The sequence below is a fragment of the Sciurus vulgaris genome (genome assembly GCF_902686455.1).
Source record: "Sciurus vulgaris genome assembly, chromosome: 6".
NCBI lineage: Eukaryota > Metazoa > Chordata > Mammalia > Rodentia > Sciuridae > Sciurus > Sciurus vulgaris.
The window spans coordinates 152,067,485-152,139,573 of record NC_136466.1 but is presented as its reverse complement, the minus strand read 5'-3'; the positions used below and the strand labels follow the sequence as shown (position 1 = coordinate 152,139,573).

Sequence of the window (72,089 nt, the reverse complement as noted above, 5' to 3'; positions counted from 1 at the left end):
CTTTGTGTAGCGAAAATACTTTGAGTTCTTTTTCTGTTTGACAATTCAATCTCTACACTAACAATGAAGATATTCTTCTATGAATTCTTCAGGAAGTTTTATTGTGTCATTATTTATATTTTGAACAACGATCCATATAAAATTTTATTTTGGTAGTTTAAGAATGAGAATTTTTTTCTCATAAATGATCAATTACATGATCATCATCCATTGAAAAGACATTACCATTTAATGTAAGTTTTATGAATAGTCAAATGTCTTCATATATGAGGGATTTTGTGTATTCTATATGCAAGCAATAGTACTAGAATTGAATTGCTATTATTCTCTTATAATTTTATATCTATATTCATGAATAGAAATAACACAATTTTCTTTTCTTTTAAGGCTTTTGTATGAAAAATGTGAAAATCACATAAAATGCTTTAGGGTATTCTCTCTTCTACTATCTGCAAGAATTAGTATGTGATTGGTGTCTTGTCTTTCCCAAATATATTTTTTAAAAAGAAATGCTAAGTTTATATTTGAAGTTCCCTACATAGGTAGAAAGAAATACTTCAGCAACTAGAGTACCAATTACAGAGGTGGTAAATAAAAAGCTATTAAGTTTATTTAATAAACTGGGTGAGCATAATATTATTTGAAGGTATAAAGTGATGTTAAAGATGTATATATTAAATTGCAAGGTAACAAATGAATAAATGGTATATAGCAATTTATTTAAAAAAGTAAAAGATCAAATAAAATGGAATCTTCAAATTAGGTACATTAGGGATGGAACTATTTTTCTCCAAAATTTGCCTATTGAATTTGTAACCTCAATACCATGGAATGTAATGGTATTTGAAGATGGGGTCTTTAAAGAGGTAATTGAATTAAAATGACCTTATTGTACACACTAACAGAAAAAAATATTTTGATTCAAAAAAAAAAAACACTATTTTTCAAGAAAACAAAGGATTGAATTGGCTAGCTTACGTTGCATACGTATGTCTCAATAAATTAACTGATGTGAAGTAATGTAAAGTACCTACATTGACAACAATATGCTATATCAACAATTAATTATCAATTAATCATATCAAGACATCAGGGATGAACCTCAAATACTTCAACATTAAAGACGACACTTGAAAACCTATGTCAATGAAGAAATGACACAGGAAATTGGAAAATATTATGGCTTCAATAAAAATAAAAACAAAATATAAAATTTTAAAAAAGAAAAAAGAATAGACTAATAGCAATACTCTATTTCTACTTTAAAAAAACTATTAAAGGAGGAGAAAATTAGAATATATATATGGGTGTTCCAAGACGGCGGACTAGAGGGTGACTGCATCTCCAGTTGCTCCAGAACCCAGGATTCAAGAAGGGGAGGCATTGAGAGACTTGGACTAAAATAGAACCACAGGGTGAGTCTCCCCCACCTGGTGAAGCTCGACCCGGGCAGCAGGCCCAGATTCGAGCAGCTTATTAGAGTATGGCAGGGCAACTAGAGTCTCCCCCAGGCAGCCCTGAGCACTCTGGTGGTGGGCTCCTCCCACATGCCAGATACTCCAGCTTCTCCAAGCAGGTCCCCCAGTAAGAACCTTTCTGCACACAACCATCACCAAGTCCTGATCCAGTGCGTGGCGAGCTCTGGCCTGCCCACACGCTGCTTCAGAGACCAGGACAGGGCAGCCAGGGACTTCCCCAAGCAGCCAGCTCCCTCCAGCAGGAAGTGCCTTTCCAGGCTAGCTTCTCGGAGCAGACCGCCCAGTGAGAGCCTTTCTACACAGAGCCAGCCACAAGTCCCCAAGCGGAGACTAGCAGAGACCTCCAACCCGCAAGAAGCCTCTGGGACCAGGGCAGGGCAGCCAGAGACTACTCCAGGTGGCCCTGCCCCCCTCTGGCCACAGGCTTTTTAAAAGGGGCGATCCAAGATGGCAGACTAGAGGGTGACTGCATCTCCAGTCGCTCCAGAACCCAGGATTCAAGGGGGGGCATTGAGAAACTCGGACTAAAATAGAACCATAGGGTGAGTCTCCCCCACCGGGTGAAGCTCGGCCCGGGCGGCAGGCCCAGATACAGGCGGCTTATTAGAGTAGGGCAGGGCAGCTAGAGTCTTCCCCAGGCAGCCCTGGACACTCCAGCAGTGGGCTCCTCCCACATGGCCAGCTTCTCAGAGCAGGCCCCCAAGTGAGAGCCTTTCCACACAGAGATAGCTCCAAGCCCTGGAACCAGTAGCAGGCTAGGGACAGCTTACTTCAGAAGTACTGCATTATCAAGTTACTCCAAGATTTCAGGCTACTGAAGGCTGGGAGGTGATATACTGGAAATCTATAGGGACACTATAAGCAAATAGAGGAAATCTGCAATATCACAGAGTCCCACGGACATCTGACCAATATGAGAAAACAAGGGAAGAAAATGTCCCAAACAAACCTAGATACTATATCAATAAAACCCAATGACAGCACAGCAGAAGAAATGTCAGAAAGGGGGTTCAGAATGTACATAATTAAAACAATCAGGGAAGCAAACGAGGAGATGAAAGAGCAAATGCAAGCATCGAAGGAGGAAATGAAAGAGCAAATGTAGGCATTAAATGATCGCACCAATCAACAGTTAAAAGAACAAATACGGGAAAGAAGAGATCATTTCAATAAAGAGTAAGAGCTACTGAAAAAAAACCAAACGGAAATCCTTGAAATGAAGGAAACAATAAACCAAGTTAAAAACTCCATAGAAAGCATAACCAATAGGATAAAACACCTGGAAGACAGAACCTCAGACATTGAAGACAAAATATTTACTCTTGAAAACAAAGTTGACCAAATGGAAAAGATGGTAGGAAATCATAAACAGAATCTACAAGAATTATGGGATATCATGAAAAGGCTAAATTTAAGAATTATTGAGATTGAGGAAAGCTTAGAGAAACAAATCAAAGGAATGAACGATCTATTCAATAAAATAATATCAGAAAATTTCCTAAATCTGAAGAATGAAATGGAAAACCAAATAAAAGAGGCTTATAGGACTCCAAATATACAAAATTACAAAAGACCCACACCAAGGCACATTATTATGAAAATACCTAACATACAAAATAAAGACAGAATTTTAAAGGCCACAAGAGAAAGAATCAAATTACATTCAGAGGGAAAAAAATAAGAATATCAGCAGGTTTTTCAATCCAGACCCTAAAAGCTAGAAGGGCCTGGAACAACATTTACCAAGCACTGAAAGAAATCGGATGCTAACCAACAATCTTATACCCAGCAAAACTTACTTTCAGATTCGAGGATGAAATAAGATCCTTCCACGATAAACAAAAGCTAAAGGAATTTACAAAAAGAAAGCCAGCATTACAGAATATTCTCAGCAAAATATTCCATGAGGAAGAGATGAAGAAAAACAATGCAAATCAGCAATGGAAGGAACTAGCCTAATGGAATAGCCAAATAAAGGAGAAACCAAATCTGGTCAAAAAACAAAAATGAGTCAAATGACTGGAAATACACATCATATCACAATAATAACCCTGAATGTTAATGGCCTGAACTCATCAATCAAAAGACAGACTGGCAGATTGGATTAAAAAGAAAAATCCAACAATATGCTGAATGCAAGAGACTCATCTCATAGAAAGAGATACCCACAGACTAAAGGTGAAAGAATGGGTAAAAACATACCACGCACACAGACACAGCAAAAAAGCTGGAGTATCCATCATCATTTCAGATAATGTGGACTTCAAGCCAAAACGAGTCAGCAGGGATAAAGAAGGACATTACATACTGCTTAAGGGAAGCATAAATCAGCAAGACATAACAATTATAAATATCTATGCCCCAAACATTGGCTCATCTGTGTACGTCAAACAAATCCTTCTCAATTCCAGAAATCAAACAGACCACAACACAATAGTACTAGGCAATTTTCACACACCTCTCTCACCATTGGATAGATCTTCCAAACAAAAATTGAATAAAGAAACTATTGATCTCAATAACACAATCAACAATTTAGACTAAACCGACTTATATAGAATATACCATCCAACAAAGAATGAATACACTTTCTTCTCAGCAGCACATGGATCCTTCTCTAAAATAGACCATGTTTTATGCCACAAAGCTACAGGAAGCAAATACAAGAAGATAGAGATACTACCTTGTACTCTATCAGAACATAATGGATTGAAATTAGAAATAAATGACAGAATAAAAAACAGAAACTTCTCCAATACTTGGAGATTAAATAATACACTATTATGTGATGAATGGATAACAGAAGACATCAGGAGGGAAATTAAAAAATTCTTAGAACAAACGAGAACAAAGCCACGTCATATCAAAACCTCCGGGACACTATGAAAGCAGTACTTAGAGGAAGATTTATTTCATGGGACACATTCAACAAAAGAAGTCAAAATCAACAAATAAACAACTTAACATTACAGCTCAAAGCCCTAGAAGAAGAAGAGCAGACCAACACCAAAGTAGTAGAAAACAGGAAATAGTTAAAATCAAAGGCGAAATCAACGAAATTGAAACAAAAGAAACAATCGGAAAAATTAACAAAATAAATTTTTGGTTCTTTGAAAAAATAAAGAAAATTGATAAACCCTTAGCCACACTAACAAAGAGAAAGAGGGAGAAAACTCAAATTACTAAAATTCGGAATGAACAAGGAAATATCACAAGAGACACGAGTGAAATACAAAACATAATTAGAAGCTATTTTGAAAATCTGTACTCCTGCAAAACAGAAAACCAGGAATACATCAACAAGTTTCTAGAGACATATGATTTACCTAAACTGATTGAGGAGGACATACACAACTTAAATAAATCAATTTCAAACAATGAAATAGAAGAAGTCATCAAAAGCCTACCAACAAAGAAAAGTCCGGGACTAGATGGGTTCTCAGCCGAGTTCTACAAAACCTTTAAAGAAGAGCTCATTCCAATACTTCTCAAACTATTCCATAAAATAGAAGAGGAGGGAACCCTCTCAAACTAATTCTGTGAAGCCAATATCACCTTGATACCTAAACCAGACAGAGACACATCGAGGAAAGAAAATTTCAGACCAATATTCTTAGTGAACATTGACGCAAAAATTCTCAACATAATTTTAGCAAATCACATACAAAAATATATTAAAAAGATAGTGCACCACGATCAAGTGGGTTTTATCCAGGGATGCAAGGTTGTTTCAACATCTGGAAATCAATAAATGTCATTCACCATATCAACAGACTTAAAGTTAAGAATCACATGATATTTCAATAGATGCAGAAAAAGCATTCAATAAAATACAGCATCCCTTCATGCTCAAACTCTAGAAAAAATCGGGGTAGTGGGAACATTCCTTAACATTGTAAAGGCCATTTACGCTAAGCCCATGGCCAATATCATTCTAAATGGTGAAAAACTGAAAGCATTCCCCCTAAAAACTGCAACAAGGCAGGGATGCCCTCTTTCACCACTCCTATTCGACATCGTTCTTGAGACTCTAGCCAGAGCAATTAGACAAACCAGAGAAATTAAAGGGATATGAATTGGAAAAGAAGAACTCAAACTATCCCTGTTTGCTGAAGACATGATTATATATTTAGAAGAACCTGGAAATTCCACCAGAAAACTCTTAGAACTCATAAGTGAATTCAGTAAAGTAGCAGGTTACAAGATCAATGCTCATAAATCCAATGCATTTTTATACATAAGTGATGAATCTTCAGAAAGAGGAATTAGGAAAACTACCCCATTCACAATAGCATCGAGAAAAATAAAATACTTGGGAATCAATCTCACAAAAGAGGTGAAAGACTTCTACAATGAGAACTACAGAACACTAAAGAAAGAAAATAAAGAAAACCTTAGAAGATGGAAAGATTTCCCATGTTCTTGGATAGGCAGAATTAATATTGTCAAAATGGCCATACTACCAAAAGGGCTATACAGATTCAATGCAATTCCAATTAAAATCCCAATGATGTACCTTACAGAAATAGAGCAAGCAATTATGAAATTCATCTGGAAGAATAAGAATCCCAGAATAGCTAAAGCAATCCTCAGTAGAAAGAGTGAAGCAGGGGGTATCGCAATACCAGATCTTCAACACTATTGAAAGCAATAGTAACAAAAACGGCATGGTATTGGTACCAAAATAGACAGGTAGATCAATGGTACAGAATAGAGGACATGGACACAAACCCAAAGAAATACAATTTTCTCATACTAGACAAAGGGGCCAAAAATATGCAATGGAGAAAAGACAGCCTGTTCAACAAATGGTGCTGGGAAAACTGGAAAACCATATGCAACAGAATGAAATTAAACCCCTATCTCTCACCCTGCACATAACTCAACTCAAAATGGATCAAGTACCTCGGAATCAGACCAGAGTCCCTGCATCTTATAGAAGAAAAGTAGGTCCAAGCCTTCAACTTGTTGGCTTAGGATCAGACTTCCTTAACAGGACTCCCATAGAAGAAATAAAAGCAAGAATCAACAACTGGGATAGATTCAAACTGAAAAGTTTTCTCTCAGCAAAGAAAACTATCAGTAATGTGAAGAGAGAGCCTACAGAGTGGGAGAATATCTTTGCCACTCACACTTCAGATAGAGCGCTAATATCCCGAATCTATAAAGAACTCAAAAAACTCTACACCAAGAATACAAATAATCCAATCAACAAATGGCCTAAGGAAATGAACAGACACTTCACAGAAGAAGATCTACAAGCAACCAACAGATATATGAAAAAAATGTTCAACATCTCTAGTAATAAGAGAAATGCAAATCAAAACTACCTTAAGATTTCATCTCACCCCAATTAGAATGGCGATTATCAAGAACACAAGCAACAATAGGTGTTTTTGAGGATGTGGGGAAAAAGGTACACTCATACATTGCTGGTTGGGTTGCAAATTAGTGCAGCCACTGTGGAAAGCAGTATGGAGATTCCTCAGAAAGCTTGGAATGGAACCACCATTTGACCCAGCTATCCCACTCCTCGGCCTATACCCAAAGGACTTAAAATCAGCATACTACAGAGATACAGCCACATCAATATTCATAGCTGCTCAATTCACCATAGCCAGATTGTGGAACCAACCTGAATGCCCTTCAGTTGATGAATGGATATAGAAACTGTGGCATATATATATACAATGTAATATTACTCTGCCATGAAGAATGATAAAATTATGGCATTTGCAGGCAAATGGATGAAATTGGAGGATATTATGCTATGTGAGGTAAGCCAGTCTCAAAAAACTAAAGGACGAATGTTCTCGCTGGTAAGTGGATGAGGACTTATAATGGGGGGTAGGAGGGGTTAGCGTTAGGGTTAGGGTTAGGGATAAGGAGGGTGGTAAGAATGGAGGAAGGAAGGACTGTATAGAGAGAATGGCGGGTGGGAGGTGTGGGAGGGGTGGGGGGAAAGGGAAAAAAAATAACAGAATGAATCAAACAACATCGCCCTATGTAAATTTATGATTTTTAATAAAAAAATATACATACACACATAAATGAGGGTATAATAAAAGAACATAGAAAAAACAACAAAATACAACTTTTCAATTTTTTTTTTTTGTTATCATTGGGTCATTATTTTTATTTATTTATATGTAGTGCTGGTAAGTGAATTTAGTGCCTCACACATGCCAGGAAAGCACTTTACCACTGAGTCAAAACCTCAGTCCTAAAATACAACTGTTTTAAAAAATAGAAAAGTTTTAAATATTAAAAAAACTCAAAGCTGATTTTTTTTTTTTTTTTTTTTTTTTTTTTGCGGTACTGGGGATCGAAATCAGGGCCTTGTGCTTGTGAGGCAAGCACTCTACCAGCTGAGCTATCTCCCCAGCCCAAAGCTCATGTTTTTTTAAATAAAGTAAAACAGATTTCCTAGCTTGCCCAACCAAGTCTGAGAGAGAGAGAGAGAGAGAGAGAGAGAGACATAAAGTAATAAAAAAGCATATTTCCATGGAGCTTAAATTTTTACAGTTCCTGTGGACATTAAAAAAAAAAGCTAAAAGAAAAATATGAACAATTTATGCCAGTAAATTCTACTTAAATCAAGTTGAAAATTTCTTCAAACGTCACAATTCTCCAGTAATTGCAACAGAAAAAACAGACAATTGCAAAATCCTGTATTATATTTTATTGTAAATGTATATTGAACATTCTTTCCATGAAAAAAATAGTCATCATTTGTGGATTTGCTTGTTAATTCTGTCAAATAGTAATAAAGAAGCAATATCACTCTAACATAAACTTTTAAAGAATATATATATATATGGGAAAAAATAATACACACACACACACCATTTTATGAAGAAAATATTTTACCTATATAAAAAACATAATGAGATATGACAAAATAGGGAAAAATGTACCAAATGGTTCCAAAAATATTAAAATAATTATTACATATGTCTCTGCATTTGTGTTTGTGTGTGTGTAAAGAAACCCTTAAAATCCTAGAAATAGAAAAATTAACAAACAGTAGCATCAATGTTTGATGCTAGATTTTTTTCAATAATGACTGGAATAGAATTTCCTCAAGCAATTCAGAATACTATGAAAATCTGACAGTTGCTACTGAACATCACAATGAAAGACACGGTATTTCCTCCAAAGATCAGGCAAAAGACAAAGTCGTTGCTATTGCAAGATCTACATTTTATTAAAGATCTCGGCAATGGCAATAAGACTAATCAAGTTAAAAAAAAAAGATGACTATTGAAGGCAAAACTGTACTGAACATTTGAAAACCTTGAAAAGGGATTATGAATGTTCTCATCACAAATAAATGAAAGATGATACATATACTTGACCTGATTTAAACATTACCCTATTTATACATGTATTGAAACATCACCTGGTAACACATATCTAGGCACAATTGTGTGTCTAATTAAAAAAGAAAAAATATTTACATTATTGGAAAGATGATATGATTGTTCATATAGAAAACTCCAAAGAATAACTAAAAACAAAATTAATGAGAAATTGTAGTAAAGTTGCATGTCACCATCTTATTATATAATATTCACCATTTTCCCTCTAGATAGAGTAAAAAGTTATAAAATGATATTAAAACTACAAAACTGAAGCAAAACTAGAGCTATGGAAGAATACACTGAGACTGAGGGTAATAATTTGGGGGCAATCTATTGGTTGCATTTTTAACGGAGTTGTTAATTATTATGCCAATAACTATGCTAATAATAGTTATGATGAAGTAGAAATTAGTATTAGTTTTAAGAATTTGGAGAATTAAGGGATATTTGAGAGTGAGGAACTTGACTTAATGCCAGTTAGCTACCAATTCTTCATCTGAATGGAATCCTGCTATACCCCCTAATTCCTTCCTGTTCTTCTGCCCTGTCCCAGTCTTTTCTGATTGTTACTGCTAATGGTGAGGAGTTCACATATATGGAGGAGCTCTTTCTCACCTCCCCTTCTGGGTTCTACTGGCATGCAGTAGTGAAGGTATCAGTCCCTGCAGGTGGGGTTTCCCTAACTGCTGTTCCTTCAACCTGAGGTACTCCTATCTCATGCACTTGCTGCACGTCTTGAGGAAGAATTGGAAGATACATGTGGATGAGCTTTGCAGCTGAGAGCTCTCAGAATCCAGCCCTTCACCACAGGGCACACATGGCTATTAATAGAGCATTCCGTTTTGACTCTTGCTCCTTACTCCCTCTGCAGGTTTCTCTCTGCTCACTCGCCGTGCACGGGGATGAAAGCTCTCTTTTACAATCTTCACATCAAGTTTTAAAGATTATGTATTTAGATTTGAGTCCTCAGCATTATGATGGTAAAATAAACATATAAATAATACATGCTACACACTTACGTGTAAACAAGATTTTGTAAATCGTCTTACATTTATTCTTTATTAGAATGGAAGGATTGATCCTTTGAGATTTCTACCTTTTAACCAATAGTGGAAGACTCATTCATTCTCTTATTGATGCTTCTGTTTTTTATAACTGGAAATTAAAGTTTAAATATACACACACACACACACACAAACTATATATGTGCGTGTGTAATATGTATAATTGTCCTTGTCTTTTCCCAGCATTTGAAGTAAATGCCTTCATTAATTTTGTATATTTATAAAATATTTTGTATATGTATGTATGTTAAGGTCTCCTGGAATTGTTTAAGGCATGTTTCAAATTATGCTCATTATTATTGTCTTTTTCAGTAATACTGTGATTTGGAGAGAACACTAATCTAAAAATTGTATCCTATCATTTAGATTTACAGAGCTGAATCAAACCATAATAGAGTTAATTTATAATAAAGTCAGAATGGAATTGCTTAGATAATTGAAATAAAGTCACCTTTCTTGATGAATCTAATTTTGAAATTTGTCTGAACAAAAATGGGTTTGATTTTTCTCTGTCAGTCACTTAAATAATCAAATCAGAAACAATTATTCTGGCAAGGCACATGCAACCAACTTCATTTTAGCAACCCTGTGCTATCTTTTGTAGTAGTTATGAAGCTGATTTAAGCACTTTGAAAAAAAATTAAAATACAATAGTATGTAAAAGACTTTAATCTGTGTCTACATAAAATAAATTAGACTTTCTCAGAAACCCACAGCAAATGTGAGCAGGGACCACCACAGTAGTGGTTTGCTGATCACGCCTTACAGGAGGAGCCAATGCCACAACCCAGGCAGAAACTACTCTGAGCAAAGACTTGTATCTAGCATGTCTTGTATCTTAAAATATTACACTAAATTCAATATGATTTATTTGGAAAAATATTTGCAGTCCTTATTCATTGCTCTAAAATGATTTTGAAAATGATCTACTGTTATCTATTCAGGAGTGGAGTTCTGCATTAATTTTCTTTTCCTCCCAAAGACAATGGTGAGGTTTTAAGTGTTTAAGAAAACAAAATTTCTTTTTATCCATTTTATAATATTGATATCCCCCTACTTTTAACATAGGAGTCCCACTCTGTGTTTATTCCACATTGGTCTAATACTTTTTATCTCAGGTAGCTTAAAAACTGTTTTAAAAATATCACGCTTGTCTCAATTCTAGTTGCTGACAATTCACTTGAACTGTAGTCTTTATTAACTTCATTGAAAGGAGGCTCTATTTCCTTCAAATAAACCATAAAAATTCTTACAACAATATAGATATTAAAGCTTTCTGCTTTACTTTGCCTTCTGTAACGATATACCATCATTTCTCTTTAAACCTCTAATACAAAAGACAAGTTGATTTTATTTTATACAGCATTCAATTTTATGTGAAGTGTACCCCAGGTAGGTAGAAGCATGGATTTTTATGAAAGTTCCTGTGTAACATAAAGACATAACATCTCCATCTATAGTTTCTTGGGGATGTTTCTAATATTTAAAGGTTTTGCAGCAACTCAATTTTGAACCAAGCTGTTTGTTCAGTACCCATGGGCACTCTAATATGCTTGGCACATGAAGGCGTACCAAAAATGTATCAACTGTGATGTATAGACTTTACACCAGAGATGTTCTTTCTCTTCTATTTTCAGTCTTATATATAAATACCCAAAAGTCTAAATTAATAAATGTGCAATGTAATGCAAAATTCTAAGTATGCATTCAATTTTTAAATATCACTTCATTATTAATGGAAAATACTACATATTAGTATGTTTCTCACCTTGGGGAAGCAGAAAGTAGCTAAAAACAATGTTCTAATATTGCTTATGTTCTAGGAGAAGCTAGTTAATAAAAATAATTTAAAAAATGATTTGCAAGACATTGTATGTTTCCATGATGATCCTGAAGACATGAGTCTAAATGTTGTATTTTTTAAAAATCACCAGACTCAAATGTGGCATGTCATGTTATCACAATGTCTACATACTCATTATTGAGAATATTTTCTTGCTCCATGCCCCATAGAACTAAAATATGCTTCATTGAATAAATACAAATTGGGTAACATACACATTTTATTATGGTCTGAGTGAGTTTAGAATATCCCTTCAATAAACCACTTTGACTTATGAAAAAATTTTCACCACTGTTGTAAAATGAGAAAAAAAGACATTAGATTAGGTTTCATAAATATAAGTGACTTGATCTAAAAGTCTCTCTTGCAATCTTTCTGCCAATATTTTGTTGATAAAACTTCCTTTTATTAATGAAATCACGGTGAAAGTTGGTAGGTCCTTTAATATTGATAATGGACTGAATTAAAATTGAAAGTCCATGTCTGTTATTTTAAAATTCAGAAGTCTGGGCAAAGCTAGAAATATTCTACAACACAATAACATGCCCAAACAAACATTTTAAAACGTGTCAAACTTATAAAATAATTTTTTAGCCTAGTTGATTTAGCAGTATCAAAAAAAGTGTTTTGAGGCGGGCATGGTGAAAAATGCTTGTAATCTCAGTGGCTCAAGGCTGAGGCAAGAGGATCACAAGTTCAAAGTCAGCTTCAGCAATTTAGCAAGGATGTAAGCAACTTAGCGAGACCTGTCTCAAAATGAAAAATACAAAGGGTTGGGGATGTGGCTCAGTGGTTAAGTGCCTCTGGGTACAGTCCCTGGTAACAACAACAACAAACTAACTAACAAACCAAACAAACAAAAGTACTGTTTTAAAGAATCAAAACACTGTGTGACTATTTACTGAAATTCTCACAATGACATTGAAATCTGATAAAATGAATATTTTCTTTCTTCAGAATATACATACAAACCAGTGAAAATAAAAGTGGCAAGAGATAATGTATCTCCCTACCTGACATGAAATTTCATATGTATTTTATAGAAGGAATTCAGTAGAGTGGAGGACAGGGACTCAGGGAGGTCTGAGAGGAGCACATGCTGAACTACTGGGGAACAAAATCTACCAAATTGTGCTGTCTGTGAATATACCACAATGAATTATGTTTATTATTATACTGCACAAACAGAAGTTATGTTCACCATCAGCATCATCATCATAGAAGGGAGATCAATAGAGGGAATCAGGGAGGCTTAAGGGGAGGGACAGGGAATGTTCTGGGTAATGATTCATCAAATTATCTTTATATACAAATTTGGTATATACAAAAGTGGTATAATATACCTCTATTATGTATAATTTTAAAGCACCAATGAAAATGTTTAAAAGTATCATTTATAGTATAACTAAAATAGTGAAAAGTATATAATAGCAAAAATATCAATATTGTCAAAACATTTCTTTCCCCATTGGTTTGTAAATTGTTTTTAAATAAGATTTATGAGTCTATGTCATCTACGACTGAGGAGCATGCTTTCTATTTTCTCAAACTCTGAAAATATAATTTATAAAATATGGAAGTAGAAGGATTTGATAATAACTGTGCTTTGTCCTAAGAGGCTTACTCTTTCACCTTGTTAATTCAAATTTAAATTCAGCTACACTTGCGTTGAAATATCCACCTGTTTCATGAGTATGAGCCTGGTACATCAAAGGCAAACAGTATTGTGTTGTAAATATTCCAGGATCATGTATTAAGTATAGTGCTTGGGTGATGGATGCTCAGTAATAGAGAAATAAATATATGGGTTAGCTTTTCTCATTCTGGTGTACTCAGCATAAATCACAATAGGGCCTTTTGAACAAGGGTTGAAACAGAAGAGGGAGCTATTTTGCAAAAAGATTTAACGCTCTACTCAGATTATAGCACAGCTCGGGGAGAGAACAAATCATCAAAATATTGAAATGTCTACTTTCTTCATCATAAGTCCTGTATAAGAATGGATGAAATTTAGTGGTAAGTTTGTTCCTGTTCCATTTACAGGAGCATATTGCCCTGCTATGAGTGAGTGCAGCCATGTATTCACAAGTTTCCACTAAGCGTGCAATTTTGTGTCTGCCATTTCTGCATAAACCTACAGTAGCATTCTCTCCTGCATGAACCTAAAGTATTATTCTCTCTGAATCTATATGCAAGATTTGTCATAAAAGGCTTAAATTATCTAATATTCTGTGATAAATGCATTCATATACAGCATTGATTATTTTAGTAACAAAAGAATAAACATAATAATTGCACAATATTCAAAAGATAGCTGCTTTTTGAAGTTTGTTAATATTTTAGAATATAGTTCTAAATATCAAGTTTTTTTATTTTTCATCTTCAAAAGATTCAGTAGCACAAATGTTAAGTTCTTCTCTTTCACCTCCCCTTCTTATTCTCTGAACCATTAGACATATTTCTCTGCATTATTTTCATTTCCTTGGACATTTTTCTGCTTTTCTATATTTCTCATCAAAAATTTTTAATGTATTCTTTCTCAGGCAGCTGAGTTGTATTCTTAATTTCTGAAATGTGTTGTTTTGTTTTTTCCTGTGCTTAGTCTTATTCATGATCTTTTTAAAAATTTCTTATTTAAAGGAGATAACTTTTTCAGACTCGATTATTTTCTGAAGTATACTTAAGCCTATTTGGAGTGAAAACTTCAAATTTTCTTTTTCTCTATGCTTGTCTTTTCTCAGCAAAAGTTTACTTAATTGGTATGTGTTAGATTTTGTTTTCTGATTTTTTACATTAGATCTGTTAATTTGTTGTTTTTAATGTTTATATTGTGGGTTCTTATAGTTTCTTGGTCTGGGCATCTTCATTTTGAATTTACTAAAGTCAAATGCTTTAATTTATTTTTTAATGGAGAGAGTGGTTGTGTATGAAAATGTTTTCCCAGAAACTTGAAAATTGACTGATTCATCTTCAAAGAGCAAGTTGAATAAAATCATTTGTGAGATAGCCATCAATCATATTGTATTTCAGTTTTTACCAAAAGAGATATGATTATTCTTAAAGAATATGTGCCTCATTCTACTATAGTTATTTAAAATATAATTTGCTCTGTATGTCATGTAGTCCAATTGATAACCATTTATTTTCTGCTATGATCAGAAAAATATCCCCAAAATGTGAATGCTTTGTGAAATTCAAAAACAGTTTCTAGAGAAAAAAATATAATTCAGCATTTATATTACAATATGTTGTATATTGTATATTGGATATACTTCAGGATTATCAAGCTGTCTGTCACACAGCACCATAAACATTTTACAATAGTTTATTTTAAATAGGTTCTTCCATCTTATTACTTTTTCATGTGTAGGAAATATATAACTTCTAATATGTTAAATAAGAGCAGATAATAATACTATTATAAAACACACTTTAAGTTGAATTTCTAAGATTATGTTACTTTTTATGTATTCACTCTTCAGTCGTACATGAGAGTAGAATCCATTTGGACACAATTATAAAAGATAACTGAGCTGTAAATAAGTTTTATATCATTGAATTGCAGATGTTTGACATACTAGAATACTATCATCTAAAGGATTTAGCATAATCGAATATTAATACTCTGAACTCCTTCCACTGGTGTCTTGTACAATGGTTGACAAATTATGAGAATTTGTTTCTCTCAAAATGTAAAATATCCTGCCATGGCCTGTGACTTGGGTATATTGCTCTGATACCGTTAAGATAAAAACTTCAAATTAAATTTAGCTGCATTTATTTCAGAAACTACATAAAAATCAATGCAGAACTGTAAATCAGTATATTGGTATACAATAAGATTCCAAGTAGCATAGTGCTCAGTAGAAGTATACATCCCACATGTAAATAATTGTTGTTATGGAAGACTGACATGGAAATACTTTTTTGCCCAGCACAGTGGCACAACCCTGTAATCCCAGTGGTTACGCCTGTAATCCCAGTGACTTGGGAGGCTGAGGCAGGAGAATCTCGAGTTCAAAGTGAACCTCAGAAACAGTTACGCACTCAGCAACTTGGTGAAATTCTGTCTCTAAATAAAATACAAAAACGGGCTGGGAATGTGACTCAGTGGTTGAGTGCCCCTGAGTTCAATACCTGGTACCCAAATTTAAAAAAAAAAGGTAAAGAAAAGAAAAAAGAAAATACTCTTTATTTTTTCAAATTAGATGAGTTTATATTTCACATGACTGTTAATGCTGTCAAGACAAGACAGAACTACTTGTAAAGAATTTTAGACTCAAAAGCATAAAATTTGAAATTCTATGAAACATTTTTTTTTTAAACAAAAGCAGCAACATATTAAGAGCTTTCTGAACTAGGAAAGTTTTGAAGTCTGTGGCATAGTGACTAGATCTATGTACTTCTTTTAGAATCTCGATTTAATTGATCTCTGGCAAATTACAGAACTTCTCTGTGTCTCAGTGTTCTTATGTGAAAGATGTGATCAAAATATTTAGTAATTTATCGTTCATTGTTTTCTGACAGAATCAAAGCCATATATGTATAAACACACACACACACACACACACACACACACAAAATTATATGAAACAACACAAGGAACATATTAATACAGTCACACAGCACTTCATAACAGTGGTTTAGTCAACAGGAGATCACATGTACAGTGGTGGGACCATAAGCATCTTCCCTATTGATTTTACAGTCATCTTATTTGTGTAAGTAAAACTCAATATACTCAGTACATTTTGTGATGTTCTTGTAAGGACAAAGTTGTTAAATAGGACATTTCTCAAAATGTACTAAGTACAGATAATGATTACATATACTATGATTTTATAGTTCAAAGAAGTAATTTTGGAGAATTGATTAGTGCTTAAATCATGACAAGTCAGACAAAATACATTCTAGAATTACAAAGTTTTGTGGAAGCACAGAGAAAAAACATGAACAGCTCTGTATTAGTTAACAGAAATGTATATTTTCTTCAGGGGTTTCTCTGTTCATCAACCACCTATGGAAGTTAAAAACACCAGTTAATTAAATGAGAATATGAACATTCTTTTAGAATATTAGAATTTATGTCTGCATTAAAAATCTTTTTAAATTTTAGCAAATAAATCTAAACATTCTCACAGCTCATGAATACAAACAGATTGAAATACTCCTTTTCAAAATGTAAGAGAGCAATGAATTCTAATACACTGTAATGACCGCAATGGTTGTGGCTTTAGTGTAAAAAAAATTATAATTAGAGGTGTCACAAAACAGATGACATTCTGTTTCTTACAATGAATTGAGCATCCTGATATTCCCTTTATTACTCAATATCTGTTCCTTACACATTTTATAATTTCTTGGTTATGTATACATTTCAAAATTCAACAAAGATCATTGTAAAACAGAGTCCTTGCTTTTGCAATGTGGAGAATCCCAACAATGTATCCATTCTGCAAAGCATCTTATTTTTATATTTACATTACATCCATTCTGGTATCTCAACAACAGTGGAACATAGGAATTTTAATTACAGGAAACTTTGAAAAGAAATCGGTTTTCTTGCTAAAGTCTTCAAAGGGCAGACTCTTTTTCTGTTAATAAGGATGAAAATACTTGCATCTGAAAAACAGCACTGACTAAATTACCATAATATTAATATGAGAAAGTTTTTAGTTATGATTAATTTAAAGTATTTCACACAGCGAGACTTATGAGAAACCAAAAATGAGGTAGTCACATTTTGGTTGAAATAGTCATGACAATCTTAGTGACACAGATTAATTTTCCCACAATGACATTGTGTTTCACAGTATCTGAATGACAGGGCTTACTCCCATTAGAATATCAAACTTAACAAGATTGCCTTAAAAATAACAAAGTCAAGCTTAATGGTCTGCTTTAGGGCATGAAGTAAAGTAGAGAAATGCAAAGTGACAGATTCTTCCTGAATAATCTGACAGGGCAGCAGTCCTGACTGATAATTATCCCTGGCACCATCCTCCTGAAATAAAGTTGTCAGAAAACAAATCTTATGTGCCAAATTTTATTATGTTGCAAGCTTGTTTCTACTTTGTCAATCCTCATTTGTGCTTAAAAGTAAGGAAAAGTCTGACAAAATGTAGTGGTTCTAATACTTGTAGCACTGCTTAATTTTGTTTATGAAATTTCTGTATTTATCAAAATCATTGATATGTTGGTATGATCTATAGTCTCCTTTAAGTTGCTGTCCAGAACAGCATTTTTAAACGTTGTTATTGTATAAAATCAACCATATATATTTTAATTTGTACTAGCAAATTGTATTCTTCCCTTTTAACTTCAATCTACATTTGTAGTTTTGTTTCCTTTTCTTTTTAGATTAACTGACCATATCAAATTTTCTTGGATTCTATGAAGTCTTTGTAACTTTTTCAGTGAAATATTTTTCCAAATAACTCCTAGTTTAAAATTTAAAATTGTTGCATTACAATAAGGATGTTAGGCTGTGTAAAAACAAATTAAAAAAAAAAGTCAATCTTAAAAGTTTGTCTTAATAAATTTCTATAGCACTCATTGAATGACAAAGCAATAGACATGGAAAACAGAGTTATTTCCTGTGGTGACAGTTAGTGAAGACACTTGTGACAGAAAGGACATAGTACAGAGAAATATTTATAGTGATACAATAGTTTTGTATCTTAATCGTTGTTGTAGCACCATGAGCTTATCTACAGAACAAATTAACCTAGAACTGTATATAGATTTAAAACCAGTTAGATTCTTGTTATACATGCTGCTTTATCCTTATGTAAGATGTAACAAGTGAGGAAAATTTCATACAAGCACATGTACATTTGTAATTATTTCAAATGTAAACTTTGAAAACAAGTCAAATATATGCATAGAAAGACTTGATTATATTTTTATTTAAATTAAATTCATTTTAACTGATATTTTTTTCTCATTTTATTTTATTTTTTATTAAAAATCCTAAATTTACATACGGCAATGTTGTTTGATTCATTCTGTTATTTTTTCCATTTCCCCCCACCCTTCCCACCCCTCTTTTCCCTCTATACAGTACTTCATTCCTCCATTCTTACCACCCTCCTTATCCCTAACCCTAAACCTAACCCTAACCCTAACGATAACCCCTCCTACCCCCCATTATATGTCCTCATCCGCTTATCAACGAGATCTTTTGTCCTTTAGTTTTTTGAGACTGGCTTACCTCACATAGCATAATATCCTCCAATTTCATCCATTTGCCTGCAAATGCCATAATTTTATCATTCTTCATGGCAGAGTAATATTCCATTGTATATATATATGCCACAGTTTCTTTATCCATTCATCAACTGAAGGGCATCTAGGTTGCCACAATCTGGTTATGATGAATTAAGCAGCAATGAACATTGATGTGGCTGTATCTCTGTAGTATGCTGATTTTAAGTCCTTTGGGTATAGGCCGAGGAGTGGGATAGCTGGGTCAAATGGTGGTTCCATTCCAAGCTTTCTGAGGAATCTCCATACTGCTTTCCACAGTGGCTGCACTAATTTGCAACCCAACCAGCAATGTATGAGTGTACCTTTTTCCCCACATCCTCAAAAACACCTATTGTTGCTTGTGTTCTTGATAATCGCCATTCTAATTGGGGTGAGATGAAATCTTAGGGTAGTTTTGATTTGCATTTCTCTTATTACTAGAGATGTTGAACATTTTTTCATATATCTGTTGGTTGCTTGTAGATCTTCTTCTGTGAAGTGTCTGTTCATTTCCTTAGCCCATTTGTTGGTTGGATTATTTGTATTCTTGCTGTAGAGTTTCTTGAGTTCTTATAGATTCTGAAAATTAGCGCTCTATCTGAAGTGTGAGTGGCAAAGATATTCTCCCACTCTGTAGGCTCTCTCTTCACATTACTTATAGTTTCCTTTTCTGAGAGAAAGCTTTTTAGTTTGAATCTATCCCAGTTGTTGATTCTTCCTTTTATTTCTTGGGCTATGGGAGTTCTGTTAAAGAAGTCTGATCCTAAGCCAACAAGTTGAAGGTTTGGACCTACTTTTTCTTCTATAAGATGCAGGGTCTCTGGTCTGATTCTGAGGTCCTTGATCCATTTTGAGTTGAGTTTTGTGAAGGGTGAGAGATAGGGGTTTAATTTCATTCTGTTGCATATGGTTTTCCAGTTTTCCCAGCACAATGTGTTGAAGAGGCTACCTTTTCTCCATTGCATATTTTTGGAATCGTTGTCTAGTATGAGAAAATTGTATTTCTTTGGGTTTGTGTCCATGTCCTCTATTCTGTACCATTGATCTACCTGTCTATTTTGGTACCAATACCAAGCCATTTTTGTTACTATTGCTTTCTAATAGAGTTGAAGATCTGGTATTGCGATACGCTCTACTTCGCTCTTTCTACTGAGGATTGCTTTAGCTATTCTGGGATTCTTATTCTTCCAAATGAATTTCATAATTGCTTGCTCTATTTCTGTAAGGTACATCATTGGGATTTTAATTGGAATTGCATTGAATCTGTATAGCCCTTTTGGTAGTATGGCCATTTTGACAATATTAATTCTGCCTATCCAAGAACATGGGAGATCTTTCCAACTTCTAAGGTTTTCTTTAATTTCTTTCTTCAGTGTCGTGTAGTTCTCATTGTAGAGGTCTTTCACCTCTTTTGTGAGATTGATTCCCAAGTATTTTATTTTTTTCGATGATATTGTGAATGGGGTAGTTTTCCTAATTCCTCTTTCTGAAGATTCATCACTTATGTATAAAAATGCATTGGATTTATGAGCATTGATCTTGTAACCTGCTACTTTACTGAATTCACTTATGAGTTCTAAGAGTTTTCTGGTGGAATTTCCAGGTTCTTCTAAATATATAATCATGTCATCAGCGAACAGGGATAGTTTGAGTTCTTCTTTTCCAATTCATATCCCTTTAATTTCTCTGGTTTGTCTAATTGCTCTGGCTAGTGTCTCAATAACAATGTTGAATAGAAGTGGTGAAAGAGGGCATCCCTGCCTTGTTGCAGTTTTTAGGGGGAATGCTTTCAGTTTTTCACCATTTAGAATGGTATTGGCCATGGGCTTAGCGTGGATGGCCTTTACAATGTTAAGGAATCTTCCCACTATCCCTATTTTTTCTAGTGCTTTGAGCATGAAGGGATGCTGTATTTTATTGAATGCTTTCTCTGCATCTAATGAAATAATCATGTGATTCTTAACTTTAAGTCTCTTGATATGGCGAATGACATTTATTGATTTCCTGATGTTGAACCAACCTTGCATCTCTGGGATAAAACCCACTTGATCGTGGTGCACTATCTTTTTAATATATTTTTGCATGCTATTTGCTAAAATTTTGTTGAGAATTTTTGCATCAATGTTCATTAAGGATATTGGTCTGAAATTTTCTTTCCTCGATGTGTCTCTGTCTGGTTTAGGTATCAAGGTGATATTGGCTTCATAGAAAGAGTTTGGGAGGATTCCCTCCTCTTCTGTTTTATGGAATACTTTGAGAAGTATTGGAATGAGCTCTTCTTTAAAGGTTTTGTAGAACTCGGTTGAGAACTCGTCTGGTCCCGGACTTTTCTTTGTTGGTAGGCTTTATGACCTCTTCTATTTCATTGCTTGAAATTGATTTATTTAAGTTGTGTATGTCCTCCTGGTTCAGTTTAGGTAATTCATATGTCTCTAGAAACTTTTTGATGTCTTCGAGGATTTCTGTTTTTTTGGAGTATAGATTTCAAAATAGCTTCAAATTATGTTTCGTACTTCACTCATGTCTCTTTTGATATTTCCTTGTTCATTCCGAATTTTAGTAATTTGAATTTTCTCCCTCTTTCTCTTTGTTAGTGTGGCTAAGGGTTTATCAATTTTGTTTATTTTTTCAAAGAACCAAATATTTATTTTGTTAATTTTTTCGATTGTTTCTTTTGTTTCAATTTCGTTGATTTTGGCTCTGATTTTAACTATTTCCTGTCTTCTACTACTTTTGGTGTTGGTCTGCTCTTCTTTTTCTAGGTCTTTGAGCTGTAATGTTAAGTCGTTTATTTGTTGATTTCTACTTCTTTTGTTGAATGGGCCCAATGAAATAAATCTTCCTCTAAGTAGTGTTTTCATAGTGTCCCAGAGGTTTTGATATGATGTTTCTTTGTTCTCGTTTACTTCTAAGAATTTTTTAATTTCCCTCCTGATGTCTTGTGTTATCCATTCAGCGTATAATAGTGTATTATTTAATCTCCAAGTATTGGAGAAGTTTCTGTTTTTTTTTTCTGTCATTTATTTCTAATTTCAATCCTTTATGATCTGATAGAGTACAAGGTAGTATCTCTATCTTCTTGTATTTGCTTCCAGTAGCTTTGTGGCATAAAAATGGTCTATTTTAGAGAAGGATCCATGTACTGCTGAGAAGAAATTGTATTCATTCTTTGTTGGATGGTACATTCTATAAATGTCCATTCTATAAATGTCTAAATTGTTGATTGTGTTATTGAGATCTATGGTTTCTTTATTCAATTTTTGTTTGGGCGATCTATCCAGCGCTGGGAGAGGCCTGTTAAAAATCACCTAGTATTATTATGTTGAGGTCTACTTGATTTCTGGAATTGAGAAGGATTTGTTTGACATACATGGATGAGCCAATATTCAGGGCATAGATATTTATGATTGTTATGTCTTGGTGATTTATGCTTCCCTTAAGCAGTATGTAATGTCCTTCTTTCTCCCTTCTGACTAGTTTTGGCTTGAAGTCCACATTATCTGAAATGAGGATGGATACTCCAGCTTTTTTGCTGTGTCCTTGTGCATGGTATGTTTTTTCCATCCTTTCACCTTTAGTCTATGGGTATCTCTTTCTATGAGATGAGTCTCTTGCAGGCAGCATATTGTTGGATTTTTCTTTTTAATCCAATCTGCCAGTCTATGTTTTTTGATTGATGAGTTCAGGCCATTAACATTCAGTGTTATTATTGTGATATCATTTGTATTCCCAGTCATTTGACTCATTTTTGTTTTTTTGACATGATTTGGTTTCTCCTTTATTTGACTATTCCTTTAGGCTAGTTCCTCCCGTTGCTGATTTGCATCATTGTTTTTCATCTCTTCCTCATGGAATATTTTGCTGAGAATGTTCTGTAATTCCGGCTTTCCCTTTGGAAATTCTTTTAGCTTTTGTTTATCATGGAAGGATCTTATTCATCATCAAATCTGAAAGTGAGTTTTGCTGGGTATAAGATTCTTGGTTGGCATCCATTTTCTTTCAGGGCTTGGTAAATGTTTTTCCAGGCCCTTCTAGCTTTTGGGGTCTGGACTGAAAAATCTGCTGATATTCTTATTGGTTTCCCCCTGAATAATTGGAAACTTTTCTCTCACAGCCTTTAAAATTCTGTCTTTATTTTGTATATTAGGTATTTTCATAATTATGTGCCTTGGTGTGGGTCTCTTGTAATTTTGTATATTTGGAGCCCTATAAGCCTCTTGTACTTGGTTTTCCATTTCATTCTTCAGATTTGGGAAATTTTCTGATATTATTTCATTGAATAGGTTGTTCATTCCTTTGGTTTGTTTCTCTAAGCCTTCCTCAATCCCAATAATTCTTAAATTTGGCCTTTTCATGATATCCCATAAGTCTTGTAGATTCTGTTTATGATTTCCTACCATCTTTTCCATTTGGTCAACTTTGTTTTCAAGATTAAATATTTTTTCTTCAATATCTGAGGGTCTGTCTTCCAGGTGTTCTATCCTATTGGTTATGCTTTCTATGGAGTTTTTAACTTGGTGTATTCTTTCCTTCATTTCAACGATTTCTGTTTGTTTTTTTTCAGTATCTCTAACTCTTTATTGAAATGATCTCTTGCTTCCCGTATTTGCTTTTTTAACTGTTCATTGGTGCGATCATTTAATGCCTGCTTTTGCTCTTTCATCTCCTACTTCAATGCCTGCATTTGCTCTTTCATCTCCTCATTTGCTTCCCTGATTGTTTTAATTATGTACATTCTGAACTCCCTCTCTGAAATTTCTTCTGCTATGCTGTCATTGGGTTTTATTGATATAGTATCTAGGTTTTTTTGGGACATTTTCTTCCCTTGTTTCTCATATTGGTCAGATGTCAGTGGGATTCTGTGATATTGCAGAATTCTTCTATTGGCTTATAGTGTCCCTGTAGATTTCCAGTGTATCACCTCCCAGCCTTCAGTAGCCTGAAGTCTTGGAGTAACTTGATAATGCAATACTTCCTAAGAAAGCTGCCCCTAGCCCGCTACTGGTTCCAGGGCTTGGAGCTGGCTCTGTGTGGAAAGGCTCTCACTGGGGGGCCTGCTCCGAGAAGCTGGCCATGTGAGAGGAGCCCACCGCTGGAGTACCCAGGGATGTCTGGAGAAGACTCTAGCTGCCATGCCCTACTCTAATAAGCCGTCCGATTCCGGGCCTGCAGGGCTGAGCTTCACCGCGTGGGGGAGACTCACCCCGTGGTTCTATTTTAGTCCAAGTCTCTCAATGCCTCCCCTTCTTGAATCCTGGGTTCTGGATTCTGGGTTCTGGAGTGACTGGAGATGCAGTCACCTTCTAGTCCACCATCTTGTTTTGTCTTCTTCCCAAATTTAATTTTTATCATGTATAATAATCTTACTTGATCATTTTTACTGTTTTTATTTAAAGTCTACTCTTTTTAATATAGGCACAACTACATCTGCTTTCTTTTTGATTCCATTTGCATGAATTATCTTATTTGAAATACCATTTTCAGGCTACTTGTGTCTTATAGATGAAGTGTAGGCAATATACAGTGGGGTCTTTTTGTTTTTTTAAATCAGTTCTAAAAAGTCAGTTTTTTATTGGAGAATATATTTACATTCAATGAATTATCAATATATATGGTGCCACTTCAGATATTTTTAACATATTTTTGAGATTTATTGCAAATCCTTTCTTTTTTATTTCTCACATTCTTTTAGACAGCTTTAGCGGTTGAGTGATTAACTTTAGTAGAGTATTTTGATTCCTTGACTATTATTTTTTGTATTATGAATTTTGATTTTGTGATTACCATGAGACTTCCTATAATATCTTTTGAGTATAATAAACCATTCAGAAAAGACAGCAAATACTGCATGATCATAAAGCAAAAGAGGGAGAGAGAGAATATTAAAAAGAAATCTGTATACACGGAATCCATTTCTCCACACATTTTGAATTTTGATATCTCATTTAACATTTTTATACGTGGTTTCTATAGTTTGGATCTGGAATATTCCCCAAAGACCCATGTGTTAAAGTTTTAGTTCTACCACGACGCTATCGAAAGTTGGTAAAAATTAAAAGGAAAGTAATGGGTAGAGGGAGTTGAGGTGTGGCCTCTAATTTTGGAGTGCGTGTGTGTGTGTGTGTGTGTGTGTGTGTGTGTGTGTGTTTGCCCTCTGTCATGAGGTGAACAGGAGATTCTGCCATAATGTATTGTGCCACCTAAAATCTAATGCAACAGATCAAATCTATAATACAGTGAAACTTCCAATCATCTCACAACATATTAAGAAAGTTAATAAGTTTTTGGTTTTTTCTTTTTTTGGTATGAGGGATTGAACCTATGGGTGCTTAACCACCTAGCCATATTCCTAGCCCTTTTTTTTTTTTTTTTTTTTTCTTTTTTCTTTTTTTGAGACAGGGTCTACCTACCTAAATTGCTTAGGGCATTACTAAATTGCTGAGGCCAGCTTTAAATTTGAGATCCTCCTGCCTCAGCCTCTCAAGTTGCTGGGATTACAGGCATGCACCACCATACCCCAAAGTCAATATCTTTTTTTTTTTTTTTTTTTTTTTTTTTTTTGCAACACAAACTCCTACATTTTATTTTTGCACCTAAGGAAAACAAAACAACCAATTTACTAAGAGCTCAAAAACTGTTAAGTGTTCAATGATCAGGAAAAAAAAATGAGGTCAGAAGGCAAACTTTTAACTTCCTCCCAAACATATTATTGGCAAGTATCACAGAAACAATACTGATTTTCAGTATACAAAAGTTAAGCAATAAGGGGGAATACTGAAGATACAAAGACTGGGAGCAGTGATCCAAGAAACTTAAATAACCAAGCAGCTCTTTCTGTCCATATTCCAGGCTCATCAATTCTTCTTATTCCAAAGTGGTTATTATCCACATACAGAAATCTTGGCATCTCCACAAGTTCAACTCCAACTCAAATTCTGTACAGGAAGTTCCCATTGCTGTCAAAGAACTCCCGTCCCCTCTGCACTACTCTGCTGCTGAAGTTCTGGTTTCCTAGCTCCCCTGTCTTCAATAGTTCCAGTTTCTCGTCGCTTGGCAATCTACTACTGTCAGTTCTTCCGGTGTCTGCGCAATCACTGGAGTACTTTTGCAGCTCTCTCTGATGACCCAAAGCTTCAGTGACAGGCATAAAGCTCTCCTTCTTCAAGCCCTGGATTCCTTTATTCCTTCCCTTTTGGCTCACTGCATTAGTACTGTGAGTTTTTGACTCTATCACTGTCAAAGCTGTACTGTGATGCTGATCTTCATATGAAGCTTCATCCCCTGGCATCAGCAAAGAGCTTGATACAGAGTGGTCTGCGGCAAGTGGCTTCAAGGTATTTCCAGAGCCCTGGAGCTGCTGGAGTGAGTGGGCAAACTCCGCTTTCTTAAGGACTTTTTGATCCTGCTTCACTTTTTGTTCCAAAGTGGGTACAAATTTACTTTTTAAGACCCTTCGAATAACATCGGTGCTGACATTAAAACCTTCGGCCAACCTGGGAACTGACCAAGAATCTGCAAATTCTTTATGTAAATACCGTATCTGCTCCATAGCTTCCCATGTCAGGGTTCTGGGCTGGGCACCAGGCGCCTCCATTTGCCTCCGAATTTTCTGGAATCGAATTGCTTTTTTCTGTCGTATCAGGGTGGTCACTAGCGAAGGGACCTGTGGTTCCAAAGGAGCTGAACACCGGCCCCTACGCAGCTGACAACACGGAAGGAGTTCGAGCCACAATGGAGGCGGCTGAAGGATGCCCCGCGCCAAGGGGCCGCGGACTGAAGAGCCGAGGCTGGAAGGCCAGCTTCAGGCTGAGGGCCGGGAAAAGAGGCGGTACCTCCGGACCTCCTGCAGCTCCCGCTCCTCCGGCTCCCAGTCGGAATCCGGGTCCGGCTCACGGTCGGTAGGGCCTGATCCCGCCAGTCCCCGGGTCGCGAACCTATAGCGAGCGACAGCAGTACGGACTCGGCAGCCCAGCAACAGGCTGAGGGTAACCGCCATAGCGAAGCAATCCAGCCTTCAGCAGCCCGCAACACTACAGCCAGTTAATAACTTTTAATTACTTTCTTAGTCTTCATATTAATGCTAGGAATATTAGTTTTTATACACTATATACAATTCAGTGAATTAGAAAATCATTATGAATTATTTGAGTTTTTGTTGTTATTTTTTGTTTTTTGTTCTTCCAGACTTGAAAATCTTCTTTTTATATTTCACCTTCATATTTGGTTATAAACGTCCTGGGTTAGACCTGATTGACTTAAATCTGACTGGTGACCTTTCTTCTTCCTGTGCCTGAATACTAGAATTCTTTTCTAGTTTTTTTAAGTTTTATGTAATTATATCCATGAATATGCTTTCTATTCTTGGCCTTCTCTAGTATTTTTGAAACTCAGAATCCTCAAATCTGCTCATTTAATACTGTTGTGTGTTCCTGTGAGATTTTTTTCATTCTTCTTCATTTTGTTTTCTGTTTTTCTCCCATGGCAATATTTTCCATTATGTTATCTTTGAACTCAATTATTCTATATTCTGTTTGATCTGTCTTGCTACTGATGCCTTCAATAGTGTTTTTAATATGATTTACTGTGTTTTTTCAGTTCTGTTTGATTTTTTAAGAACTGCTTCAAGTTTCTGTGTTGGAGTACTAGCTAATTTCTCTGTGTTTTCTTTAAATTCATTGATTTTCCTTAAAACAATGACCTTAAATTCTCCATTTGAGATTTATCTGATTTATCCCATGCTGACTACTATCTGTTCAGTTTCAGGCACCTGTTTTGATTGTTAAGTGAAGCATGTTTTTCTAAAAGAGCTTGATGCTTATTGGCATGCAACATGGCCTGGGCATTGAAGAATTATGTATTTATTCCAGTATACCTAATCTGTTTTTCTATACCTAAACTCCATAAATTTTTAGCAGTTTGCTTATTTTCTCTTAGCCTATAGTCACTTCCACTATTTCATCACCAGACAGCACCCATATCCAGGTTTGCTGTTAGCTATTAGTGGATTGTCATTTTTCAGCACTAAAGGGTGATTCAAGCCCAAGTTTCTCTCAAATCCAAAGTATCAATATATTGCTATAAATTAACCATGAGAGTATCCAGAAAGGGTAGTACATCCCCAAAATACTCTCTGTAGCTAGGGTAGACCCGGATCCATTTTCTTCAGTTCCTGCCCATAGGATTCTACTCAGCTCCTGGCTAAGTCACAATGGATGGACCATCACCAGGCCCCTAAGCTGTGACTATTGATCAGCAACACCACAAAATTGTGGTATACCCTATATCCATAGCCTGCCAATATCAGAACAATAGTCGGGTGAGACCAAAGCCTGCACTGTTGTGGGGATGACTACCACTAATGTGGACCTTTTGCCCAAGACCTCTGCAACCAGACACAGATGATGTTGGCTGGAATTGAAATTCAATAGACTAGAACTGAATGTCTTCCCTGATATTTTATTTATTGCAGAGGCTTTGTCCATAAGCAGTCCTTGATATAAGATCCATCAGAATTTGCACAGTGTTTGGTTTAACCCATGTAGCACTAAGGGCTAGGGCATATATCTGAGCTTACTACTGTATCCTACTCTGAATGAATGAGATCCTGCATTGTATACTCTTTATGGATGGGGTAGTATTTGGTGAAGGCAGTTCTATGACCACCTAGGCTGCTGATAAACTGGGTTGTACTGAATATCAAGCTGCAGAGTCATGCACAGTCTCAATAGCATACCAACTTCCATGATGCAGTTGGTGATGATGTACATCAAAACTTGAATCTCTCCCACTAGACTGTAGGTCCCCTCCTGATGCCAGCACATGTCTACAGTTCTTATGTGTTTGGTCCTGCATGTGGGATTTTTCATTACTATCTCTTGCTTCATCTCGCTGTGGCAGACCTGGTCAATAACTTTGAGACAAAATTCTATGCTAACTTTTGAGCCCTGCTCCTGAGAAAATGGGATCTTGCTCCTCCTTTACTGCCAAAGATTTGGGAAGAGTGCAAAGGTCCTCTCTAAGTTTCCTGACTAGCAAAAGTTATAGTAGGTAATTCTGTAGCACTTGGAGTAGAGGGGTTCTCTCCAGCACTTGGTTTCTTCATGGCAGGCATGGATTTGGGCTTCAAGTTTAAGGTCTGAACTTAATTTCCTTTTCCTTCCTTTTCTCTCCACACTTGGCTAATTGGAATTGGGAGAAGTCATGACATGGCAACTCTTGCCTTCATGCATTCCTCAACGTCTTATATTTCATAATACTAAAATAACCACCATGGTCTCTCACCCAGTTTTCTTAGGACTTATGAAGACAGTTTGGTACAGAAGATTTTTTTAGCTTCTTTTGTCTGCAGGGAGACTATTGCTGAAGGATTTTACTCTGCTTAATTTGAAACTTAAGCAAATTGCTTACAGGGTCTTAGAGAACAAGTTTGATTGAAACCCCAGATGTGACACAATTAGAAACATTAGAAATGGAAAAACAACCCAGATAATTTGTCAAATTCATTAATATAACAAGTGATTTAAATGCAAACTATACTTTAGACACAAGTTTACAAATAAGTTGAACAAATGCTTAGATAATTTTTCAATCTGAACTCTGTGACAGAAATTTTAAGATAGTTATATATCCTGTATTTGAGAAATTTAGATTCTGTGAAAAAATATTGATTAGTAAAATTATGAAATAAATAGTGGAAAAAATGAATTGTGTGAAGCTCCTTTCCTTAAACCTATGAATTGTACTAGATAGGTAGGAAGACAGCAGGAGTAGTCAATAAAAGAAATAAGTTTTAAAGCCTGAGAACTGGAAAATCATTTGAAATTTTTGAAAAGTTCTTAAAATATCTCAGTAAAATGTTTGCATATTGATATCTATCAAGCCAACGAAAGACATGGACAAAAGTTAAGTGTACATTGCTAAATGAAAGAAGCCTCTGTGGGAGAAAAAAAAGAATCATATATAATATAATTCCAACTGTATGATATTTTGAACAAGGTAAAACTATATAGTAAAAGAATCCACTGTTGCCAGAATTTCAGGATGATGCAAAAGGAAAGAGAGAAACAAATAATGAAGAAAAATATTTTGTCTAGAGCATGAATCTATTTGAATGATACTATAATTGTGGATATATGTCATCATAAATCTGTCAAAACTATAGAATGTACAATATAAGCAGGGAATTCTTGAATTATGGACTTTATTTATTATAATGTATCAATACATCCACTTATCAATTGCGACAAAAAATGCTACAAAAGCAAAGGAGGTTAATAACAAGAATGACAAGGTGTAATTGTGTGTGTGTGTGTGTGCGCACACATTTTTATTGCATGTGATTGCAGTATGTATAAGAACTCTGTAATTTCCACTCAGTTTTTTTCTGTAAACCTAATACTGTTCCAAAAAACAATAGATTAATTTGTTAACAGACCAAGAAATAGAGGAGTTTGATAAAAAGAGAATGTTCATATTTTTCCCTCCATTCAACAAATATTTAGGGAATTGTATCTATGGACACAGCATGGTGCTAATTATTTAAGAAAAAAGAAAACAAGATCAACCATTGTGTTCTCACAAAGTTAACAGTCCATTTTTGTTACTAATTACAGCTCAAATTTGCAAAAATATATTTGGACTATATTGTGTAGATTTTTATTTTTTAGCGAAACTATAGGCCACCTAACCAAATAGAACATCTTTTATTTCATTGATGGAGAATCACTGACATTTCAAGTGCATATGCTTACAAGCATACTCTGTCTCCTAGAATTACAGATATCTGGAAGAACGAGTTAATCAAGAAATCCTTCATCAATATCTTAAAAATAAAGAGTAAAGTCCCAGGAACTTACTCATTAGCTATAACTGAACATTATGAAGGAGGACATCATAATATTAAACTTAGATTAAAATGACATACATGGGAAAAATAAAGACACCAACATTCTTAAAACATTTTAGAAAATGATCCCAGAAATTTTCATACATTTCAGGAATAGCCTTGAATTTTGAATAATGAATGGGAGGGATTAGAATAGAGTGTTAATCAGGGGACTCATCTCAATGGGAGAAGCTTGTATTTATCTGCACGGTATTCCACAGACGATTACTAGGTCTTGTAATTCCTAGAACTCTATATTCTTTGGACAGTTTTCTGGAAATTAATGATATGCTAATGGGAGTAGAAGAGCCTGGGAATAGAAATAGTAATTAGGACAGAAAGAGAATAGCAGTATTCACTAGGAAGTACACATCTTTTATCCCTATAATGAGCATGCAGTATGTAATGTAACAACATAATGGAAAGAAAGGTCGTTCTTTTTTTTTCTTTATTTTAAAGTACTGAACTTTCTTTTCCAGTGAGTTAGTTAGAGGTTCTATCTACAAGGCAAATATCATTGATGAAGGGAAGCAGAGGAATAAAGTTGTCTACAGTCACACATAAAAATGCAAATTATGCAGAAAAACAAAAATCAACACTTCCTTGAACACTAAAGTATTTTTAAAAGTAAAGGTTAACTTTATTAGCAATAAAATGGTTTAATATGCAGTTCTCTGTGTGCAGTCTACTCTCTTGCCTTCATGCATTTGAATAAAACAAACTTTTTCTCTACCTTCAATGACCTCTCTTGACCCAGGCTATGTGAATCCATTTTCTCCCCTTCAACTTCTAGCTCAAGGCTTTTATCCTACTTAAACAATTTTCTTAGAAACAATTGCACATTTATTTTTCATGTGAACTTTGGGATTCACAATAGTATGCAGCATGCCTGGTAGCGCAATAGAAATTGGCCTAAACTACAGGTTCGAAGTCTCCATTAAGCAAAGAATAAAGCCTGAAGTTCTGAATTTAACCTTCCATGACTATCAGGACTTATAAATACCAGCTGAACACATTTCTAATTCTCCAGGAGGTTGAGATTCTCAAATGAATTACAACCTTCTCCAGGCCTCCCAAATGAAAAATGTCTTTCTGTGTATAAAAATGTGTTACCTTTGCTGGCTAAGACTTTATGTAGACAAAAAAAAGAACAAATATGACAACATGTCCTTAAACACAACAAAAATGATTGTTTACCTTCACCTTAGAAAAAAAATCTTAACTAGAATAAAACACTTGAACAGAACAAAATTCTCTCATCTAATTGGTGTTATAATAAGACTTCAAAAATATAATTGAGTATTGTCAGACTTTGAACACTAGAATAGATCAACATAGCATGTGCTTGCATTAATTTAAAGAACCTAGTATGTGATATGCATGAATGACCTTAACAGTTATTCTCTACTAGGATCTCAATATCAAGGAAGAAAGGATTTCTTATAGTGAAAACTCATTCATTGGGTTTGGGGTTGTAGTTCATTGGTGCTTACCTAGTATGTGTAAGGCCCTGGGTTCAATCCTCAGCACTACATAAAAAGGTGAATAAATAAAATAAAGGTATTGTGTCCATCTACAACTAAAAAAATAAATAAATACATAAGTAAAGAAAACTTATCCAACAGTAAATTTTGCAGTTTCATATTAAGGAAATACAGATTAAATATAACTGGTAAAAGAAAATATTTTTTTCAAAAATGGGACAATATTTCAATCCAAATTTTCATAGCATGAAAGGATATGTTTCTGAGACTTTTAAAAAAGAGTGTGATAAAAATGAAGTATAAGGCAAGTTTTATAGGAAAGTATACTTCAATAATTGAAAACTTGGATTAATTACTAAGGAAACTACTACAGGGACATAATTGTGAGAGAGCCGTGTGTGTGTGCGTGCGTGCGTGCGTGCGTGCGTGTGTGTGTGTTGGTGAGTATCTGATGTATTGGGATTTTCTAAAGAAACAAGCCCAGTAGTGTGTATCTGTATTATAGCATATTAGCATATTAGAGGCATATATATATATTTTAAATATCCAAGCCCCATATATAGTCAGTAAACATAAAGTAAGTATACAATATAAAATATGAGTGCTCCCTGAACTTGTATTTTCATATATATGTAAATGTTGTACATTTATGTAAAACTGTGAGCATATAGAGAAAGAATTATAAAATAAGTGGAGCAAAATGTCAGTAATTAATGAAGATCAGTAAAGAACATAGAATGAAAATTCCCTTTAAATATAGAAATTGGTATGCCTTTACGCCATGTACAAACAGAGAAACAACATGTATCCCATTTGTTTATAATAAAAAAAAAAGATAAAGAACACCAAAAAAAAAAAAAAATATATATATATATAGAAAGTCAATAATGATAAAAATGACAAAGACAAAAATAATGATATGTAAGCAAATAGCTAAAATGGGAATAATTGTGGAAGCAATTCTGCTTCATTCTCAGAGGCAAAAGTAATGACTCTAAATGCTTCAAGTGGAGAAACATATGCCAAATTCTAAAGGTGAGAAAGTTAATTTGAGGAAATCAGAGTTATTAAAAGGATTAAAGTTGAGTGGAAAGTGAGCAGGCTCATGGTTTCAGAGGTCTCAGTTCAAACACTGTATTTTCATATATATGTAAATGTTGTACATTTATGTAAAACTGTGAGCATATAGAGAAAGAATTATAAAATAAGTGGAGCAAAATGTCAGTAATTAATGAAGATCAGTAAAGAACATAGAATGAAAATTCCCTTTAAATATAGAAATTGGTATGCCTTTACGCCATGTACAAACAGAGAAACAACATGTATCCCATTTGTTTATAATAAAAAAAAAAGATAAAGAACACCAAAAAAAAAAAAAAAATATATATAGAAAGTCAATAATGATAAAAATGACAAAGACAAAAATAATGATATGTAAGCAAATAGCTAAAATGGGAATAATTGTGGAAGCAATTGTGCTTCATTCTCAGAGGCAAAAGTAATGACTCTAAATGCTTCAAGTGGAGAAACATATGCCAAATTCTAAAGGTGAGAAAGTTAATTTGAGGAAATCAGAGTTATTAAAAGGATTAAAGTTGAGTGGAAAGTGAGCAGGCTCATGGTTTCAGAGGTCTCAGTTCAAACACAGCAACTCCATCGCTCTGTGCCCAAGTGAGGGAGACTATCAAGAAGGAAGGGTGTGGAGGAGGAAGCAGCTCTGGACATGGCAACAAGGGAGTTCAGAGAGCACCACTTACCAGGGGAGAAATAAACCACAAAGGCACCCCCCAGAGACCCCCTCCTCTATCCACACCCTCCCTGCCATGGATACAACCCAGTTAATCCCTACCAGGAGATTAATGCACTGATTAGGTGCATTGATAACCCAATCATTCACCTCTAAACTTTCTTATATGAGCTTTTCGGGAACATCTCATATCCGTAACAATTATTTAAGGTAGAAATACATCAGTTTGAACTAGCATGCCAGCAGCAGAAAGGAGATGAATTTAAAAAGAAATTGAGCATAGAGTTCCCCCGTAGCAGGAAGAGGCAAAGATAGAACCCCGGTACTGAGAATGCACACACTGTTAGCTACAATGAGCTGGAGGCAAAAGGACACAATAAGTAAGCTTTTGGATGGTGGAAAATTGATTTCTTAAACCTCATTACCATAACATTATTGTAGATAACTAACTAACCATGAAATTTCCAGGATATGAGACTAATTGTCACTTAAATGGCACCTGTCCAACAACCAACACTCAGAGCCAAATATTAGACCAGTTGAGCACTCAATCATATTCCAATTCATAAATCTTAAATCAAAACCCCATATTCCAGTCTCATCCTCCTTTCTGCCATCTTTCTCACTTAGTAATTTTCACCACATCTATTCCTATGATTTGCTGAAAATTCCCAGTCTCTTTTGCATTTTCTGTATGTCAGAGTTGTTCCTTTTCTTCTCTTGTAGGCATGGACTCTGGAGTCACAATGCCTGGTTTTAAATTCCAGTCTCTAGTTATATCACAGAGCAAGTTAGTTAAATTCTTGACACACTGGCTTCTACATCTGCACTTAGAAATCATAATTACAACCAGCTACAAGGGTCAGTGTAAGAAATAAATAGACCAGGCATGTGAACACTAAGCTACTCGAACCCTTTTATGAATCTTCTGTGGTTTATTGTACTCCTGTGCAACAAAGTATAGGTTTAACTGATTTATAATGAGTTGAGTTTTTACCTCTGCATCCATAGCATCTCATATTTTCCTCATCAGACACATAGTCAATAACTATTTATTGAATGGATTCTTTGCCAATTTATAGCTAAACCCATCCTCCATAGGTTAATCTTTATCTAACTGACTTAGTCCAAGTCACTGCAGCATATGCTGTTGTGGCTAAACCTTTTAAGAATGCCAGGCATCCCAGTGTGTCTCAGGGTTTAACATAATGATGATAAGAGAACTTCCACAGGGCTTATGTGTATGTGTCAGTCTCCGTCATTAGATTGTAAATCCCTGTATTGAAGAAACTGTATTTTATTCCCTTCTCTACGCTTCACAGCACCTCAGCAGAGTACCTTGTATTTAATAAGTCCATAATACATATTTAGTTGAACTGAGTTATTCCCTTCTTCAAATTCCAGCTCAGATGTCAATTTTTAAGCAAGACTTCTCTGAGTCTTCCATGCAGAACTGATTATTCCCCATGCTATAGTAAGGATTGATTTTGACAGTGAAGAAGTCTAATCTGCCTTTTAAATATGAAAATTTCTTACCTACACATATAAATGAGCATATGACTTGTCTAAAAAACTATAGGTTCCTTTCCATAGACACACTTAATTTTTGCTTGGTACCAAACAAGAATTTTTCCCAATCCAGGCATTTTGAATATATTAACAATAAGGAAAATTTTTTTAAAAAATCAAGTAATCGAGAAAGACAGAGTGATCCAGTTCCATGTTTTTTGTTTATTCCTAATTCCTTGTGTATGAACATTGTCCAAAATAAATTAAACATTTAAATAGAGGCTTTGTAACTTGCAACCAACCAATTGGTTGATTAATTTGCCTTCTCATTGATAATCCAAAGACATGGTCTTTTCCCCATTTTTTCTTCCTTCATTCCCTCCCTCCTTTTCTCCCTTCATTTCTCTATCCCTTCCCTCTCTTTCTTGCTAGATTTTCTTTCTTTCTCTCTTTTTCTTATCTTTTTCTTTTTACTTGCAATGTTAGCATAATATAATTCATTCCTATTCTTTTTACCTGAAATCATTTCCACATCTGCCCATTTACACCCATTTCCATTTCTCCCATTCTATCAAAAGTAAGCCCTGATTTAAACAGAGGGATGATGAGTAGAGCTAAGTAGATAAGAGATAAACAGGAAATTATTCTATGTATCAACCTTCTTGAAAACCATCATGAACTTTTTATTTTACCCAGGGTGAAACTGAAGCATTTTAGTGTGAATTCGCAATGCATTGTCGGCTTCCTGACCAACTTTACAACCCCTTCTACTTTTTTGCTAACTCATTACTTAAAGTGATTCAGCCACACTGGTCTTCCCTTTTCTCTTGAGCTTACCTGTGCTGTGGATCTTATCAAATTTGCTTCTCTCTGACAAACTTATCATGACTGATTTAGTCTCATTTACCTTGAATCCCTTTCACTGGGGGATCTCTTCCCTGAACTCTTAACACAGGGTCTTAGATCCCTCCTTCTAGCATGGCTTATTTTTATTTTCATGATGGCCTGTATTTTCATCTGCTCCTATTAATCTGATTATAATCTATTATTATCTGTGTTCCTTCACATGCTGTGGGGTAGAAATCCCTGTCTTGCTCATCTTTGCAGCTATAAAATAGAACAAAATGACAGGGTCATAGTAGATCCTCAATAAATGTTTGCTGAACAGATTTGACTAAGTGCAATAAAAAAACTAAAGACAAAGAATAATATTTGCTTAAGATTATACAGTTTATAATTGCTATGCTGAAATTATAAGAGAGTTTTATTTTATATTTCAAAAAACAATTGCTCTTATCTGTTATGCCCACATCTCTAGAATTGTTAGTGAATCTCTCTGTATATACTTAGATTCACATGCTAGCTCTACTCTTCTACACACATTCTGTATGTGCTATCTAAAAATGACATCCAGGCAGATATATGGTTTGGTTGTGATGACTATCCATTAAGTGTCCTGAGTGACCTTAACAGCCTGCACCCTCCAATAATGACTGTAGTGCAATATGATTATATAATTTACCTAATTATTTCAAAGTGGATTTTCTCAAAACTTGTAAAAATACTTTGTTTGAGCACCAAATGGAGAAAGTCTTTGAGAAACATATTATCTCATCATTTTACATTATTACTGTTTAAATCCATAAACTAACTTTCAATACTAATAAAATAATATAAAATGCAGAAAAAGTACACCTCTTTGAGCAACAGTTATAAAACAGATTAAAACCCACACTTGCCATACAGAGATAGAAGCTGAAGTTCAGAGTCTTGTGCACTTTTGGTTTGCATGACCTTGAAGAAACTTCTGTACATTTCCAGCTGTCATGATATTCATCTTTGTTTGGGGAAACAAATAGTATCAAGGCCACAGAGTGTCTATGTGCATTATGTATTGTGGGTAGATCCGTCAGTATTAAATATATAATTATATGGATCTATCTTAAGCGCTGAATGTTTGATTCCTTCCCAGGTCTCATGTTGAAGCTTTTGGGAGGTCATGAGTGTGGAGCTCCCCTGATAGGATTAGTGTCCTTTGAAGAGTAGGAAGAAAATACAGAGCTTCCTTTCTTCTCTACCATGTGCAAATAAAGGGGAATGGTAGCTATCTGCAAACCAAGCAGACAGACTTCACTTGGAACCAAATCTGCCAGCACCTGGGTCTTAAACTTCTCAGTCTCTAGAACTGTGAGATATGAATGTCTGTTTCCTAATCCCCCTTGTCTATGTATGTTATGTTATATCAGTCTAAGATGACTAAGACTGTATTTTAGAATTTGTGGTCACATGTACAAGAGTCAGTATCACATATTTCAATTTGGCCTATCCCTGACTCTCTGGGACCCACACTGTGGCTACAAGGGAGCCTAGAAACATGACATCTCTTCATAATATCACCCTTCAGTACTGCTTGATGGGCATGGGATTACTGAATGTCATGACATTGGTTTCTCATGTCCACCATTCATTAAAGGTATGTGTTCCATGTCATATTCTAGAGCAATTCTGCAGGATTATTTTGTGGTAGTAATATATACTACACATACTGCAAACTTCTTGACTGTATTGTCTTCCCTGTGCCATTGATACACTCAACTGCCAGTGTGTACAGAACCCACAAAATAAACTGTCTTTGTTCTTGTTCCTAAAATGTGAATGAAAGCAACCACTGTAACTGGAGAAAGAACTCATCATAGTCTTAAAATAGCACACCACCTCACTTACCTCAACATTCCTATCTCTTTAAGTACTGATTTTACCATTATTAATTGTGTGACTTTGGGGAAATTATCAGACTCCACTGAGTTGTTAACTCCTCTGTAAGCTAAAATTATTAACGTTAAAATTACTATAGTTTAAATCTACAGATGAAAATAAATTCAGCCAAAACCAAGTGAGATCATGTAAATCCCTACTGGATGCTTCACTAAAGTATTACAAAAAGGAAAAGAAATAAGTTTTGCAAATGGCAGTATGATGTAGAAAATCTAGAAGGTTTCCATATTTGTAAATTAAACCTTACCAGCACCTGTTGCTGATTCTCTTTCATCACATTCGTCATTTTAGTCAAGTGTCACCAACTGTTGAATCACACCTACAGGACACCAGGTGCATCGGGAAGAATACCAAATGCAGAATTGCCAAAGAAAATTTGGAAGCTGGAAAGAACACTGACTCCAATGCTCACATCAAAATGTGGCTCTATTTCTTTTCTGTAATGATTACTGCAGGCCTAATCTTTCTAATTTTACTAATTTAATACCCTGAGTATTTTTACCTTGCCCTAGACAATTGTCTCATTTGACAAGTGTCTCAAGTATCTGTAACATCTGAAAGGAGTGTGCTAGGACTTGAGTATAAAATTAATGCATGGAAACAACCTTTGGATGATTTAATGACTGCTTAAATTATTATACTATTCCAAACATATATATTAATTGATCACACTATTCATGAGTTCCCCGCTGATGTCACATTATTTTGACATTCGTTCTTGCTGGGAAGCAGGCTACATGTGCCATTTATTCTATGATCTGTATGATTACACTATGAAAGCATAGTTGTATAACACATTAAGCTAAAGAACTGCAGTGCTTACAGACAGGCAGTAACGACATGTAGAAGCCTAGGACTCAGGAGAAGTTACTTACTAAGACTTAGGAGAGTTGCCTGGGAGAAGTCTAGACTGCATGTGTCACATGGCACCTAACCTGAGGACATTGGGCAATATACTGCATTAGATACTCTGTGTCACTGGGTTAAAGCATGACAGGACATCATCTTAGAGGGATAGGAAAGACTCCGGCTATGATGGACTGCTCCTTCTTATCTTAGGATATGGCATTCCCAGCACCTTGCACAGTTATTCTGAGAACTAGAAATAAAGGGAAGAGCTGAATCAGCAAGGGCATCCAGGGACCTGTTTGGACTTTCTATAAACGAGCTTGTAATTATCTACAAGTATTCTATGAGATCATATTATTATTTAAAGAGTTATTATAAACCTTGAAACACTAAATTCAAACACTATGGCTTAAACCATTTGGTGATTTCTTTATGATTGATCAACTAATAGACCAATAATTGTTGAATCAATAAATGCTATGATTTTGGCTAACAATTTATTCATAATTTTAATGTGTATGAATTGCTGATATGGTATCAAATAAATAAGCACAGATAAAAGATTACAATTAGCTTATCAAACTATGAGAAGAGTCTAAAATTTCATTTTGAATTTTTTTCTCTTTCTGAAAGAATGCTTATCATTCATAGTTCCAGAATATAAGTAATTCAGTTAGGACAAAGCTTTCCTGGAAAAAATATTTATATATTTCTTATTTGTATATCATTGTTAAGTTTTTCTCTGTAGAAAATGCCAAGGTTGAGGTTTTACTTTATTTTTAAGAATTTTAGTTATTATGCTTTAATAAGAAGAAAACTATGACTTATTGAAATGTAATAAGTAGAGGATCATTTCTAGACCAACTTGGGCAACATAGTAAAAGTTTAAATCAAAAATATTAAGGAAAAGGAAAAGTACAGACTTAGGCTTGAATTTGTGGCAAATAATTTTGTTCTTTATTATTACTTGACTGTGTCAGCAGTCTTTTTAAAATATAAGAAAAATCAGACTTAATGGGTCACAAAATTGGAATTAAATAAGTTGGTATAATAAGGATTCTTTGTTAAAAAGAAATTTTATAACATTTAGTCTAAACATTAATAGCTATCACTATTCTTGAAATACAACAAGTCAAATAGCTAGAGGACATATTTTATATGATTAAAACAGCACATATAAACATGATATGTGACATAATAAACATCATGCAAGAGGGCCATGTGACATTGCCATTATTACTCAATAGGAGATGGATATGGGCAATTTCATATGATTTAAGCATTGGATAAATTATTGAATGAGATAATTAGTGTTAGTGTTAGAGAAAATATTCAGATTGAAAGTATCTTCTGAGGTCAGCAGTATAAAGGATTGAATAGTGATATATTGTTCCCAGTGATATAGAGCAATCTTGCCTAGATATTGTTTCATACCTACAATTTACAGTACATGAATTAAAAATGATTTTCTTTGTAAGGCAATAGTGAGTCATACAGACTTAGAATGGAATTTTAACAAAAGTTCCTATATCAAGTAAGTTTTGTGATGAGAAAGAGTTCTAACATCCTCTATTGATATACACAAAGATTTTTCTATCATGTGGCTCCAATCTCTTCAACAACAACTTCCAAAGTCACCCTGTGTTCCACACTAAGATGACAGAAGAATGATTATTGAGACATGCCAAGCCTGGAAAGCCCACACATGTTCACAACACTCAGTACAGTAGGTACAACTGAAACATGATCAGAACAAATGTGAGCAAGCTTGAGAAATGTAATCCAACTTTTGTCTAAGGGAAAAAGGTCTACTGGCTTTGATAAGTAGCAATTTACCATTTTATGTTATTTTCTGCTTTGATGTATTTGGTAACCATTTTATACTGTTTGCCTGAGACTTTTGTCCCTATAATTTTTTGTAAGAAACTCATAGAATCATATAATATGTTCTATTTTGGGCTACAGTTTTTTCTAGATTAATTATTTTGAGAGTCATCCTTTTCTTGTGTGCTTAAGGAGTTCGTTCCTTTGTATTATTGAGTAGTAATCTACTGCATATGAATCACTATTAGTTACTTAACCAGTTGGAGGGATCATCAATGATAAAGTATTGTAGGCATCTACTTAGACATTTGTGGGGGAACGTTGGCAAATGTGTTAGAGTGATATGGTGTCTAGTATGGTAAGTATATATTCAAGTTCACAAGAAACTGTCAAATCATTTTTCCAAGTGATTTATAATCTGCATAGGTTATTATTTTAGTACAAAAGAATGAAACATCAAAGACACATTATTTTATTTTAAAATTGCTATTTCCTAAATCAAATTTGTTGAATGCACAAATCACATTATTTCCGAAATAAATATTCCAATTTGGTTTTTATTCTGTATCTGATCTTGGTTTATAACTTTTAAAAAAAGAGAGAGAGAAACCAAAGTTTGTCTTTGATTCCAAATCAAATCAGTAGCATTTAAGAAGGAAAAATGTGTAACTTAGCTTAAAATACTTTTGTCAGATCAATCACATTGAAGTGCATATAGAAGAAAAGTAAAAGAAGTATACTAACACTCATTAAAATTAGTCAAAGGACAAATGTTACTATGTCAACTTAAATGTTTACCAAACAGTCTACAAAATAAAAAGACATTCACATCAGCACAAAGGAAAATACATCAGGCTGTTAATGGTGTCTCACTAATTGAGGAATAAAGAACTTTTGTCTCAACTGCAGCTTGTTCTTATGAGTAAAAAAGCGAAAAATCAAACTTGCCTGTGAAAAATGATGCAGAATGAGAATAAGAGTCTGTAACACAGTTTCAAGGCATTTTTATACTAAATTTATGAAAAGTGAATTTTTTTTTTTTCATAGAAAATTACTCATTACTGTATTAACCACACTACCTCCCTTACTCTTTGGATCATGGAATCACATTCCAACCTCAGGACTTTGTAATGGAGTTTCCTTTGCTCCGCACGCTTCCCTAGATGGCTACATGTTCCACATGTATACCTAAGCCATGACTCTTCTCAAATTCTGCCTTGTTACAAAGTCTTCATACCAATAAACACAGCAATATTCATTTTGATAAAAATGTCCCAATTGATTCGTACTATTTTATGTTATTTCTTAGGCAATCTTACGTTCCAGTAATCCAGTAAATCTGACTTCATGAGTTCAGTTATCTCCTTCATCAAGAATACAATGAATTCATGAATTGGACATTGTTTATTCTCTATGAGACATATATTTTGAAGGGATGGATAAATAAATAAAATCAATATCTAATCTACTGACATAAATGACTCCTAGCTGTAAACAAAATAGATAAATAGAAAACAATTATGAATATGTGATAGCTAAAATATAACTGTAATTTTTGATACGATATCATTTAGCACAAAGCAGACACTGAATGAAGGACTTTCACTAATATTTTAATTAAAGACATATTCTTTGTTATCAAGTGTCAATACCAAGTTCAAGATACTAGTAGGTCCAATGAAATACAGTATTAAACAAGAGTCAAAATTTAGCCAATGCATAATTATATTACAAGTTCTAAAAACTGCTAAGAAGGAAGACATTGAAATTACTATGAAGAAGCAATGACATGTGTTACTTTAAGGGGAAATATCTAAGAAAACCACTTTTTTTCATATTAGAAATAAAATGAAGTGAGGAAAAAAATAGATTATGAGGATTCTGTGAGCATTATGTATGGAGTGCGGAGTCAAAGAAATCTGAATCTCAAGGGGACCAAATCTAGGTTCATAGACTGGGGTCTATTGAGTGAGTAATGCACAGCATCATTAGTAGGTAGGAGTTGTAAGTCCTCCTATGCCCCAAAGAGAAATATTCTTGCCTCAGACCACTGAATTGATTCAATTTTTTTTAACAGAGGATAGCTCCGTGGAATTATGGCAGCTGTACTAATGATACAAGGGATAGTTGGTGGCAGTGGAGTTAGAAAGATATGATAGTATTAGAAATACAGTTTGTATAAACTGTCCATATTGGAGAGGATGGTCTTTAAATCTTATTTACCAAAGAGTGAAAAAAATCATTATATGATAATATTAAATAACACAGACATTTTGTACTTTAAAAAAAATGAAAATATGGAGAAAATAATATACTTTTTTAATAAACACCATGTACCCAAGACAGTTTCAACAATTACTAGCTCAGAGTCAGCTGTGTTTCATTTATACCTACAGTGGCAACACCCATTTCATGGAGGGATTAATGTGAAACAATCTGTAAAAATCATGTTCAATCTGTATATTTCTTAGTGTACAAATGCAGTTTTATTTTAGAAATTTTACACCTTATGATTGGAAATCAAACATGTACAGGGCTCTTGCTGGTTTTGTAGAAAAATGTGTGGCTCATTTATTTTCCTATCAAAGAAATGTACCTCTTCAAATTTTAATGAAAACGCTTTCATCTTTGGAGCATGCCACATTATTTTCTTATTTTTTAATACTTTCATCCTTATTTAATATTGAAAGAAATGTTGAAAATTCACTGATTTTTTTTTAATTAAGCTTATAGATTGTGGTACATATTAGGAAATTTCATAGCATGAATGCCATTTAGATTATATGAAAATGATTTTACTTCTCAAGGGTAATCAGGTCTACTTTCAAGCATTTTCCAAACAACTGATCTGATTATAGATTGAATTCTATTTTTGACACAGGGAAATTCATTAATAAGTGCATTATTAAATTCAAATTATACCATTAACTATTTCAATTCCTTGGCAGCAAAAAGCAGTGTAATTTAAAATGTCAGAAAAAGAGTATGTGTGTGTGTGTGTGTGTGTGTGTGCTGAGAGTGAAAATTCATGTCCGAACCAATAAGACAATATAATATCTAACATTATATTTGTCAAATTCTAAATATCATATAAATTATTAATTATTTGAAGATCCAAAGAGCACAATTGCTTTCTGGTCATTTACAGTGAGTGATGAAGATGGATATTGTTGTAAGTCCTCAGAAAGTCCATTTTTATGGAACTAAAATATGTCTCCAAAAATATTGTGGTCTCTCAGAAATAAATGAATTGGACAAGCACAAGAAATTAGCATCACGAAATAATTGTCCTCCAAATTTTCTGCTTTGTCATTTATTTCTTTTAAAATTTGATAATCTTCTATCAACCAAATAATTTAGTTTATTACTCATGACCTACTTCTTTCAATCAAATATTTGCTGAACATAATACATGACCCAATATTCCCTGTCACTTGTTGCCTTTGAGACTTTACCCTCAGGTCACATCTATGTTGACCCACACAAATCACTGATATTTATTTTTAATTCTAGCCTAATTTAATTATCATTTTAATTGGTTTACTTCTATATCAACTAAGTCATATAAAAATACATGGTGTTTTTTTCTAGAAACATTCATCCTCCGTATTTTTGGTTATCTAGTAACCTCTGCATAATATATAACGTTATTGTGAATTATGTTTTTCTGGGTTCTAGAAAAGAGATTTTATAGTTAATGTTAAGTGAAAATAATTTGTAAGATATGGATTGTATTTCTTTTTAGGAACTCTAATTTTACTTATCAACTCTTTAATGGAAATTAACTAAACTAGCTTGCCGTGTTCCTTTACTGTGCTATCTGTAATGTGGAATTCTATGAATCATTTAAGTTTTCTAGAAAGACTGCATCTTTCTTTGGCATGAAATTAGATCAAAATAGAGAATTATTAACTAGCTAATAAGTGGGAGACAGTAATCAGATCTTGGTCACTCTGTCCTCAAGTCTAAGAATAAAAGGAAAACTATAAATTCCCCTACCCTTGAAAAGGTGACTCTTCTTTTATGACAGTATTCTGAAATATCAAAATCCATGTGACAAGAACACTTTCCTTGACCAAACTTCAGTTAGACTCCCCTGCGCACATTTCTTCATTAAGTCTTGACCTTAGTCCCATTCTTGCTGAACTTTGCATTGCCCAGTTTGAGCGAGAGCCCAGCAGAGTTTAGGGAGAATGCGTCCATTCATCATATCTGATTTTCCTCAAGATCTGAACAAACTCCTCACCTCTCGCCTTTGGATCTAGTCATCCTGGCCCCACTTCAACAAGAACCTTGATAGGGAGATTTTATCAAGAATCCCTTGACCCTTGATCATTTCTTTAATTTTCCCCACCAACTTCCTCAGCCTGCTCCTTGTCTGTGAGTCCTAACTTGTTCTTCTATTCAGAGTTGGGCCTGATCAGGCCCTCACCTCACCTCACCACAGGCAGTTCCTGTGTCATCACTGCCGCCACTGTTACGGGTAACTCTTGACTCCTCAGAGGCACATCATATTGTAAACAAAGATGTACATTTCTTCTTCTTTTTTGGGATAGATCAGACGGCTTTTCTAGGAGCAGAAAGCACCGGCTCCTAAAAACATAGGAATGTTCTTCTCTTTAAAATCCAGATCTATAGGTAGAAGAAAAAGTGATGCAAATACCACAGAAAGACTGAACTCTTCCTTTGACCTGATGGTGCAGAGGTACTAGCTATTTAGCTAATATTTCACAAGGCCTCAATTACGAATTAAAACCAAGTAGTTTCCTATCCTCAGTTGAGTACATTTTGCCCTGTTGAATACACAGTTCATTATATTAATAGGCGATAAAAATACATGACTCTTTATAGGATTTTTTTTATAATTTAGAATATACAAATCTGTAATCAAGTATGAAATATAAATGCAAAGTTATGAATAATTTTTGTAGCTCATAAATTATCAGATTCAACAGTTCTAAAAGGTGATTAGCAAAATTACTTAAGCAGAGGAGCTTCAACAGAATACTCACATGCATTTTGGAGACACTACATCAAAAGAAATCACAACTGAATGCAAAATACATAATGATAAACAAACAATTTTAGTGGCTTAATCTGTCTCATTTTCATTTTTATGTCATTTTGAAAGAAAATGTCATAATTACATTTTCTCACATTTGTTTCATTTAGTTTTACTTTTAATTCTTTCTTATAGCAGAGAAAGTCTTAATGAATATATTTGCTAGGATTTTGAGCCATAAAAAATATGAAACATGGCCAAATGCAATGGGAAGCTCAAAGTATTTTAAACAATGGAATCATCACTAGAATAAATGCCCAGACACACAGATGCCTCACTTTAAGAGAAAACAGCTTTGACAGTGTGAGTCAGACTATTTTTAAAACTAGTTACTTTGAAGTTTTATATATTTATAGAAAGTAACATGGAATAAGATACATATCTTGGGGTCAAGTCTAAGTGACTTTGGAAAGTTTCTAAGGTCTTCTTAGCTACAAGCTTTGAGTTTCTCAAATGAGAATGATGATTGTCTAATTTGTGCAGTTGTTTGCTGTAAAAATTAGTGAGATATGCAAAACACCTGGCATAGAGCTAGTCAGCCAAATATTTCTACTTGAGCAACTGTGTGGATGGTAATGACATTTGCTGAAATGGGAAAAAAGTGATGAAGTACAAGTTTTGTTATTAAAACCAAGAACAAATTCTGGATATATTAAATTTAATGTATTCAGGAACTAGCAAATCAAAGTAAGAGATTTGGCATAAGGAGAAGTGAGATTCGGTCTGAAATACCTATTAGACAAAAACTATCAATTTGCCAATAATACAAAAAATATGGACAATGAGGAAGTTAAATAAAAAGAAAACATGCAGAAAAAGACATGCAGCCCTTGCTTCAGGCCTGGAAATGGCAATAATAAGAAAGCAATGACTGAGGAACATGCAAAATTAAGAAGAAATATCCAGAAACATGTAACTAGAAGTAGGATAAGATTCTCAGCTGAGCCCAGAGTATAATCTGACACATATGGAATAGAGTACAAAGGGATTCTAAGTACTCAGAAGAATTGAGAAAACTTGAGTGAAAATAATATTAATTACTTGAAATTGAAAAACACTGCCATAGGGTGATAACTGGGGAGCATTAATGTGTTTGAACTTTTAATATTTATTTTGTTATTTTGGAGGAGATACATTTCATGCTATTGGACTTCTGACAACAAAGATATGGAGATAAATGATTTCGAAATTAGAAACAATAGCAGAAAAAGAAAGTTAAAGATTTTCAAAATTATAAGATTCTCAAGATTGTCAGATCCGGATTTGCAGAGCCTGAGTCTCCGGTAGGATGAAGAGCACATCTTTTTGGGGGGATTTTTAGAGCTTTGACAGAGGTCAAATATGATGAATTGGTGGAGAAATGCAGATAAAAAATAGGATTTTTTTTTTTTATTCCAGGAATACTGGGAAAGAAACAGAGTTCTTGGAGAGTCTGAAAGCAAGATTAACAAATATGTGGTAGGACTTCAGGCAAGAGTAGGAGTCTATTTTGAGCCTGAACTTGTGCAGCTGAAGAGAAATCAGCTCGGTAATTTTCTCTAGCTTGTTTCACATAGCAGATATGAAAACTCAGAAGTTCAAGACTTAATATTCATTCAGAGAGACATGACTAACAATGACAAAAGTCCAAAACACCTAAAACAGCATTGGGCAAAAATATGGAGCAAAAGAGTTGCCACTAGTTTCTGGCACAATGATACAGTCACATCAGAAGATACTTTATCAGTTTCCTAGAAAACCAAACAAAGGCAGGAATTATGCTTCTTGATATGTACCAAGTTGGTTGAAAACCAATGTCCATACAAAAACCTGCACAGCAATGTTTATGACACTTTAATTCCTAGTTGCCAAACCATTGAAGCAACCAAAATGTCTTTTCAGTAGTTAATGGATAAACAAACTTTGGTGCATCTGGATGTTGGAATATTATTCATTCCTGGAAAGATATGAGCTATAAAGCTGTGAAAAACCATGGAAGAAACTTAAATGCAAATTACTTAATGGGAAAAATAGCCATTCTGAAAGGGGCACATATTATATGATTCCAACTATATGACATTCTAATAAAGGAAAAACTATGGAGACAGTAAAGAGATCAATGGTTACCAAGGGTTGGCAGGAGACGGAATTGATGGCAGAGAACAAAGGAGTTTTAGGACAAAGGAACTATTATGAATGATGCTCTACTGGTGGATACATGTGCTGAAGCACTTGTTAAAACCCATGGGATATATGAAACCAAGAGTGAATGTGAATGTGAACTATGGACTTTGGGTAGTAATGATGCACTGCCATAGTTTCACTGGTTGTAACAAATGTACCCCTCTGATGTGAGATGTTAATTACGAGGGATGTTGTATGTATATGTGGATAGATTTTAAGTGAAAAATATGTATACTTTCTGATCAAAGTTGTTGTGGTAAACTTAAAGCTTCTGTAAAATTGTGTTTATTAAAAAAACTAAATAGTAAATTTGGAGCTGATCACATATATAGATCTCTATTCACAAAGAATGATGGAAGTCTCTACATATTACATATGGTCACCACAGCTGCTCTAAGAAACAAAACACAATGTTAATTTTCGACACGATGATTTCTATTTTCTCCAGAGCAATTAAACAATTTTATGTTAGTCCTCAACAATGTCCATGTTCTAATACCCCAAACCTAGAAATATTACCTTATATGACAAAGGGGAATGTGAAAATGGAATTTAGTTAAGGATTTGAGGCAGAAAGTAACTTTTGCTTATCTGTGCAGACTCTAAATATAATCCTTAGTGTCTTTATAAGAGAGAGAGATGACTCACCCTCAAATATAGAGATCAGATGATAAAGCAAAGAACCCTGGGATATTTGCAACTCTAGAAGTGGAAGAGGCAAAGAGCACATATCATCTTTTACATGGGGAGGGAGCCAGCTCTGCTAACACCTTGCTGTAGCCTAGGAAGACTGACTGCCAACTATCACTCCCAGACATAAAATGATACATTTTCAATGTTTTCTGTTTCCTTGTTGTTATTGTTGTTGTTTTTTACAAAGATCTATCTAACAAAAATTCAGATGTTAGCTTTTAAGATTCTTTCTTTTTTTTATTCCCTATTTTCTTTTAATGGGTTCTTTTAAAACACTGAATTTGTAGTAATGTTTTACAGCAAAAAATAGCTAAGCCAAAATTTGTGCCCCTGTGCTTTTCTCTCACATATGTCATGTTTTTCTTAAATTCTTTGAACATTTTATGAGTGTTAACTCTCTGAAATCTAAAAACTAAGGGCACATGAAGTCACTGCCTATTGATTTCTTTTTCTGATCATAAGTGGTAATGTATGCATCTTTTCATGTATGGTAGTTATTTTGGTTGAAAACTAGATATTGTAGATAGCATGCCCATGACTCTGGAAATATTATATATACTCTTGGAATGTTGCTGGTGAGCAGTGAATCTGGAATGTTGCTGGTGAGCAGTGAGTCTCAATCTGCAGGATATGCTTCTTCTTGTCACTGTGTCCACACTGCGCCTTCTCTTTCACTCATCGCTTTATGGAGATCGTCCCTGAAACTTGTCAGTCTACTAGGAAGTTAAAAATTGGGGTAGATGTTCAGATTCCTGGACTCCGTGTTTCCAGTTTCCTTACTTCTGGATCTTTCCTATAGTCCATGTCCTTCATAAGAACCATCCACAGCCATTTGTCTTTTAAATCCAGGAATCTGTCCATCTCCTTGTTGACACTTGAGCTGTGTGTGGGATCATGTCTACATTCTAACCAGACTCCTTGGGTCTCACACAACATGCACAATTAAGCATTCATCCATGGATCAGCAATGGGTTTATGTGCAAATATTGGATCTCGAACTTTGATTCTCACCTCCAGAACGTTCCATTAAGTACCAAATGGCTTAGCTGTTCTGAACTCTACTGTGTGCCCTCAAAGTCTGTATATTTTTTATTTTATTTGATTAAATAACTGATACATAAAAGTACAAAAGTTGTACATATTAATGGATTAATGCAGTATCATGTTGTATGTCATCTATGAACACAGATGTGATGAGTCTACTTTTTTTTTTTTTTTTTGTAGTGCTGAGGATTGAACCCAGGACTTTGTTCATGCAAAAGGCAGGCACTCTACCAACTGAGCTATATCCCCAGACCCAAGTATGTGATCATGTGATCTGTAAATAATGGTGTACATATCTATCTCCTCAATCATCTGTCATTTCTTTTCAGGGAAAACACTCAATTGCCTTTCTTCTAGAACATAACAATTATCTATAGTCATTCTGCTATGGAAAACCTCACTAGAGAACTACTGTGTTCCACCTGTGGAAAACCACAGTATGGAGATTATCCCAGATATAACACATATTTCTTACATAATACAATGTCAACCTTTTGACACTAAATTCTTTTAATATTCTGCACTGCCTTTGATGATTTTCAGATTCTTCAAGTATTTCTTTTCAATATGTTTTTCCAATCATATTTTCTACAGGAGTAATCATCCATTCTCTTCAAGCCCCATTACCAAATAATTTATACCAACTTCTACAAATATATTGGATGGTGTTTCAGACATAAATTTAAAATAAAATCATCATTATTTTAATAACACAATTATTTTAATGAGTTATTTTAAGTACATAAAGACACAAACATATTTAACAACTAGTAGGAATGGCTTCTCCATATAAAATTTATGAGCAGTTTTTAATATTCTATGTTATTTTATAAAAATATAATGTGTCCATGAAGAGAGATAATAAAACAAAATTTGACAAAGGAGAGCAAACAAACAAAAAATGCTGCTGATATTATTTCAGGCTGCTGCCAGCTAGATTTTGCACCTAATTTTTCAGATACAGAGGTTTTCTTTACTAAAACTATCCACAATACCAGGGTGACAAAGTTCACCCCTCCCCAGGAACTAAATCTATTTGGCGGCCCCAGACTCACTCGCTCCATGCGTTTTCTTCAGTGGGGAGTCACAATGATGCCTTCCCACTAGCATCCAGATGCCATGATTATATTTATCTTCTTCACAGCTAAACACACAGCATACTTTTAACTTTCCTACTGTTAAACAACAACTTCACGCTGTGGCATACTGAATGCCTTAGAGAATAAGGAGATGTTGAGTCCAAAACATGTATATCGGGACTTTCAGCAATTATCCAAATTATTGTGGTTTTGTAAACCCCTCAAAGTCTACTCATTAGCACAGACATTCAATATTTAAAATATCCATACTTGTAAGTTTCAAGTAATTAAACATTGATTTAGAGCAGCACTAAATAGGAAATGTACCAACATCTTTATGTTTCAGGACATAGAAATCTTAGATAGATGAAGTAGATACATTTAATGTGGCTCACAGAGGAGAGCTTTAGTCAATTATTGAATGTCAAAATGAAAGGTATTTTTGGTGTCTTAGTCATACATCTTAACAAAAAGAAGACGCAGAAATTTCTATTAGAAAATAAGAAAATAGATACCTTTTTCTCATGACCCCAGTAGACACAAACTTTTTCCAATTACTATGTCTAAAACTCAAAAAGAAGATGGAATAAAGGAATTGGCCGATGTTTTTGAGGCTCAAGTTCTTTATTTAAAATGAAAATCTATAAACCACTGCTCCTTTCCTTTCGATTGTAAACCCTTTCATTTTGATCCTTTTAATTCATAATACAGTATGAAACTCCAAACTCACAATGTGGAGAGTATAAAAAGGATCATATTTAAAAGACCATTTATTTGATCTCAGTGCTTCACACATTTAACTTCTGTTTTATAGTAAATTCACTGTGGGTCTCATATTGTTAAATCTAGGTTTATAATAACTGATAGTTTTTTACTGAGTTAATGATATATAATTTTAGTCAAGTAGCAATAGATTAGATAATGATAAAATGCTTTATATTTATATATACACTAGAAGTAGAATTACATAAAATAATATCTCTGTGTTTTTAATATATGGAGATATTTACCAATCTATAGTGATAGCTCAATTGTTAATTCAAATGGATCAATTACAAAACACTGTACATGCATTTAAAGAGAATCAAGCGTTCTATTACATTTAGGTCAACTTATTTTAACTCAGCTCTATTTCCTTTTCAATTTATATACTATATTAGGTAAATAATATAAAAATTATAATGTTGTTGAAGGTTTCAGAGAGACCTTCCATAGTCTATATTAGTTCTTCTGATCCCAGAGATGACTGCTTTTAATTCATGCAGCTATTTTAATTGGTATTTACCTTCAAATTTCTAAGTGTTTTTGTTCTCAACTCAATTTTATATAAAACATATTCCTTACTGCTATGGAAGTGGGGTTTTAGCTCAAATAGCATAAGCCCACTGCCTCATATTCTCATTAAATTATGAAGCATGTAAGAAGTGAGCAGAATCTATCTACCTGTGTGTTATGGAAGGGGATGAAGATGCTGGGAGAAACCACTGGTATTCAATATAAAATGTTCAGTTATCCTATTAGTTAGGTTCAATGCAGGTAATAAAAACTCATTTATAAGTAGGAAGGAATTTATATAGATTAAGTACTTAAAATGTTGTGTGATGGTATGGTTGCAAGGAAAGCAGCCTGGCAGCATGATACTTTGGATCATTTATTTTAAGAGCACTTGATGATAACTGCAATGTGTGTGTGTGTGTACATATATATATATATATATATATATATATATATATATAAATCAGTGATGATGTGCAAACAATTTCCATGTCTATCAGTGGTGATTAGACACTGTGTCCCAACACAAGGAAGATACAAACTTCTCAACAACTATATTTCACAAATAGTATTTCTATACAGTATCAGTACGTGCTGTATCTATCTCATTTTCTCTTTCAAAAATTTAGTAAATTTTGGAGTGAAATTTTTATCCAGAAGTTTATCCACAAGGGAATGTGGCTTCCAATTTTATAAGAAGAGAAACAACACACAATATTTCATCCAGGTAAAATTATACACACAGGCATTTTTGCTATGGGAAAATCTTCCAACTTGTTTCCTGAAGCACTAAGGTCTTATATGGTAAAAAAAAAAAAAAAAAAAAAGTACCCCTATTTTCTGTTCTGTAACAAAATAGCTGAAGTTGTACCTTTAGAAAGACAAGAGGTTTGTTTGTTCTGCTTACAACTTTAGAATCTGAATTTCCAAGATCAAGTGGCCTCATTTGTTCAGCCTTTGGGTAAAGTTCCTTTTGCATCACAACATGGAGAAGTAGAAGGGAAATGGAAACAGGCAAAAAGGACCACCACCATGGGGTGGTCTCCCTTTATAACAGTTTGCTCTTGTGTGAGTTAACTTACAGTGTAAAATCACATGAAACCTTCCTGGTGCATTTCCATGACCTAATTATCTTCTAGTAGTCCCCATCTCTTGAAGATTCCACTGTCTCGCACCATCACCACACTGGGGACAAAGCTTCTAGCACATGTACCTTAGAGACAATGCACATCTAAACCATAGCAGAGAACTGATTTCTCCACCTTTCAATGATACTCACTCCTGCTTCCGTCATGGCATGTTAACACTGTCATCCTCAGTGCCTTTAGTTTTTTCCAGAAAATGTTTGCTCTCTTGCATAGCTGATGAGGTTTGCCTCAACTGTGAAAGATTTAATGTGAACAGAAAGGTAATTTTTATTCCTTCAAACAATCTGTTTATTTTTCTCCACTGTACATTTCTTTATTTTAATTTTCTGTGGTAGAGGAAGCCTCCAGTTCATGATCCATGCTGTACTCATAGTGTAAGCCCATTGACACATACACATTTTATTTTTCTGGTCATTTTGGTATTCTCTCTCTCTCTCTCTCTCTCTCTCTCTCTACTTTCTAACTTTGTATGTTATGATTTGGGAAAACTAATATCTCTCATTTTCTTCAACTATAGAACAAATGTTTCCTTTTCCTTTATGCTCTTTTAATATGATTTCCATGAGGAAAAAGTTATATAAAATTTCCATTTTGCCATATTAAACACAGATATCTGCAAAATTATTTTTTGGCTCCACCATCATTCTATGGACCTGGTGAGTGGATTAATCATCCAGATGAAGAATACCAGTCAGAGAGCATCCACATGTACTTGCCAAAGTAGCTGGATTATTTGTTTTAGTTCATGCTAGTTATAGCTCTAACAAAGAAAAGGTACATCATTTTGGAACAGCTTCAACAATAGATTTGTTCACAATAAATCATTTAAGACATTTATCAATATATAATTAAAATGAGGGATTGTAGTTTTATTTTTTGTCATGCATATGTTGTGTAATTTTTAAAATATGTTTCTTTTGAAATATATTTACATATGCATGGTGTGTACTGAATAAACACATTAAGTTAAACTTAAATTTAAATTATATTTTGCAAGGCAGTGAGCATAAATTTTAAGGTGTTAAGAAATTAATTAATCATATATATATTAAATTATATGCACTAATGTAAGGGAAAAGCAGAACTATCTTTGAAACTTCTGACACAAGGCACTAATCATAGTGTTCGAGTCAATATCCTTTTATTTTATTTTATATATTTTGTGGTGCCGAAGGTCAAACCCAGGGCCTCAGCCATGCTGAGTACGTACTACACCAGTGAGCAAAACCACCAACTCAGTATTATTTTTTAAATCTGTATTTAATGATTTAATCTGGAAGACAGAATTTACAATTCAATTTTAAATTCAGAGTTTGCTCTTCACAAATAGCCCATTTACCTTCTCCTAAAACTTTAATCATAGGGTTTACTCCTAAAGAATTTTGGATTAAAAGTATCAAACTCATCCTCCAATCATTTTATGGGTTTTTTGTTTCCCCCTCATTTAATTGGATTCTCTTGAGTTTAATTAGGTTTAAAGCATAGTGATTATAGGAAGACTATGCTTGTTTAAGGCACACACTCTCCCAAGTGGTATTTTCAAATTCCCAAACTTTATTTAGTGGATATTCAATCACCTTACTAATTACTGGAAGAAAACAGCTCAAAGCACATTCCCTCCCCATGGTTGGCTAATACTATCATCCTATTATAAAAAAGAAAGCATAATTAAGCTAAGAAGTTAGTAAAGCTTACAAGATAATTATTTTCCAACGTTTTTAAAGAAATACAATAATATACTACTTATCCCATACTTATAGTTTTGTCCACATAAAAAATCAGTTTAATTGTTAATATTGCTTCAGAAAATCAACTCCAAACAAATGAATTGGAATAATCTAAATGGCCTACAAAGGCATAATTGTTTTATTAAGAATCTGCATCCAGGGAAACACTTTTTCTTACATATTTCAAACACATATGGAAAAGCATAATCTTACTTTTTGCTATTTCAAATGAAAATATATTGCATAGTGGAAATTGAGATGAAAAGTCTCATTAAATACAGCGCATGTGCACAGGGTAGATTTTTACCATGTTTTTGTGTTTATAGGTATTTGTTAATTTTGTTTTGACCTTTTAAAAAATTCATGCTGTTATATGGCAGAATTTTTAATTAAACTCAGGAATGAAATGGTCCTGTGACCATTAACTAACCACATTTTGAAAAAAAAAAAAAAAAAACACAGCAAAGTAATGTCTTTCTGGCAGAAAGTGCAGTTTTAAAAAATCAACTAAGGTTAATTTAAAAAAAAATCTTATGAATGCTTGAAATCTAAAAAAAAAAAAAAATAGAAATTAGCATAAGCTTTGATATATTATTTAAAATTTGTGTCATTCCTGTTCCAGAAAACCCCAATAACCTTTTCAGTTTCCTCAATTCATGATTAATAAAGAAATGTGGTATTTAAAAAACTAACTTGCATTTGTCACTCTTTCATTGTTTTATGTTTATATATTCTGTAAGATAATGCTTTTAAAGCTTTTTTTTAAAATTTTTTCTTTGTAACCTAAACCAGATTTTCTTGGTATTTATTGAGTGCTAATAAAATACCAATTCCTAAGTTGCTAATGGTGAAGATTTGTGATATCCACTAGGTCATATTTATTTGTATTTGTTGGAAACTCTCATAACTATGACTAATTTTATGAATTAAATCTATTGATTTTTGAAGTTTTATAATTCTTTTGTTCCCTTTGTAATTTTATGTTTTATGTATGTTCATTTGCTGTGGACTGAATATTTGTGCTTCTCTCACTTCAAAATTCATATGTTGATGTCCTAACCACAGTCCAAGGGCATTTTTGGAAGTTGTCCTCAGGTGGTAATTAAGTTTAGATGAAGTCACGAATTTGGAACTCTCATGATGGGATTAGTGACCTGTCAGAGCGCATAGTATGATGAGCTCTCCCTCTCCTCAGCCATGTCAAGTTGCAGCATGAACTACTAGGAAAAGAATTGGGGATCAGATTGCAAAATCTGAATCAGTCAGCACCTTGATCTTGAACCTCCAGCCTCCACAATTGTGAGAAATAAATCGTTACTCAAATGATTCCAGTCAATGGTATTCTCTTATAAAAGTCTGAGCTGCCTAACACAATATTTATGTGTTTAAATATTAAGATTTAAATATTTTATTAGTGAAATTATCCTTTTAATATTAAATTATTTTATTCTGTGCAATTTATTACTTTTTTCTTCTCTAATTTTTTTCAGTTATTGCATAATTGACTTAGGGGTTAACTTTCAGAAGTAATGGATTTGCCCACCTTGAAGACAACTAAAAATCTGAACGAAACACAAAATAACAGTTGTCAGACATTGCATGTCAGGTCAGAGATAATGGCAATCCATGACACAGGGGAAATAAACCAGATGAGCTATATGACTGCTCAAGTTTATTTCTCCAAGGAGTTTCAGGCTGATAAAGTGGTCATCAGTGTGTGGCAGGGTCTGGAGCTGCCCGTGTTGTTGTGGGTGTGAGGATAAAAAGAAATATTGCCTCTGGTCCTACTATTGACCACTGCAAAGATGTTAAGTTTACTCTGAGTGAAAATGGCTGTGTGTGGGCATTATTGATTAGAATTACCATGAACTTATTTACATGAAAATAATTAGTACTTTATTTATTTATTTATTCATTTACTTATTTATTTTGCAAAGAAGACACCTGAATGCCTACATTGAATTCTCTGGGGATTATTTTTGCCTCTGGAAATGCAATATAGGCCTGGCTGTGTAGGAGCTATGGTTGCCTCAGCAGCCAGGAGAGTTGGGTCATCTTCTCCAGAATGTCTACCTGGAGCTGAGAAATCAGAGTTTGGGATGTGGGTCAAAAATATCTGGATTTTCCTTTCCATCTATACTATAGTTCTTCCTCTCAGGACTTCCTGTCAATCAAATCTACAGCAAGCACTATAGCAAAGATGCCAAAATGAAGATGCCCATAGGAATCAACTTTGTAGGGCACTAAATGTAGCACCGGAAATGAAGAGTAGTTCCAGAATGGTGCATGGAAGTTATCTGCCACAATTACTATTAGTTATACATTGTATGCCAGTAGAACTGTGTCTATGTTTTCATCAGAGCCCCAGAGCAAAAGATGAGTGTGTTAGTAAGCTCTGTGTCAATGTATACAAAGCATAGTGTTTAGGAATTGCTAAAAAAAGGAAACGTTTCAGAGGTTGAGTCCATGGTCAGCTGAAATGGTCACCTTGTGTCCAAGGCAAGGCAAACACCATGATGGAAGGGCAGAGAGAAGGAAAGTTACTCAGCTGGTGGCATCTAAGGGAGAAAGAGAGAAGGGGCTTCAGGGAAAGTAAACCCTTCCAGGGCACCATCCCGGTAACCCACTACCTCCAGCCACACTCCAACTACCTATACTAACCCAGTTAGTCCATTCAAGCTAGAAGGGATCGATTAGGTTACAGTCATGTAATCTAATCATTGTACTGTGGAATATCCCAGCACTAACACAGAAGCTTTGGGGGAACACCTCATACCCAAGCCATGAGAATAATGCATAATAAAAAGATCCTAGGAGACATCTCTGATTGCTGTGCCCGAAGCAATCATTTTTCTATACACATATTCAAATCTCTTTTATTCCTTGAAGTACAGTATAAATATGATCTCCATGAAATTTTTATTAATTTCCCTTTTCTCCTTTCATTTCCTCATTACCAATGCCTTGTCTAGGTAAAACTAGGAAAGATTTTTTTTCTGTACTTACATACAGCCTCATATTTACCTCAATTATATGATGTACTCCTTGATACACTATAGGATAGTTCTTTCTAATGTAAAGCCTATTTTCAAATCCCTTAGCAGAGAAATACCTTTTTTTAATCTTTGAGTTTCAAAATCTACTATAGTTTTTTGTGTGCAGTCTTAGATAAGTAAATATCTATCAAATTATGACAATATTAATAATTAAATGAAGAAGAAGTTGAGAGAATCTCAAGAAAATGTTATGATTTAAAAATCTAAGGAAATCTTATCTCCATACTCTATTTCTGATATATATGATACTACTTAAAAAAAATTCTTGCTATTTCTTTTTTTCCTTTTTTTTTTTGTTTTTGTTTTTTGTCCTAAGGATTGAACTCAGGGGTGCTGTACCCCTGATTTGTACCCCTGGTCTTTCTTAGTTTTTATTTTGAGACAGTGTCTTTCTAAATTGCTGAGGGTCTTGATATATTGTTGGCACTGGACTGGAATTTGCAATCTTGATGCCTCAGTTTTCCCAGTAGCTTGGATTACAGGTGTGCACCCCCCAGTCCTGGCCTTGCTATTTCTTTCAGAGACTTTAGACATCTAGCATTCAAGTCTATTTTCCACCTGCAAAACAATTTCAAATTAACGTTCTCTTGCCTGTTTGATATTCTTGTCTCTTTGCCCTGGTCCCTCCCATGTGATCATGAAGCGGCACTGTGAATGTGGTATGATTGATTGTTTTCATTCTACAAACAAGTGTCCTCCCACATACATATGCCACTACCTGAGGAAAAGCCAAGTGACTAAAATATGCACAAACATTTTATTCTTAAAATTCACCACATATAATGACTAAAATAGGAACTAAAATTTTATGTGAAGGGATGACATTTTTAAATATATTGACAAGTATTAATTCCCAATAAATAAAATAGAACCCTTATATTGTAAAGCTCATTAGCACATATTCCACTAAGGGAAATGCTCAACACAAACATTATTAGCATTATCTACTCTCAGACACCAGAATGATCTATCTGGAAAATGTAAGTTTTACAGTGAAAAACTTCAATGTTTAGTAGGTTACTGAATTTTTTATTATCCAAATGTATGAATACATCAATATTTTTAGCTCTCTAGAGCTAAGATTATTTAGAATCAAATAAGAGATTACCACTGAATATCATGTGAAAAGCAAAACCAGTGTTAATATTTAAGTATCCTTCAAAAGAAACAGGCTGTTTTATCCTTTGCAAAACAAAAAAGTTATTTTCCATTTCCAAAAAGAAGTTTATGAAAATTAGGAATAATAATTCCATTAGAAAATTTTCAGTCTTGTACCAAGAGTACAAGTTGAATAGGCATATTATGTCATTGAAACCTAAGACAGAGTTAGTTTAATTAGACAGAGCCACAAACAAACTCTGAATAATGTGGTTTTTCTATCTTGACTATTACTTTCTTTCCTTATAAAGAGAGGGGAGTAAAATAGGGAAGTTAATAACACCTACCTCAAAGGGTCTCATTTAAGTCAAGCTTAATAATATTTTGATTTGACAAATTATGACTGGCCAATATTAGGTACCTCAGAAATGTGAATATTCTTTCAAGACAAATAATTTCTTCAAATTGGAACTAAATTGTATCTCCCTATATTACTATATTTTTCTAATTTTAAAATATATTAGACATTTTTCTAATTTTGATATTCACATTATGATATGATAGAGGTTTCCATTCTCCATTTTCAAATATGATGAGAGGGTACTAGCCTTGTTCATTTAAATAAACAATGCACATTTCTGTTAAAATAACATACATACCCTGATTAAAATTTTGCTTCTGAAACTTAAGAGTGCTGTAGAGAATTTTTCAAGGTTATCATCTTTTATATCTATTGGTAATTATTCTGTGATTGATGAAAAATTACCTATGTTTATACAATTCTTCAATACTACACAAACAGGACATATTCAAAATAAGTTATTTTAGGTATTATTATCATTATCTAGCTCATATTGAAACCAGAGTTTTGAGATGAAACTCGATGCTCTATTTCTGCTAGCAGGTAAGACTTTAGTTTTCTCTAATTCTTTGGAAGGTTAAGTCTGGGTAAGGTGTAAGTTTCTGTACCCTAGAAGAAAGTTCTGCAGCTCTCAATGGTGGGCCAAGCCCTCCAATGTTACAGCAACCCCAGAAGCTCACCATTAATTTCTTCTTCTTCTTCCTGCATTGTTTTTTTAATTTTTAAAAATAATTTTTGTAGTCGTATATGGACAACATGCCTTTATTTTATTTGGTTATTTTTGTATGCAGTGCGAAGGATCAAAGTCAGTACTTCACATGTGCTAGCCAAGTGCCCTGCCTCTGAGCCACAGCCCCAGTCCTCTTCCTGGGTCTTGTTCCCTGATTTTGAAGAATGAACACCACAGATCAGAATGAGTGAGTGTAACAGGAGGATTTATTGAAGAACAGGAACAGAACTTTTGCAATGCAACCGAGGACCCACTAGCAGGTTTTCTCTGTCCAAGTGTGCTAGTCTAGGAGCTTATATAGCACTTGGTTCACTGATATTGGTCCAAATGTATGCTAATTAGTGTTTGGAAATGTGCTAACGCTATTGGTCAATTCTTGAGTTCCAACTTTAATTCAAGTCTGCACCACTTACATTTTCTCTTGGCAGATTAGGAGCCAGGAGTTGAAGGTTGTGAGGTGGGGTCACAAAACTGCAAGGAGTGAGCTTCTGCTGCCGACATCCCCACTCTTTGTGGGACTTGCTGCACCTAGGCCCACTGGGCCTGTTTGCTGGGCTCCACACGGACACTCTGCTGGGCAACCACTCCACCGTTTCACTGCTGCTTTTTGGCAAGGACCACTAGGTCACAGGAAAGACTGCAAAAGCTGGGTTATTATGTTTGTATAGTTTCTAAAAACCACCTAATAATGCCAACCTCATTAGCAAAGCCTAAATGTATGAATTTTTTCTTCCCATGTAACATAGCACTTGGATGTTGAATCAATACATCTCTAATATTCATACACATTGGGATTATCTTTCCTGTAATAAATCAAGGAAAAACTTAAAGACAGAAGATATGAATAGCAATAATGCTTAAGGCTCAAGCATTATCCTCTATGTTTAGTTGTAACAATACTCAGAGGATGTTGTAATTATATTCCCCAATTTACAGGTGAAGTATGACAGAAAAAGTGACCTGCTTATTTCTGGGTCACACAACTCTTTCCTATTATAGTTAGGCTTCAATATCAATGGGTGTAGTTTCAGATTTTCTTTTCTTAACCTATATCTTTTTAACAAGTCTTAGTGTTTGTCCATGTGTCCTTATAGTGTTTCTCTTATATCTACCATTAACTTTATTAAGTAATTATGGATATATTTTTTAAAAATTTGTTCTTTTTAGTTACACATGACTATAGGGTATATTTTGACACATTATACCTACTTGGAGTATAACTTATTCTAATTAGGATCCCTTTTGTGTGATTGTAGATGATATGGGGTTTCATTGGACATGTATTCATATTTGAACATAGGAATTTGATATCTGATTCAGTCTGCTGTTTTTCTCATATGTTTGACTTAAGTACTTGTGCATTCAGAATATGTAATGCAGTTGCAATGGTTAGCCCTGAATCAAGAATCACTTTGGGGACGTTAATGCAATAGCCAAGAGCCCAGTGAAGGGAAAAGTGGACATTGTGAGAAAAACATGCCTACTGTCCAGAGTACTTACGGCAAGACCTAAGGAATTTTTGGTACTGTTTCTAAATCTAAAAAAGTACAAGGTTTTGTTGGTTTGTCATGTAAAAGATTTTTATAAAATATGGATATATGGTATTTACTCTTGATAGCATTCGAAATTCAATAACTCTGCCATGACAGGGTTCTACAGATGGTTTATTTTTAGAATGACTTTGATTTCCATTATTTCGTTTGAGTGTTATTATCAAATGCATATGACAAGTAAGAATACAAATTAAAACTATCTTCCTATTCCACCTGACGGAGAATACTGGCTGCCATGTTTTGTGGTAGTCAATTAAAACAGTGAGCCAAACTAAACTAATAATTACCCTATTTATATTTTATCACATTTTGTTGTTTTATGCTTTAATTTTAAGTGAAACGCTAAAACATAAAAGTAATTCTCAATAAAGGAGTACCATATAATATTCAGTTCACGGGCATGTTGCATAATATTTTAACCAGTTAAGCACATTTATCCCCTCAAACACTTTGTGATGAAATCACAATACTTTGTGATGAAAACTTTCAAAATACTTTCTTCTAGCTATTTGAAATATACAGAACATAATGGTTATCTATGCTTAACATACTGTGTAATAGTAATCCAAAGCTTCTTAATTCTATCTAACCATAACTTAGTACCCATTGATCAAATGTTCCCCACTCACCACCCCCACAAAAACCACTACTGTCTCTGTTCTCTGGGAGGTTGGAGGAATAAAACTATATGAGACATCAACTGACTTGGTCGTAACTGAAACAATATGGGTGCCTGATCCACATGTACTTCGTTGTTTTACAAGTTTTATAATGGTTCTTTACTTGATGGGTATGGTAAGGCATCCAAGAGGAGTAAGAGATGTCATTAAAGTACAGAAGTATTTTTCAAATTTATCCTGAAGTCACAGTTCCTCATTTCCCACTAATGTCTAACTCTTCGTGTGGCAATTCAAATGTTATAAGTGGAGATAAATCCACTTATGGATTTTTATGGATAAAGGGATCCACTTCCATTTATGGGAGTAGAAAAGTTATGGTAATTTTAAAAAATGTACTTTAAAGATTAAATAAAATCTCCTAGAAGCAAAAGGGCATATCAAAATTATTTGACCAGTGTAGAAATATGGAAGTGCTCAAGAAGAAATTAATACACCTACTTGATTGTCACCAGCAAGGAAGTGAGTTGATGTAGAACCAATATCTATAGAAGATTACCCACCACTTCAAGTGAGAACAATTTTATTTACATAGAAGGATAAAATCAGCTATTCTGTCTGCTCTTGGGTATGGCTTGGGTCTGAAAAATTCCCCAAAGTTCATGTATTGAAGGCTTGGTCCCAAATGCAGTAATGTACAGAAAAGGAACTTTTGAAAAGTGAGTGGGTCATAACAGCACTTATCTCATAAGTGAATTGATCCACTGAATGCTGAATGAAATACTGGCAGGTTCTGGAAACTATAAGCAGGTCACTAAGGATGTGTTCTTGGGGACTGTATCTTATCCCTAGTAAATCTCCTCTACCCCCACTTTCTGGCTGCCATGAGTTCAGCAAGTTTGTTTGTTTGTTTGTTTTTGTTTTTGCCATGCCCTTCTGCTATAATGTTCTGCTTTATCTGAGCAATGAATTACCAAAGCAATGAAGTTGTCAACGAGGGACAGAAACTTTTGAAACCATGAACCAAAATAAATATTTCCTCCTCTAAGTTGTTTATGTGAGGTATTTAGGAAACAATGGCAAAAAGCTAACAAAGCCTTCTCTCTCTACCTTTCCATATACCCCTTTAGATTGTGAATGAAAGGAAATAAAGTAAGTCATGGGACTTTGCTGAACTTCCTTTTCTTAAAGTTTAAGAGTCTGTTGGGTCCTATTTTTCCTTAAAAAAGAGAATGTGTATAAGAAATTTTAAGCCTAGAAATTAATTCTTACTCCCCAGAGTAAATTATGATCAAAGGTACGTCCTTTTCTCCCTAATTCTCCACTAATCTTAATTAGATATTTAGTATGCAAGAGAATAACATTTACTGGGTTATCTCCCTGGGAATTTAGGGAGGTTTGTTACCATAGAATATTACAACCCTCAAAACTGCCCTGAGTCAGAAGTCAGTACTTACAAGTCAGATATTATCATAACAGAACCAGAAGCAAAAACAGAGACAGTTGGATAAGAGATCTTTGTCTTGAATAACAGCACCAGGATATGCCAAACAGGGAGCATGTGATTTTTAACAGTCATTAATAGGAAAACTGATGATATACTTCATATAAAGTTGGCTGGGAGGTGAGAAATTATCAGGTTTACTCCTTGGTCAGTTGGTTCCATTCGCTTTGTGCTCTAGGCAAGGCAGAACATCATGGCAAAAGGTCATGATAGAAGAAAGCTCCTTACCACATGACAGCTCAGGAAGCAGAGTGAGTTAGTAAGAAGCTAAAGATTGGGACAAATGGTTCTCAAGAGCATGACCCCAATGACTCACTCCCTCCAAATAAGTTCCCATATGTTTCACCACTTTAAAGTAGGACATTCATATTTCAGTTAATTAATGCACTAATGAGGACAGAGCCCTCATGATCCAAAAAGTTCCCAAAACCCCACCTCTGAACATTGGTACATTGGAACCAACACTTCAATACATGAGTCTTTCAGGGCCCCTTCATATCCAAACCATAACAGGATCATTTACAAGCAGGAATGAAAAGGACTAGAGAGTATAAACATATGTCAGGAGTAATAGCAAGAAGAAACAAGTACTTCTCTGCAAAATTTAGCAAACTAGAGAAGGACAAAATTTTTTGGAGCAAATTATTCATAGGACAAGAGTAAATTCAACAGAATGGCCTTTATGCACTTAGTTAAAACCTGTGTTGATTATAGTTGGCATCTATTTAGTCATTTAATTTGAAAAATATGTGTCACACATAAGTGACTACAGTACGATTCTCCAAGGGAAGTCTGTCAGGTGTAAGACATTGACATTAAGTCAAAAGACATAAAGATGTAGTGCAATAAGGAAGACATGGAATATTCTCAGGATGGAGTTCTTGTGATTACCTATAGATATGGCTATTGTCCCTAAAGATGAATTAGAATTAAATACATTGGTGATAACATTTTAAAAATAACACTGATTTTGGATAGGAAAAGTTATGAAAACATAACTGTGAAATAAATACATATATAATATCTATGTGATATGTGAATGCTTAATTCTTAAAATAACTATGAACTCCAAGCGCCTAGAAGCAGAAGATGGGGTTGAGAAAGATACTCAGTAAACTCAGTAAACAAGCTCTATTCTCCAGTGCATACTGCAGGTTAGTTCTGTGTGGATAGAAAATAAAGAACTTTTAAGAAAGTGGAATTAAAGAGTGTGAAGGAAAATGGTTAAAAAGTGTATCTCAAATGACATGATTGAACCAAAATGAAGAAACTAATAAGACACAGGGCCCAAGAAATACCTTCTCTGACTCAGTAACTGTAATGCATTGTGTTCTATTGCATAATTTTTATCAGATTTATATTCAGAGGGTAGTAGATAGTGCAACTGATGTTCTTACATTTTTATTCATAAATATGCAGTTCAAAGAATGCTTTCCCAATTTATAATCTACATTCTGATATTTTTACACCTGATGTAAAGACCATGTGCATCATCCAAAGATCATGGACTTTGAGGTTGGTAATGTGATTGTCTGGGAGTATCATTCATGCAAAGTTGCCAGGTGTACATTTGAACATGATGATGAGTGAGCCAAATATTTTGTAAGTAGAAATGCAGAAAATGATCAACATTACAGAGGAAGATTATCCAAATATCTTTGCTCTGTTATTAGTCATTGGTGGTGTGGAACTTTCTTTCACTCTTTGAACTTAAGAATAACTGTGTGACTTGACTTAAAATATGAAATTTTAGTGGAAATATGGAAGTGGTTATAAATTATTTTAGAGGCTGTAACAAAATACTATTAAGTAAGCAGTCAAAAAAACAAGAGTCATGCATTCCCAGAAGGTAATATTCTGGAGACAAGGTAGACCAAGATCAAGGGTGTGGGAGAAAATCTGTTTTCTGGCTTAGGGACTGTCTCGTAGCTATAATCTCACATAGTGGGAGGGATCCCTTGGGCCTATGTTACAAGAGCACTAATCCTATTAATGAAAGCTGCTCCCTCATGACCTAATTATCCCCCAAAGACCTCATTACATCATAATTGGAGTGAGGTTTTTAACATGAATTTTGGGAGGACACGGACATTCTGACCATAGCAAAGGGATGTGTGTTACCATCTGGAGACTACTGGTTGACTTGCCAGCTCTCAGATCTGCACTGGTGGTGGTCACAGGGGTGACTGAGTAAGCATGGAGTGAGGGGATGCATCCATCAACTTGGAACACTGACTTCTATAATCAATACAGAAACTTACACTGTGTTGTTGGAAAATGCACTCCTAGTAGAATCTTAATTATACAATAATCTACCCAACAATTCATTATATACTTATATAATTTAATATATCATGTGGAGCTACTCATCAGAGAAATGTTTTGCAAACCTCTATATCTTAGCCTCAGTGTACATAATCCAAGTTGAAGAAAAAGGTAGCATGCCCCTATCTTTATGAGATGATGCATGTGAAATTTCCTTTTACTTTTAATACTGTGTTGTTGTTATAGAATGGTTCATTATGTAGGGTAAGAAAATGCCAGAAAGAAAGGAGTCCATCAACTAATCATTTAAAGAATTCAAAACAGCTGCCATATTTAGTGAGAACTACTTTCTAGATTTCAAAATCTCACTTATAAGAGCTTCATCACAGATATTACCTATGTGTGGGTAATCTGAATCATTTTTCTTTTAAAAGAGATTTTTCAAAAGGAAAGAATAACTACATGGCAAAACAATTACATATGAAGATACTTAATTCATATTTATTTTTAAGTAAAAGATATAAATTTTACTTACAGGCATAAAATCATATTTAAATCTGCACATAAATTTGGATGTAACATTTATTGTAGAAATATCTTATAATGATTACAGTGGTATTTTAAGCCACATAGTATTTATGAGAATATTATAATATTCAGGGTTGTTTATAGCACAGATCCCATAATCCTGGCTACTATGCTTAATGGTAATCCATTTTTACATGACACATTTCTTACCCAGGAGAAATCATTTTAAGTTTGTTCAGAGAGGTGTTCTTCTAGTTTGATTTATTATTTACTCAAATATAGTCCTTAGGTATTCTTTTTGCCATGTTGCAAACAAGCTACAAACAGTATGACTTCCTTTGTCCTCTAAACTTTTGATTTGTAATTCTAATGTACAATCTCAAATTTTCAAAAATTGTCTGAATTAATCTTAAATATCTCTCTGCCTCTATCTCTGTATATACGTCAACATATACAAACATTTGCATTGCATGAGTTTGGTAAAGAAGCAAGAAACAGGTTTAAATGAAACTCTTCCCATTCCTGTTGGGAATTTTGAATAATTTTACCTTAATAAGATAATCAGCAAAAAAATAACATTCCAAGTATTTCTGGAAACTTCAACAGTTCTACATTTAGTCTTTGCACACAGGAACTGAGTGTATCCTACAGCAGAGTTTCTTTGCAGCTGTGTGCTTCAGTATAGGATTCAGTAAAACCATTACTACAGCTTTAGACCTATCATTAGTGTGATAAAATGTGGGTATGCTGCATTTGAGAGAATATTAATTCTATTTATCAGTGCTATGTACATTACAATCTACTCAATAAATGTCTTAAATTTGTAACTATTCAGAAAGGGCAGGAAAAATGATTTTAGTTTGCTTAGAAAGAAGCCTCGAGCTTAGAAATGGTTTTTGTTTGCCTAAAAAGAAGCATTGCAGAAGAATTAGAAAGGCATTTCATTTCCTTTATGCTTTAATCCTGATAAAATTAAGAAAATTTCATGAGAAAAACAGATCACATATTTCTTCAAAACTTATGATGTTTATAATATGTTGAAATTAGAAAGGAAAATATTTGCCTATATGTTGTCCAGAGTGAATCTTTAGTGCTCGCAGTATTTGGGTTTCCAAAGGGGGCAATTTTAGACCCATTTCAAATCTCTTTCAATGATTTCTTTCCCTAGGAAATTGAATCATTGGAAGCTCTTTTTCAGGGGCTGAATTTAATGAGCACCCACGGAATCAGCTGTCTTTGGACTTCCAGTTGAACTAGAGTGTAATCAAGCTATTTTACATCTGTGAATATATTCTGGTGCTTTTTCACACAGTTCTTTGTTTGTCAAATAACCATTTCCTATAATAAGAGATCTGGGTGTAAACATGGTTTTCAATGATTTCTCTATCTTTGGATATCTGATTTTTGCTGAGGATGAATATGACATTGTGATGAGTTTTGGAACTGCACAGTATGTTTCCAATTAGATACTTAATCAAAGGGAAGTGAAAGCTGAACAGTGATATATATTAAATTACTGAATCATTTTTCTGGCATATGTTCTTACCTTTAACATGTCACTGAGAGGTACTGCATTTTGTAAAGGAGAATACCATTTCATCTTACTTATAAAACTTAAAGGTTCCATTGTCTGTTATGTTGTGAATGCTGTTTATTTGATCTTTAACTTTGCATCAGTATTTTCAGAAAAACATTCTTATATTTTGTATTTCTGGCTTATATATGCCTGATAAACTTTCTGTAAGAAATAAAACTACGTAAATAAAATAATATCTAAGTTCTTATCATGACCTTAATTTTCCCAAAATATCAAAATTCCTACTCTCCCTCTAGCCTCATCACCTGTTTTCATCTTTGTCCCATGGGCTTCTGTCACCTTGACTTTGGTTTTGTCTCTGCTTAAAATATTCTGATCTCTGGCCAAGTGAACTCAGAGATTATGTAGTCCTGCTAAAAATCTGGTCTTGGACATATACCCTCTAGAAATTTTAGAAAGTAATTTTCTATTGTTTAAGTCTGTAGTAATGGATCCACAGAAAGGATTCACATATACCCTATGAGTTTGAAGACTGTGCACAGACATAGAGTTTAGAATGAAAATGAGCATTTTCAAAAAGCATAGATAGGTACAGGGGCCTAGGCTGTGGCAGGCAGGGAGAGAAGAGAAACAGCAAGCACATGCTTAGATACAATGGTTGCATTCAGGTGATGGAACCTACCATAGGAAACTGTTCTGTGAATGGGGAGTTATCAGTCTCCTGCTTCATTGACTCCACAGTAAAAATGAGGCAATGTATTCTCTTTCTTTTTATCTGATCAATACATATTCAAATATATTATCATTTAGTGTGTTATATGAAATCTTATTCCTGAAAAAGAAACTAAAATATTTGCTATATACATAAAGAGATAACTCTTTTAAAAATTCCAAACTGAAATACCTAGTTAGCTATTGTAAATCAAGCTGCTATAAACATTGATGTGGCTGTGTTACTGTAGTATGCTTATCTTAAGTCCTTTGAGTATAAATCGAGGAGTGGGGTGACTGGGTCAAAAGGTGGGTCCATTCCAACTTTTCTGAGGATTCTCCACTGCTTTCCAGAGTGGTGGCCAATTTGCCACTCCACCAGGAGTGTAAAAGTATGCCTTTTGCCCCACATCCACACCAACATCTACTATTATTTGTGTTCTTGATAATAGCCTTTCTAATTGGAGTAAGATGAATCTTAGAGTTGTTTTAATTTGAATTTCTCTAATTACTAGAGATGTTGAACACTTTTTCATACATTTATTAATTGCCTGTATGTCTTCTATAACATGTCTGTCCAGTTCCTTGGCCCATTTATTGATTTGGTTCTTTGTATTTTTGGTGTTAAGTTTTGTAAGTTATTTATAAATTTTGGAGATAAATGCTCTATCTGAAGTGCATGTGGAAAACATTTTCTCCCACTCTGTAGGATTTCTTTTTACAGTATTGAAATGCGTATAGCAGCTCAATTTATAATAGCTAGATTGTGGAACCAACCTAGATGCCCTTCAACAGAAGAATGGATAAAGAAACTGTGGTATATATACACAATGAAATATTATTCAACCATAAAGAATAATAATATTAGGGTATTTGCAGGTAAATGGATGGAATTGGAGAATATTATGCTAAGTGAAATAAGCCAATCCCAAAAACCAAAGGCTGAATGTTTTCCCTGCTAAGTGGATGATGTTATATACTGGGGGGGGGGGGGGGGGGGGGGAGTGCAAAAAGAATGAAGGAACTATAGATTAGGTACAGGGAAATGAGAGGGGGGATGAAAAGTGGTGAAATGAGACAGATGTCATTACGTTATGTACACATATGATTACACAAATGGATGAATCTAGATCATTCACAATGAAATGATGGACCCCCTTTATGTACAATGAATCAAAATGCAGTCTGTAAAAAATAAAAACAAAAATAGTTGTTTTACTTTTTAAAAAAAATATATATATATTATTTTTGTATTGGGGGGAAGGAAGGGAGTAGAAAAGCAGCCCTTATACTGGGCCCTATTCAGTGGCAGCTTCTTGTTCCATAGAGTTAAGGGAGACTCTGAGGAAATAAAATTGTTTGGAAAAATCCAGGCACAGTTGGTTTGTATGTTGTGATGGGTAGAAGGGATGAGTGAAGTTGAAAGCTCCTCACACCTTCCATCTTGCCTCAGACCATGTCCTGGAATCCTGGGGCGAAAAAAGCGCCGCTTTTTTCCCTGCTTCTTGGAATTGTGGAGGGCCACGTAGTGAGAGAGAACCACAAGCAAGAAGAGCGACGCCAGCATGCATCTCTACGGTCATCCACACCAGCTCCACTCCGCTCAGACGCTGCCTGCACACCAGCTGGAGGTAGGAGACCTGGACCGGAACTTCGTCCACAATTGTTTTAAATACTAAGATTATATTTTAGTGCTTCATTGACTATATATGTATATTCATAGAATATATAGTATATAAACTTGTATATAACAAGAGATGAAGCTTTGCCTATGTGGGCTCTCTTGTAATAATATACGCTAATACATTCCATTTTTTGTTGTTGGTACTGTTACTGTGTATTGAAACCTGGGACACTCTACCACTGAGTTGTATTCCCAGCCCTTTTATTTTATTTTGAGGCAGGGTCTTGCTAAATTTCCCAGGCTGAAATTAAACTTCAGATCTACCCAACCCAGTCTCCTGAGTCACTAGGGTTACACGTATGTGCCACTGGGTCCTGCTTATACTTTCTTTTTTAATTAGTCCTATAATTTATATCTAAAGGAAAAAAAATAGACCTACCAATAGTACTTTGCCTTTGAGGCAGACAGTCGGGTCAGGAATATAAATTCCTGGATAGCAGGTAATCCTTCATTATTATGTTTCAGAAGCATTCATTGGCATTCACCTGGAAAATCCATACACTACTTGATGGCTGAGGGAAATTTCCCATAAAATTACAAAAATTCATGAAGGAACATCTTTAGAATTGTGACATCCCCCCTATCTCTTTCTCTCAAAACCTTTATGTACCTGAGAAAAATTGCAGTGTAGTGTATACTGGAAAGAGCATAGAATTTCAATACAATTATTTCCACCCAAGATTGATTGAACCCCACTCTGGATTTATAATGGACTTCATAATGAGGAGATGGTTGTGAACAAGATAGACATTTTTCTAGAGTCATACCACCTGACTCTTTTCATGCCACTTATTAAACATGTTCCAAAGAGATAATACTTTCTCTCAGTTTCAATTTCATCTCTGAATTAATGATTTCAATGCAATCTATATTTTGATTATTGTTTGGAAAGAAGTTATGTGATACATTCCATTTTAAACTTCAAAGCACTATCAAAATTTCTAGGGCACTCATATTAGGAAAAATTTTAAAAAATGCTCTCTAAGGTGTGGTGTAGGGAATGAATTTTTTAACCAGTTTCAAAGTTACTTCAATTTTAGTTACATGTATAAAGTTACTCAGACACATAAATATTCATTCAAATAGTTATTTTATAATTTGCTAGTACATATATTACATTTTTACTGTTTTCCCTGTATAGTGAGAAAGATGATGAAAGAACAGAAAAATTGTAAAAAACTACCA

At 34.3% G+C, this 72,089-nt stretch overlaps 1 protein-coding gene across 1 annotated transcript; it reads right to left on the bottom strand.

The window, feature by feature from the left end:
* Positions 1-25,563: 25,563 nt before the first annotated feature.
* LOC306664965 (neugrin-like) lies at positions 25,564-27,028 on the bottom strand. Its single transcript, XM_079146121.1, has 2 exons — positions 26,838-27,028; positions 25,564-26,660 (listed from the first exon to the last, which is right to left on the bottom strand). Exons 1-2 carry the CDS (start codon positions 26,991-26,993, stop codon positions 25,926-25,928), a joined length of 891 nt encoding a protein of 296 aa, XP_079002247.1. The 5' UTR covers positions 26,994-27,028; the 3' UTR covers positions 25,564-25,925.
* Positions 27,029-72,089: the final 45,061 nt, after the last annotated feature.

Bases quoted from the DNA above. Each gene is read 5' to 3' on its own strand.
- LOC306664965 (XM_079146121.1), bottom strand. From the start codon at position 26,993: ATGGCGGTTACCCTCAGCCTGTTGCTGGGCTGCCGAGTCCGTACTGCT. The intron at 26,661-26,837 runs GTCCGGAGGTAC...TTGGAACCACAG, and splicing joins AGGAGCGGGAGCTGCAGGAG to GTCCCTTCGCTAGTGACCAC.